Source organism: Nicotiana tomentosiformis, chromosome 7, assembly GCF_000390325.3.
Source record: "Nicotiana tomentosiformis chromosome 7, ASM39032v3, whole genome shotgun sequence".
Taxonomy (NCBI): Eukaryota; Viridiplantae; Streptophyta; class Magnoliopsida; order Solanales; family Solanaceae; genus Nicotiana; species Nicotiana tomentosiformis.
In genome coordinates this window covers 113,216,603-113,288,691 of record NC_090818.1, presented here as the reverse complement: position 1 = coordinate 113,288,691, position 72,089 = coordinate 113,216,603, and the positions used below count along the sequence as shown (strand labels likewise).

Genomic DNA, 72,089 nt, shown 5'->3' with positions numbered 1-72,089 from the left:
GTTATCTACCTATCAAATTAGAGCCCTTTGAGTCTAGTTTCTAACGCTTTAAACCGTTCGTCATTCGGACATTTCTACAAGAAGTTATGATCAAATACCCAAAGGCTGGCCTGTAGCTGGCGAGGCCAGGCTAAAGCGAGCTAAGACCAGGCTTTAGCCTGGCGAGGCCAGGTCTGTAGCCTGGTCCGAAATATTTGGAGTATCCATTCTTCTATTGTTATAACCCGACCCAACTTCGATAAATAAGCCTTGAAGCTCATTTTGGAGCAAAAATCTGATATTTTTAGAGAGAAGTGAGAGGGTTCTAGAGAGAGGAAGAAGATCAAGTGCTTTGTTCATCAAGATCTTGTCCAAGCCTTGAAATCCAACAAGAAATCCCTCAAGTTCTTTATCTAAGAGGTAAGATTCCATGCCTTAATTTTCAATTTTGAATTTGGGTAAAAGATGGTTGATTTGGAGTATGATTCTTGGGTGTGAGAGTATTATTTATACATTCATGTACCAATAAGTTTTATGGGGAGATTGTTGAGCTCAAATGGGTAAATATTGGATTGTGAAGTGAAAGAAACCTTGTGGAAGAATCTTGTAACTAATTTGCACATAATTGTTAGATAAAATGCTCAAATGAGCTGTGACCATGAGTATCTTCCTAATAATAGTTCAATTTTGTTATGTCTCAAAATAGATTAGGATTGCTAGAATTTCCAGAATGTTTTAGTAATTTAAGGAAAGCTCAAAGCAAGGTATGTTGGCTAAACTTTCTCTCTTGGAATTGAATTCCATAATTTTTCCGTAAGTTTCAAAGTATGGGTTACGTATTAAAAGGTTATGGCTTTAAGTCGTGTTTCAATGAAAGATAGTATGCCAAATCGTGTGAGAAAATCTCAATATTCTTAAGACTCTTAATTGCTCATACGTGTACCTAAAGTCTTGATTTGGAAATGTCTTATTGCTGATAATCTATAAAGATGGTTGGAAGTTAAATAAGTTAATTGGGGATATAGAGTGTGGCCAATGTGCCAAGAATTTAAGTTATGATTGTGTCTAGTAGTGCAAATAATTTGAGAAAATACGATAAGAATGTGAAATGAGCTTCGACTCAATTGTTTAAAAATGACTCCGAAGATAGAATTGTCTAAAAGCTTTTGTAATAAATTCATGCCATGCTTTAACTAATGCTTTGATTTATAAATATATCTAGTGTGATTCGAGTTCTATATACTCATGTGTTGAAATTGTACATTGTCATTTCTGGGAAAGAGTATTGCAAGAGTAAATGGTGTATTGATTGTTTATGATTTTTTTATGTGTGTTTCTATTGTTGTTTGGTATGTCTCATTCTTTGGAAAGAAACCATTTGTGTTTGAAGTTTCCATTTCAAATGGATTTGAAGTATATGATTTCTGAAATATCCTATATGTTGATACTTGATGGCGATTTTTAAAATTCAAAGAGGTGAAAGTGTGGAATATGAAATACGGTCATTGTGCCACGAATAAAGAATCTTGTGAATGGCCTAATGAGCCAAGGAAATATTGTCGCTGTGAATGACTGGAAATACTAATGAGAAGTCTTACAATGTGAAAGATGTTGAGGTGAGTACAATTGTATTTATGATATTTCTGTTTGCAAATCAAATCAAAACTATTTTTGGGAGCATCATTAGCAATACCGAGGAAGGGTGGGTCATAAGGCCCACACCTGAAACTACACGTGCCGGTGTAGGGGTGGATTGAGATTATTCCTCTTATTTGGGATGAAATTGGAACATTTGGAAATTGTGATATTATTCCCCTTAATTGGGATGAAACTGGAACCTTTGTGGATTGGAAAAGTCAACCCACACGGCATATGTGGGAAGGCAGCCTAGCTGATCGGGTGGAGATCAGATGCCATATTGCGCATATGGTGGTACTACTCTTGGTAACAACTTTCTTTCGCATCACATGTCAAACCACATTGTTCGTGGGGAGATGGCCTAGCCAATCGGGCATGATTGGACTCCGTGCTAACAAAGATGGTGGTATATCAGTGCTAATAATCTCCCAACCAAAATTATATATGAAGTTCGTATTTTAAAAATTATTATGTTTTAACTGGACGTTTGGATATTGTTGATTGTGACTTGCTGTTTCTATGTGTTGCCTTTTCTTATATGGGCATTCTATTTTGAAAGAGGATTTTTAGCTATACATACTAGTGCTATTCGACAGTACTAACGTACCTTTTGCCGGGGGCGCTGCATCTTTAATGGATACAGGTGGTTCTTCAGCAGGAGGCATTGATCAGTGATATAAGTACACTCTTTTCAGCTGATTTGGTGAGCCCCACTTTATTTTGGGGTCATGTATCTTTTATTTCTCATGCACTGTATTTTGAGGTATAGTCGGGGCCTTATTGCCGGCATTTTCATATTACTCTTCTATTGTACTTAGAGGCTTCGTAGACAGGTTGTAGGTTATGGTTGATATTGGGAATTGAACTAGAAATGTTGGTACTTGGAAATTAGGATTTTCATTAATTCTATAAACTTGTAATGTTTTGGAAATTATGAATGAAGATGCTAATGGGAGGAATGAAAAGGAAGTTGTTAATAAAATCTTTTCAGTAATTGATTAATGGAGTACATCTTCTCTTTATTCATGGATGAGTTTGGGTAGAAGGAAGTCTAATAGGCTTGCTCGGCCGGGTTCTCTCAGTTGAGCGTCGGTCGTGCTCCCTGAGTTTGGGGCGTGACAGTTGGTTTGCCAATTGTAGTAGCTATGACGGCCTTGTTGGCCCAACTTTATATTGATATTTAGTCATCATTCGTAGTTGTCTTGCAATGCGGCCCATGGCCAAAGTATGACATCACATGTTCAGAGTTCCTTAGTCGCAAGTTGGTACACAAGGTTAGGTGAGGCACCAGGTGCCGGTCTCGTCCCCCAGGTTTGGGGCGTGATAAAAGTGGTATCAGAGCAGTTCCGTCCTAGGGAGTGTACAAGCCGTGTCTAGTAGAGTCTTGTTTATGGGTGTGTTGTGCACCACACTTATAATCAGGAGGCTACAAGGTATTTAAGACTGTCACTCTTTCTTCTTACTCTAGATCGTGTGGTAGAGCTTACTTATAAGAATTCAAATTCCGAATTTCTATTTTATTCGTAATAAGACGATGCCTACATTCAGAAAGACGATCGATAAGATATATAGCGGTGGAAGTGTTGAGTTAGAGGAATTAGATTTTTCATCTTGCTTATGATGAGTAAATGAGAGGTCTTCAGCAGATCATGCGTGTACTAAAAGGTGTAGGTTCTTTATAAGGAGCTTTTAGGAAAGAATACTTATCCACTCTTACGGTAAAAAGGAATAACGGAATCGAAAGTTAGACACGAGTTGCAGCAAGTAAAAGAAGCAAGGTGAAGAAGGGTATGAGGTACCCAGTTAATAAAGATTATCATTATTTACCATTCAGGAAGGGAGATATAAGCATTTTGAATTACCTTCAACAGTAATAGATGTACTTACAATCGGCCACACATATCTCAGTCATGCCCTATGGGAGCTAACAGATACGGTTTAAGAGAAGGACATGATAGCAAGATCCGACTAGGGTTAGAGTAACCCAATGAATGGATGGTTTGCGTTAGGTGATATTTCTGAAGTATATTACAAAGGTGCTAATGTATCGCCTTGTGAGATATCTAGATGGTGTACTCTAAAATAGTACAGCTAGATATGAGTACTACAAAGACGTGCACTGGAATCCTAGAAGGGGTAAATATTACCTTAGTGTGGCTCCCGTCCCTAGTAGAGAAATAATGTTTGGAAATTCGAAGAGCCAATGGATGGAGCAAGGGGAGCTAAAGGCAAAAGAATGTTTGGTTCGAATTTTCAGAATAAAGTGATAAATAGAAATATTAGCAGGGAAGTACGAAGAGAGATAATGAAGCATTATGAGTGAGATGTGATACATGGATGCCAATGGTAGAGTGTTAGAGAATCTATAGCCAAATGAAGAAAGAGACGAGAGGTGATGGGCCTTAAGACAACAATAGAGTATAGGCCATACAATCATATCCTCATTTCGAGAAATAAGTTCGCGACTCTAACGTGATTAACAGAAGGGAAAGTTAGACCCCAGAGTAATAGAAATCAGTATGGACTGGTGAACAAGATAAACTAAACATGAATTAGAAACTGAGTAATTTGATAATAGTCAGCATCATGAGAATTTCAGATTGCATTCCGGAAATAATAGAATGGATAACAGAAGAAGGTCCATGATGAATTCAGAGAATGGTCATTCAGGGAGGCGCTTCCCCAAAGCAAGCAATATGAGCAAAGTTAAGCTTAAGGGACTGTATGTGCCAGTTACACTAAGTGTCACCATCACGAGTGGGGAATTTTGTTATCCTTGGTACAAAAAAATTACCGCAAGGCGAGTATGGGTCATTGATGATATGAAAGGACGCCAAAGATGAAGATGAAAAGCATCTATAGGCAAGTCATCATAGCTCCAAGTCTTAGTATTCCCCTAAATGGGGGAATATGGAATGATAAAGGAAAAATGCAATAAAAATGAGAGAGGGATGAGATTGCACTTATCCAAATATTATAGATATGCTATGATTCCAGAACGTTATGTAAGCACGACGTCAAAAAAAGGAAGTAAGGGTTCCTTCCTGGGATGTTATTGATAGATAAGGCGCCAGTACGTGAGGAAAGTTAAGGCAAGGAAATAACCCAAGAAAGATTACGCAGAATATGGATATGAGAATGGGCCGACGAGTAGTTAGTAGTTGATTTAGGAAGAGCCTAGTCATGACTAGACAAGAAGTTATAGACAAATCAGTAGATCATGCAAGATAAATGTAGTAAACCCCAACATGGAGAATTCAGCCTCACAGTAATGTCATTATAATACTTGAGATATATTCAAAAAGGAGTCGGGATAGTTAAAGATACCGTATGAGTGTTACGGGGATAAAAGAAAGTGCCATTGGGAAGGCAGTTAAAATATCAGTTCAGAAGCAACCCTACAAGCACGAGGGCACAGAGGTAAGCAACTACGGATGATTATAGGTAAGGAAGGACATCAAAAGGTCCGTAATAAGCTCACAGCTTTACAAGAGTCAAGAGTTCTCCCTAAGTACTATAATGAAAGACTAGCTGAGGAAATAAGGAAGAAGGCTTCAACCTAAGCATAGTGACCTAAAGAGGAAACAGTCACGTAATAACAGTCTCACAACAACATTGTATGCACTCCATAAGAAAATGGAACCTACCGTGGCTAATGAACAGGAAGTAAAATCAGAAGTGATATCCAAGATCATATGAGTTGTATGGAATTCCAATATGTGTGGGTACTAAGATAAGCTAAGTATGCACACACAAGGGGGAAGAAAGACCAGGAAAAGTAAAAGCTTACGTTTAAAGAAAGCTGAGAAGGAACAAAAGGAATTATTCGATCAATGATTCGGAGTTAGTTACGTTATATTCGCACTTAAGAGTTTGGAGTTTTATACATGCAGCATATACAGCTGTAGAAGATTTCGGTATAAGTTAAAAGAAAGAATTTAGTCTAGGTCATAGATCGAATTGTTAAAGGATTATATCATGGATATTCCATAGCGCCCATGAAAGGCTAAACATAATAACTAATACCATGAACCGCAGATCAGGAGATAGCTTAAGCCTACATAAAGGTTGATCAGAAGAAGGAGGAAACTAAAGAGTTACATCAGCGAAGTAAATCAGGAATCTGATTATTGGACTCACAAATTATAGAAATCATGATTGAGCACATTACAAGGTCACTCTTAATATCAGAAGTACAAGAGGGATAGTACAACAAACATATTCTATAACGGCCCTACGATAAAGCCGGTTAGAAAAGTACCAGCCTTATAAGAAGTCAGTACGAAGCTCCCACCGGATTGTATATGCACCAGAGGTGCAAGTATTATAATAGAGCTTCAAGTTATGGACGTGAATTACACCTAGGTGGAAGGGAGGTCATGAAAGAGATAGAAGATACGATGCGAGATTTTAAGGTAAGTAAGGTAAAGGTGAACAACGTACGAGATACTCAAAGGTAGAAGATCGTGAATAGTCCATACTTCGGATAAAAGGCTAGAGGTGAGGGGATTCAATATCTAGGAATAATAATGGCATCGTCAGTAGCATATCTTCTAGCCTATGGTCTAGGTATCGAAAAGCCGGATTAAGAGAGTAAAGAAGAGTTAGAGATGATATGATGTCTCGCTTGATATTCCAAAATGACATAAGAAAATCTATGATGCAAGCAAGTTGAAAGGTTTCAAGTAATATAAATAGATTTGTAAAGGTCGCAAACTATTGTATGGTGACGCAACAATGTTCTAGAAAACATAAGTAAGGATAAGAACGGGCGAGTGAGAAGGTAACGAAAATGGATAAGTCCTCAGGATTAAGCCCATGAAAACAAGAAGAGCAGATGATTTCTCTAAGTTATACAAAGCTCACTATAGCCTGAATGAACTTAAATGAGTCTAAGACTAATAGAATTTAGAAGAGATAGAATGCTGCCCTGGTAATAGAATGAGGGTGTAATTGTGATAGATAAAGGATGGCATTTGGGCCTTCGATTGAGTAATTATCTGACGAAGAAAAGAAAGGGATCCCATGAATTGGACAGGATTAAAATACCCATGTAAGGTGAATCACATTGGGATGCTGTGAGATACTGTTATGAAATCATGGTATCGCCACAGGTGGATCAGTATAATCATTTCAGATATTCCCCGATGAAACGTGAACCCTAGCGGCAGTGTTACATAAAAGGTTAAGTTATGAGAGGTAGATTATAGATCAATGTTGAGGTGAATCAACAATGGTTGGATAAAAGTTATAAAGTATGAGATGAGATTAGGCTGTCATTCTTAAGATGAACAGTAATGTGGAAGCAGTAAAGGACATAGATTTATACATATTGGATAAGCAATGAAAGTAACCTGGAATTTGGTAGCAGACCTCAATAACGAGAGATCGAGGTAAGAGTTATGGTATAGAATGACCTACTTAGATACAGTAAGGTCATACGGATGGATAACCAGGTCTATGAAATAAGATATAGCAATATTCGTAAGTTTGACAAAATACCAAGTGAAGAACTTCAGTAATGGCTAAAAATCAAAGGAAAAAGGAAAGAAGAGACGCGTAAGCGCACTTATAAGGTCAGAGTCGTACAGGCTACATGATAGAATGTAGCAACAATTACGAGATTGGAAAGATTAAAGGGGGAAAATGCCCTGACCTTTGGAATTATTCACAGAACAGTTGCCTAGATAGCAAGGAGAGTACTAAAGTATTCGGAAGACATAAAAATGATAACAGCACTAGTCAACATTCAAGAAAGAATGTTCCAAAGGGGGGAATAATGTTACACCCCATATTTTTGTACGTGAAAGTACGCCATAAGTAAATTGATGAAAGCTCGGAAATGAGATATTATATCCCGCATTTTTCATACGTTAAAGTTTCATCGTAAGTTAATCGACGTAAGTTCGAGAATGAGATTATTTTAAGATTATAAGCATTTTATGTTATTTCAAACAAGTAATGAGTAAATTCGTGAAGGTGAGAGGGTAAGCAAATCGAAGAAAATGAATTTCGTTGAAGTTTGACATTTTGGGATAAAATACGGTCGAGCTAAAATATCCGGTATTTATGGACTAGTATCATACAAGGTACCACATGGCCATGATAGTAAGGTGTATACGGTGTGTTAAAAGCAAGTAGTAATTTAAGTAAGTTGAGATAATTTTTAATTATGTGAATGATTGGGTAATTAATAATTTTTGGTGGGAGATTAGCTAATTAATTACAATATTTGGATAAGTCTAACCCCCCCACCCCCAACGTGGCTGCCCAAAGGGGCCTTGATGATGAGTATTAACTCACACAAAAAAAGATGGCAAATTTTGGAGGGGTTCTTTGCTAAGTCATCACCTAGTGGGACCCACACCCATTAAGGTAAGACTTCTTAAATTCAACTAATTTCATACAAGAATATGATCATTTCACAAAGAAAGAGTACGGTGCAATTTCATACAAGAATGATCAATTCACAAGAAACGTGAATTAGAACTAAGGAAAGTGACGGATTCTGGGTAAATTTTCATACAAAGTTACACTGCGTAATAGCAGCGGGATTTGCAATTCTAAGAGAGCACGGTACAATCTTTCTCAAGAACATCATACGGATTTTCTCCTACTTTGATCCTCCGTTACGTGTTGTCGCAATCAACGGGTGTCAAATGGATTATCAAGAGAATCGGTTCAAGTATGTTAAGGCTAAGCTCTTCCTTTATTTTGTATGATCTCATAATTACACAAGTTTGATAACGAGATATAAAGAAAAAAATCATGTCCCGGAATTTACGTATATTTTTCCTAGTCTTGTAAGTACAACATTCAATTGAGTATTTCCTTCTTCCAGTCAAGAGAGAAGAGAGTCTATATATACAGTATTATAGTATTTTCATTACCATCGAGCTATAATCGATGGGCAGGCCCCTATTGGGCAACCTCTGATCAGATGGTAAGTTATATACCGAGCCTATTGTGGCCGATCGCTTATGAGCGAGCCTACTACGGCAGAGCAGTTTTATATATATATATATATATATATACCGAGCCTTATAGGGCCGGGCAACTATTTTACTTACTATATTGAGAGAGTTGAGTCAGTATCAACAGGTAAGCATATCTTCAGATTATCTTTGACTTCCAGTTGCTTTCACTTATTATATTATCAGTTCAGTTTTAGATTTTAGTATATTTCCTTACATACTCGGTACATTATTTCGTACTGACGTCCCTTTTTTGGGGGCGCTGCATTTCATGCGTGCAGGTTGAGACAGACAGACGGGTAGACCTCCTCATTAAGTGTTGCCCGAGTTCATCTTGATCGGTAAGCTCCATGCCTTTCGGAGTTTCCGGTTCTAGAACTTTATGTACATCTTGTGTATATATGTATATATGTTATGAGTAGGTCGGGGAGCTTTTTCGATCATATTATACCCACCAGTAGAGGCTTGTAGACATATCATGTCAGTTAGTGTAGTATGTTGGGTTGGTAGGCCTTTTATGTATATTTTGTTGGTTTTCCAGTTGTAGTAGTTATGACGGCCTTGTCGACCCAACTTTATATTGATATTTAGTCAGCATTCGCAGTTGTCTTGCAATGCGTCCCATGGCCAAAGTATGACATCACATGTTCAGAGTTCCTTAATCGCAAGTTGGTACGCAAGGTTAGGTGAGGCACCAGGTGCCGGTCTCGCCCCCCAGACTCGGGGCGTGACACAAATCTTTAATACAAAAACCACTGCCGCAAGCTCTAAGTCATGAGTTGGATAGTTATTTTTATGATTCTTGAGTTTTCTAGAAGCATAAGCTATAACCTTGCAGTGTTGCATTAATACACACTCAAGCCCGATCCTTGAAGTATCGCAATATATCACAAGCCCTTCTGTACCCTCTGGCAGGGTCAACACCGGCGCCGTAGTCAATTTTGATTTTAACTCATGGAAGCTCCTTTCACAAGAATCGAACCATTGGAACTTAACCGCTTTCTGAGTCAATTTAGTCAACGGAGAGTCAAGAATAGAGAACCTCTCCACAAACTTCCTGTAATATCCTGCTAAGCCCAAGAAGCTGCGAATATCAGTTGGAATTATAGGTCTAGGCCAACTCTTTACTGCTGAAATCTTTTGAGGATCAACCTTAATTCCTTCTCTAGAGACAACATGACCCAAGAACGTGACAGATTCGAGCCAAAATTCACACTTTAAAAATTTCGCGTACAATTGGTGTTGATGAAGAGTCTACAACACTGCCCTGAGATGATCGGCATGGGCCTCCCGACCTCGTGGATACACAAGAATACCGTCGATGAACACTATCACAAAGGAGTCAAGGAAAGGCTTGAAAACTCGATTCATAAGATCCATGAAAGTTGCCTGGGAATTTGTTAGTCCAAAAGACATTACCAGAAATTCAAAGTGCCCATACCGGGTTCTGAAAGTTATTTTCGGAATATCCTGCTCCTTGATCTTCAATTGGTGATACCCAGATCGTAAATCAATTTTGGAGAAGTATCTAGCACCCTGTAACTGATCAAACAAATCATCTATTCTTGGTAACGAGTACTTATTTTTGATTGTGGATTTGTTGAGCTGCCGATAGTCAATACACATCCTTAGTGATCCATCTCTCTTCCTCACAAAGAGGACCGGTGCGTCCCATGGTGACACATTCGTTCGGATGAAACCGATCATGATTCTAGCTCACTTGAGCAATTTTTCAAACACTATGTGTGTATTAAGGTTCCATGGCCCTTTTATGAAAGACTTCACCATCCCACACCCCATTCTTTTTTATCTTTAACCCACATACCTTAAGAATATATGCATGCAAGGTAAGCACTCCCATCCCCATGAACTACCTTACTAATTGCCTATTCTAGTTATATTTCAAATTTAAGAGCTTAGTGATAGAATTTTACCTCTTAGGATGAAGACCTATTGTGCTTCTCTTGATAATCTTCAAAGGTTTAAGAAAGAATTGAAGAGAAATTTTTGATGAGGATCACTTTCTCCCTCTAGGACTCTCTCTCTCTCACTCCAAAGATATAAGAAATAAGCTTAAAATGGTCTATGGGATGTGTTTTAACGAAATAGGTTCGGGTTTAAAAAATCCCAAAATAAAGCTCCGGAACAGGTTCTGCGGTCGCATATGCGACCGCATAATGATTATGTGGTCCGCGAAATGACCGCGAAAGGTGACTCTGGGAACTAGGTTGGTCTGTTTCACTCTGCGGCCCGCAGACCTGTTCTGCGGTCGCATAATGCGCCGCAGAACCACCCTCCGCAAAAGTCTAAGGATGGCTATGCGATTAAAGTGCATCCCGCGAAATGGTTATGCGGTCGCATAATTGGCCGCGAAATTGACATAAAAAATGCCCCAGAAAACTGCCTCACTCTGCGACCAGAACGGGCCGCAGAAATGCCTACTTCTGCCCAATATTTTTCTTTAACTCCCCGGGCATTGTTCAATCCAAAAAGTCCAAATTAACCTCTACGTTTACTTCCGCATCACGAAATCCGAATTTTTAGGAAAAAAATTTACGGGGTCTTACAACCAAGCAGAATGATCTCCTTTTGGTTTGAATTTATTTTCTTCGTTCTGCGATCCATCCAAGTTATGATGCTTTATTAGGTCCGAAACACAAATGTACAAGGAAACCTCCATTGTGTTAAATCGATACGTATGTAGTGTATTCATGTAGTTGGAGAGGTAAATAGATGTTGTAGATGAAAAATAAATATCAGTGAAATATTGATACTGCAGACATAAATCCTTATCTTCAGAAGAATATTTGCATGGTCCGAAAGAATTTGGAGTTAGCATTAGTAAACCAAATTAACCATCATAAGTACTTTTTGGCTTCACTTGTTTTCCATTATTTTTTAGACACAAACAAGAGGAGATTTGGTGGAGCTTAAGAACATAACGTAATGCATATTATTCTTTATTAATAAAAAATATTACTACTTATTTTTTTGAGCTTGGGCCTGGGCTCAGCACGGGCCAGCCCGTCACTAGTATAGATATGAGAATCTGACATAATTGGTCGTTCGACACTAACTTACAATCGCTAGCTTATTATATTTGATATAGCCAAAAGCTTATTGCATTGGCTACAACAAAACATTCACTAACCCACTTTATCTTTTTCATTCTGCCTCTTTGCTACGCCAGCTCCACCATCCAAACAATTATCATAACCCATCATAAATATCAGTCTTTACTTTCTCAATCCAGTCTCAAATTCACAACCCAAAACCTAATTTAGCACATATATGCATATTTTCACTCCTCTCCTACATCTTCACTCATTAAAGAAAAACTATCCAGTAAAAATATTTTTTCAAACATCGCCTGTTGTAAATTTTCAATCTAAATTTTCTTAGAATGGTCAGTATATGCAACTCTTAAAATACGATAACAACACCCTTCTCATCCACACAAAAACTTTCACTATCCATCGCCACCGCATTGTCGCCGCCGCTTTATGGGATATAATGTAGTGTGAGGCGAGTTTGAAAATAGTTTTTGAAAGAATAATGCAGAAAGTCGATGTTCTTGCAATCTTTCCATGTTTAAAATTATTGCGCCACCTCATTTCATCTCATATCATAATCTTTGACTGAACACAAATTTTATTTTATTTTTAATTTAATTTATGTACTATTATATTATTAATAGTAAAAGAAATTTAGAAGTGTTGGGTTAAAAAAAATAGTTTAATAGATAAAACATATACTTATCAAGTTTAATGTTTAATTTATATACTCTCTCATTGACACATTCAAGATCATTTGGCTCTCCTAAAGACCTTAACGATTTATTAGTTCCTCTAGTAAGAATGATATTACATGCACTTAATAGATTTTATTTTTAGTCAAGATATGTTTACACAAAAAAAAAAATTGTTGTACATGACGGGGCGGGGTGTATTGAAGTCTTTTCGGGTTAAGACTGAACATGTATTGCAATCACGCCGCTGCCATCTCTAAATTAGTTAACAAGCTTGAAAAACTTATGTCTTCAGTTCGCCCCTCTTTCTTTTAGTCCCATGACGTTGGTGTGAAGGGATGCTCGAGTTTCCATCACGTGACTATGTTAGAGGTAAAGTATTGCTATATAACTAGAGTTCTCCTTAATGATAAATTTAAATTAATTTGTTCTAATTGGAATTATCTTTTTGAATTGTAGAAGTTTTATGATTGTTCTTTCTCGGATAACTATGCATAATATTGAAATATATACTAAATAGACTGTCACTATACAATTTATATACAATAGTCCGTCACTATACAAAATAGACTGTCATTATACAAATAATATACTAAATAGACTGTCACTATAAAAAATATATACAAAATAGACTGTCACTATACAAAGAATATACTAAATAGACTATCACTATACAATTTATATACAATAGACTGTCACTATACAAAATATATACAAAATAGACTGTCACTATACAAAAATTATACAAAATAGACTGTCACTGTACAATTTACATACAATAGACTGTCACTATACAAAAAAAAATAATACTAAATAGACTATCACGACAAAATTTGTATAAAATAGATTGTCACTATACAAAAAATATACAAAATAGATATTTCGGGTTATTATATATAATATGTTTGGGCCGGAGAGATATTTCGGGTCAATATAGAAACACATGAGTTATTAAATTTTTGAGGGGCTATAGAGGGTCATTTTCTCTATAGATATAGATTGGAGCTTATTATCCAGTTGATCCGATACCGCTTCGTCGGAAAACTTTACTAAATATGTATATGTAATTATTATGCAGAAATAACATAACGTTTATAAAAAAGAAATGACATTACCTGAAACAAGTAGTTGCTTAGCTCGCCGGGTCAAGTGCCTCTTTTGCTTCTCTTAGGTCGTGGATACAAACCCCAGCAGCATGCGCTTTATTTTTAAAATTTTTATGCCCCATCTACTAAAACATTACTCTTATATTAACTTCTAGGATGCTAGTCCCATTGTTAGTTGTCATGTTTTTTTTGGGTGTGGAAGTTGCTTAAGACCAATTTGCAAAACCAAGTAAATGATGAGCTTTTGAGTAATTATTTGATGCCTTTATTAAAAAAAGAGGTATTTGGAAATTATTTTTAATGAAGATACTAAATAAAAATAAAAATAACAAATTCAACTTAAAAATGAAAACTCATCGAGCATAGTTGTCGTAATAGTTTGAATATTGTTTTTCTTAATCTGATTCGAACTATATTTTTTAATATGATATTGTTACGTAGATATGTTTATTTATTCACTTTCTTAAATATTGACACAGCTTAAAAACAATTCTGCATACGCCGCTGAAAAAGTCACTCAATTAAGGGTAATTGTTTATGAAAGTTACTTTTTTATTTTATATCACAAAAGTCATTCTGTTTTTGTCTTTCTCACAAGGTCACTCACTACACTTTTTGACTTTTTTATTAAAGTTAAATATTTAAAAAATAATAAGGCACCATTAAAATTATTGTTTGACTCGCTCTAAGACCCGACCACTATCATTTATACCATTTTAATTTTTAAGCCTCATTAAATAGTAAATTATTTTTTTGTTAAAATCGTAATCGTGTACCTTAACTCATTAGTTGCAGTTTTCTTTATGAACAACATTTTTTGTTAAATGGTGTTGATGTGTTAGCAGCATTTGACAGTTCGATGGTAAAGATTATTTATGTTTACTCTCTACTAATTTGAGGAAGATTAAACCTTTCAGGGGTCGTTTGGTTTGAATACGGCTTATGTCGGGATAAGTAATGCTATGATTAGTTATCCTGATATTATTTTTATCCACTGTTTGATATGCTGAGATTAGTTATTTTGGTATTTTTAGTCTTTTACTTTGTTGTTTTATCAATGCTACCATAGATTGCAAGTTTTAATTTTTAGAGGCATTTATTTATTGATTTTAATTTCTTATCTTAACTATTTATATTGAATTTATCAGGTTAGTAGTACTATTTCATTTATCTGAGCAATACTCTTTTCATTTAGCATATTAAAGGATTATTTTTGCAATCCTTTATTACTCATATTAAATGACTCAACTTCACCAGCTAATGAACTTTTTTAGCCTATTAAACGCGGATGAACTTTTGCTCGTAATGACCATTTTAAATACTGCTTTTTTGCTCATAGTAAATGAATTTTATTGAGACTAAAAAAATAAAAAGGGTATAAATGATAACGGGTCGAATCTCGGAGCGAGACAAGAAAATAATTTTAGTGAGTGCCTTATTATTTTAAAAATATTTTGCTTTAAAAAAATTAAATAGTATAATGAGTGACTTTGTGTGTAAGATGGTAGAAACAAAGTGATTTTTGTGATACACTATTTGACCTTTGTTGACAAAAGTTCGTTTATACATTAAACAAATTTAATTTTACTACTAAACACTAGTCAATATATGCAAGAACAATATTTAGTCAATGTAACAATTCAAAAACTTTTACTGTTCAACAATTTTTGGTTTCTTCTCAACGAAATTTCAATATATTATACTATGCGCACACGCGCAAATAAGTACCCAGAATTTTTGGAATATCTGTATATTCAGGACAAATGAACGTTTTATTCCTATTAAAATCAATATTTTAACAATTCAAAAGTCAAATATAAAGTTTATTATGTATGGTTGTCAATAGTTATCTATATGAAATTCGTTTACTACTTATAAGGCTTTTACTCAATTAAAATACTAAAATAGTATCGTTTTGAGATGCTTCTTACCCTCTCAAATTTTTCTATTTATCGTTTAAAGTTTTGGCCTACCAATTAAAAAAGTAATGTAATATCATTAATCATAAGAGTTATTTGATTTAATTATTCTTTCTCTCTCCTCAAACTTTTAAAATAATTATATATATCAGTTATTTGGAGCAAATGTATATTTAAAAAATAATTAATGAATTCTTGCTTTTGTAAAATGGCACACTTATCTTGGACTAAATTGATTTAGTTAAAACGACACTTATTTTGAACAAAGAGAATAATATAAATTAAATAAAAAAAACCTTCTATGTTACGCGGTAGTCTGAATCAAAAAAGTATACAAGCATTACAATGCTGAAACTTGGAAATGTGATCTTTAATGTTGAACTACAAGAGATGTTGAATGAAAATTAATTTAGTAGTTCCAATGACAATTACAAATGCTCAAGAATCAATATTTCATCACCCCCTCGTGAATCAATTAAACAATCCTCTACCCATTAAACCAAATGTTCCTTTTCAAGGAGACAACAACAATTATGGTAATAAAATTTCACAACATTTAAAAAAAATGATTGAAATCAGACAATTAATGAACTAAGTACCCACATAAGCATGAGAATATCATAGGACTTCCATGACCATTTTCATCTTGCTCAAATAACCCTTTTCTTGACTCATTAGGAGGAGCAATTTGGCCACCAATGAACAAAGAATTATTCATCTTTGAATCTGATAATTGATTGAAATCATCAGGTCCGTAAGCATTATTGGAAGCAGAAGCTCTTCTTTCTGCTTCAAGAAAATGGCCTAAAGATGGGGTAGAATTGTTATTTATATTCACTGCATCAGTACTTAGCTTTGAACAAAGAGAGAATAACCAAGTCCTTGATTTGTTGTTATTAATCTTCTTCTTGTCCCTTAATATGGGTTCAACTACTACTGTTCTTCTTCTTGTTGATCTTCTTGAAAGCTCTAAAATGCTGGTAATTCCTATGAGACTTCCTAGAGTTATGCTCTTGTCACGAAAGAAAGAAGCAGTAGACTGCAACAACCAGAGAACAGAAAGTTTTATTCAAAAATAACAACAATAACATATCGAGTATAATTTCATAAGTGAGGTCTGAGAAGGGCAGAGAGTACGCATAGTCTTACACCTACCTTGTGCAGGTAGAAAGACTGTTTCCGGTAGACCCTCGGCCCAGAGGCGAATCCATGATTTAAATCATATGGGTTCAATTTTAAGATTTTTAATATTGAACCCATTATATTTTGAAAGTTATGAGTTCATATCTACTATTTTTGCAATTTTAATAGATTTTTACATATAAATTTTTACTCCGCATCGAAAGTTATGTGTTCAGTTGAACCCGTAGCTAGTACGCTACATCCGCCTCTGCCTCGGCCATAGACGAAACTACATTCTCATAAGAGTGGTTAATTGACCACCCTTCGTCTAAAATTTACACTATGTATATAAGTAAAATATTAGGTTTTAGAGTTAAAAAATATATACTTTGTCGGAGAATTATTTTCACGTTTTTTTAAATTTGAACAACTCTAGAGAAATTCTAACTTGGGCTCTGTCCTCGAGCTCAAAGCAAGCATACTCAAAGCAAAAGCATGCAAAGTTCAATTCAATTATAGAATATTGACTTTATGGTCAGTCCATTACTTGATTGAGAAATTCATCTATATTAAAGAAAAGAAAGATAAAAAGAAAGAGATATTTGTCTGTTTAAATTATTAGAAGAAACTCTTTTTCTTTCTGAACCTGAGTCAGACTGGGAAACATAATAATTGAAAGGCCATGTGTAAAGATTAAAGTCCTTCCCCATCCCACTTTTGATAAGACATTGACCCCTTAGTGATGCAAGAAAAAGGCATTATAGCAATATATATAACATGATGCATGCATAAAGGAAAAATCAGCACACGAAAAGAATGAGATAGTTCTATCCTTAATTAAAAATTTTAATTTTGAAACTCAGAAATAGATAAATATGTGATAGCATATGCTTTTACCTTTTTATAATTTAATAGACTTATTTGACAAGAATCCGGATTAATTAAACTAGTAAAATCCTGATATTTGGATGATTAAATAATAGAAAAGAAAAAAAAAAAGCAATGGCACATTTACATATCTTCCTCTTTGCTCCATTATTGATGTATTTTGAGGCGGAGCAAGGGAGCACAAGGGGATTCATATATACCTCATTCGTCGAAAAATTATACTATATATATAAAGCCACATTTATATGAGATTCATATATATCTCACTCTGCAAAAAATTATACTATATATATAAAGTCAGACTTATATTTTTATGTATATACAGTAGAAGTATGTTGAATCCCCTCTTAGTAAATATGGTGGCTCCATTACTAATTGTATCCTCAACCAACCAAATTTACATCTACTATTTTCTAATTTTGGATGTAGAGAATATTCTATATAAAAAGGAGCTAAATTTAATTTATATGAAAAAATACAGACCTCAGTATCAAGATCAGAAGAAGAATCAGTGGAAGAGGAAGGAGAACCAGTGATCAAAGTACTGAAGGAAAGTGATCCATTAAATCCACGGTTTCTGACTTGCCCAGCTCTCACATTCAATGGCTGCAGTCCAAGTGGCCATCCTTCTTCCTGCAGAATCAAAATTTTTAATTAACTTCCAAATTAAAAGGTAACAGCGAAAAACACAAGAATCAAATCCACAAGATAATACCATATTCAATAAATAAACCAGATGAGCTCAAACATAAAAGCAGAAGGAATCCCATTTTTTATGCTAAGGAGGGGGAACTTAGGACAAGGAGCCACTACGAGTTACAGTCTAGTAGTACTGGTGAGAGTCATTTATATAATAGGCGTCAGTTCAATTCTCACGGTCTCCCTTTTCTCTAATGTAATAAGAAGAAAAATAAGGAAAAAATTAAAAAAAAAATTAAGGACAAAGAAGTATGTACCTGTTGAGCCATAGATTAACTTGACTACTGGTTTGAAGAGACTGATGGCTTTAAAGACTAAAATTGGTGAGAAGGGGACAGTGAGAGTGAGGTCATTTGAGAGAAAGAAAAAACTGTCATCTCCACTGGTTTACGTACTCTCTTTCTCTGGACAAGAAAAGAAAAGTAAAAGGACAAGAATTATAAGAATGTGCTGGAGCTGGAACTAATGGCAGTACAGTATATATATATTCTAAAGAAATGTAACTTGGTCTTCAACCTTCACACCCTGTCTTATGAGTCTGAGGGCCACGGTTAGTGCAATATAGTTTTTTAACCATTCGGCATCTAAAAACACACTGACCTGACTAAGTTTAATTTGCATAGCATAGGGCTCATTATAGGGGATACGCTTTCTTCATTTCTAGTGCTTGGACACGAGAATTTTAATTTATCTCATAACACTCTTTGACGGTGTTAGTGCAATTAATATAGTTACACTTTATTATTATAGATCCCACATAGTTGCACTCCCTTTCTATTTTTATGAAACTTCTTGGTAGAATCCAACAATCATTATTAAACCGTATTGTGTCATCATAATTACAAAATCCTTACATTTGCTATCAAGGTATAACAGCCCTTTTTACCCCAATTTAAGACTAACTATGCTTTGCTAGTCAAAGTTCACACAGTTATTAAAGTGAGAATTAAAATTTGTATTCATTATATTGAAAGTGAGTTTAAGGGCGACAGGTAAATGGAAAAGAAATAAGAGCTTGTGGTTTGAACAGGATTTTTGCCTAGTATGAGGTCAAAGTAAAGCATCCAAGAAAATAATTGTCAATCATATGAAAAGAGAAAGGGGGGAAAAATGTAAATGGGTAGGTGTTGGGGAACAGTCCGGACCCTTATTAAAAACTTTTACTAAAGACGTACACACTACCCTCTCAGATCCCACTAGTGAGATTATATTGGGTGGTTGTTGTATATGAGAGGACAAAAAATTAGAAAATACAAAGATAAATAATAAGTAATGAATTAACTCTAGAAAGTCAAGACATACACATCCAATTGAGAAATTAATGCACTGACATACTCGATCATATGAATATAACATAATACCAATACAAATGGGACTAACTAGCCCTGAGTGAAACAGTAAAAATTTACCCACACCCCTGATATTTATACTAAATTAATCAATTTACATGGTTAAGTAATTTAATAGGAAGAAAATAGAAAAGAAGTCTATATACATACACGTGTATCTAAACTTCCTTGACAGACTTTTCATTTTTTAAGAAGCTACTGTGGATCATAGATCACATTCTTCAAGAACGGCGATGTCAACGGAGATCATTAATAGAAGTATCACCATCACAATAATATACACAATACTCGAAATATACATCTAATTTAACCAGAGCTAGTGTCGGTGTGTCAGATGTTAAAAATATTCTACTTACAGTGCTATTAGGTCCTTTGCCCATTTTCACATTGCCGCTAAAGAAACAAAAAATGACATTTTGGTCAAAAGGTATGGCAAGCTCATCTGCTAGTAGATGATGAAGACAAGCTAACTGTCAATTTATGGTATAAAATGCCAAACAGAAATGTCATTTCATATTATCAAACTTGGAAAAGTATAGCAATAGTGTATTATCAGCCCATGCCGCAGCCTGGTGTATTATTACACACGGGGTCACCAAGATTGAAAGTTGGTGTCGCGTTAAGGAGAGAATGAAGTGAGAAAAAATATATAATAAGTCAAAATACAGGATAGGCTTTAGATGTTACAAGCACACTAGGTGTGTACTACAGTTTATACAACTTCTTTCTATACTTGTTTCCATGGCTTTTCATATTACCCAATATCAGGTTTGGGGTTGAGTGAACCTTCTGTTAGGAGGAGACTTGTTATAATGAGTATTCTGTCTTGGTTAATGGAACTACAAATGACTCGGGTATGGAGGAAGTTACTGTTTTGATTGTTCTACCGGTTACTCTGGCTCACACCAGGTCGATATTCTCCAATTCCAAGCAAGTCCTGTAAATGTTTACACTCATTGAGTCTCTTTAACAAACTAATTTTATAATAATACGAAATTGATGATTATTAAAAGGAACAAATAGTCCAAACAGCAGAAAGTGAATGGTACAAATAAAGATGACTGGCAAGAACAAGAACACGAACAAGGATAAGGAAGATATGTCACGGACCATGCACTTTCAATATGCACAATGCCTGCATGATTGGAAAAAAGAACACTGATAAAAAGCTTCTATATTCTTCTTCATATCCCCCACTACTTTGTGCCATTTAATTGGTTTAGCAACAGATCACAGTTCAACTTTCCTATGGGAACGGAAAGTAGGAAAGGGTGATCCTAAGGGATTTCACACTGTCTTTTGTCAAACTCACAAGACATGCTTAGTTATACAGAAACCTGATACAGACATAGAATTAAGGTGTTGCAACAATTTCATATTTGTTAGGATGAACTACAGAGATATAGAGCCGGACAGTGTAGACTATCTGACTCTAGAAATAGTGCTCCAGTTAGCAAATTAAAAACAAGTGACTTAAAAGCAGTATAACATTGTAGAACCGAACTATATGTAAATCCATCTCTATTTGTGACAAAGGCAAAACCGAAGCTGGGAAATACACAAACAGCCATACGTTTAGGCTCTGCGCATATCTAGACTACTACTAAGTTCAGGCTAGACCGCGACTCAAAGTGACACTGTTAGGCTTGATAGCATCACGCGGGCCCAGAAAACTGAAATAGGCCTCAAAGCAGTTTTACTTTTCTAGTTGATCGATGCAACTTATATGGATGAAACAACACCAGAAACCCTACTCACAAAGAACAATGAATTCACCCCAAAATATTGTAAGATGGAGTGGCAGGCAGTTGACAGCAGTAAAGCCTAAAATCATTATAGAATTTTGCTCCACCAACACAATAAGCAGTGAGCAAGACCAAGAACTAATAAAATGAATTAATAGAGGACAAACAACTTATCATTTATAGGGTTCCTAAGATAGGATATTTATGTACCTGACATGCTTTATTTTTGGCTCTAGTTTCTGCTGTGCTGGGAATGTCATGATTTGGTTTTAGAAACTTCTTCTCCCGCCGCTCACATGAACCCCATCCATCTGAGAACCTACCACCCCTAGGAACAAACCAAAGAAAGGGCAAAATGGAACAAGCTGAAAAGAATCTAGCAAAGCAACATGTTTCAATAGGAAGAGTGAGCGAATCAAAAGAACATACTGCATATATGCCCGAACTATAAATTCAGCACGCAGGACATTACGGTTCTCATCAAACTCGATGGTCTTGTCTTTAATTTCATATGATAGATTGAAGTAAAAGGATATCTTCCTCCAACCTGCACAAGTATGATGCTGTTTATGCAATAAAAGTTAGCTGAGAGTAGAAGAACCAATGACCCAAGCCTGATAACTTACCAGCCTTTTTTATGAAGGGATTTCCAGAAATCATAGTGTAGTCACTTTTCTCGAGAATCTGTGAAATGTTTATTTGCTTAAGTGCTGATGAAACCATATTCATGCATACACAAAACTTTAGGACAAAACAACAGCAGTAAATGCTGATTATAGATGTTAACAGAAACTGACAGGCAGTATAGTTCTATTTATCTTGAAGGTGAGTTGTCACAGGCTATTTTATTAAAGGTGCAGATATTGCACAGATTTCTAGAAGATAGTTTTTTCCTTGAAATTTGAAGATTTTTCGCACAACGATATGCTAATCACTTTAGTACAAAATACTGTTCTCATCAATTGCTTGTACTTCTCTACTACCGTATTTCGTTTCTCTTGATTCAATTTTTCTTCAATTATTATCAAATTCCAATGTTGTTTAGGAAGCTGAATACTTCCATTGCCATTAACGAAAACTCGATATCACAAGACTATAGAGAACAAGCAATGAGATTGCATCTGATGTCAAATGTTAGATAGTTATGTAAATAATATGAATTAATTCTAATCCCACATAGAATAGGAGTATGATATATATTGTATAAATAGGGCTCATTGTATTATAATTAAAACAGAATATCAATAATAGATTTTTCTCCTGTGCATTCTCACATGGTATCAGAGTAATCGTGAGAGATTTATCGTTGTGCATAAATTCCAGCGACTCTGGGAAGAGAAATCAATCAACTGTAAGTCTTTTTCCGGCAAACACAAGTCTGCCGCAAGTAAAAAGCCACTTTTCGTCAGTGTTGTGCAAAAACCAACACCACCACGAAGTAGATCGGCCTCCGGCGACCAACCCATAAAAAATCTCCGTCAGAGGACCCTCCACACGATCCCACGCGCCGCCGGAAGAAAATTTTCCGACGAAGTTCCGACGTCACGTGCCGGCGCGTGGGGCCCTTTCCGGTCACTTTTTTGAAAAATTTCTTTGGGACAGATTGTTCGCAAGGAAATTCCAAGCCTACCCATCCAAGTTACACCAAATTCCGACCACTTTATATTTTTCCGGCGTGAACAGTGATTTCAGAAGGGTTTCTGATTTTTCCACCCGCGTGAAAATCATAATGTCATTCGTATCAGAAGCCTTTGACTCACAACCCGTTGGATCCAATGCATTGAATCCAATCCAGATGGTTTCTTTATCATATTATATTGAGTTCCTTCAGTACAAAGCATGTAAACAAACATCTTCAGAGATAGCTTCCGTTGTTCAAACAGGTAGTAGCGTGACTTGTGTCTCCCAATCTTCAACCTCCGAGTCTTGGGTCATTGATTCAGGTGCATCTGATCACATTTCTAGTAATAAATCTCTTTTCACTACTATTTCATGTTCTCAATCTCTTCCAACAGTCACGATAGCCAACGGGTCTCAAACCGTGGCAACTGGAATAGGTCAAGCAAGTCCACTTCCTTCCTTACCTTTAGATTCAGTTCTTTATGTTCCCGGGAGTCCTTTTAATCTCATAGCCGTTAGTCGTTTAGCCAAATCACTTAAATGCTCTATTTTATTTCTTGATGATCTTGTTTTTATATAGGAACACAATACAGGATGGATCATTGGTACCGGACGTGAATCAAATGGACTTTATTACCTTATCCTTACAAAATCACATAGACTCACATCTTGTCTTCGTTCAACAACTTGTCCTATTACTGATTCACCAGATTTATTACATAAACGGTTGGGACATCCCAGTTTGTCAAAACTTCAGAAAATGGTACCTGGTTTATCTCACTTGTCCACTCTAGAGTGTGAGTCATGTCAGCCTAGTAAGCATACCCGCTCTCATTTTCCTCGGCGTCTTGATAATCGAATAGAGTCACCTTTTACTTTAATCCATTCAGATGTTTGGGGTCCTAGTCGGGTCAGTTCTACCTTGGGATTCCGCTACTTTGTCAGTTTCATTGATGATTATTCCAGGTGCACTGGATATTTTTGATGAAAAACCGATCTGAGTTGTTTTCTATTTTCCAGACCTTCCACGCTGAAGTTCAAAATCAATTTGGGGTTTCTATCCACACATTTCGTAGTGATAATGCCCTAGAGTATTTGTCTTCCCCATTTCAACAGTTTATGAACTCTCATGGGATTATTCATCAAATATCTTGTCCATACATCCCAACAAAATGGGGTAGCTGAAAGAAAGAATAGACATCTTATTAAAACTGCTCGTACCCTACTCATACAATCTCATGTTCCGTTGCCCTTTTGGGGGGATGCAGTTCTTACATCTTGCTATCTTATTAATCGTATGCCATCTTCAGCCAGCCAGAATCAAATTTCACTCTCTATCCTGTTTTCCCACTTACCTTTGTTCTCTCTTCCACCCCGTATCTTTGGGAGCACGTGCTTTGTTCATAACCTTACTCCAGAAAAAGATAAGTTAGCTGCTCGTGCTCTTAAGTGCATATTTTTGGGTTACTCGAGAACGCAAAAGGGATATCGATGCTATTCTCGTGACCTCCAGCAGTATCTTATGTCTGCTGATGTTACCTTCTTTGAAAACCAATCATACTTCACAGGTGCAAGTAATCAGTTAGAAATTTCTGAGGTGTAACCAGTTTCATTTTTTGGAGATTCAGTCAGTATCTCCCATTCATCTTCCTCTATAACTCCAGCTTCACCATCTACAGCTCCAGTTGCAGCTCCACCACCTATAGCTCCAGTTCCACCACTTATAACTCCTGTTCCACCACCTAGTCCAGTTCAACCTTCTACAGCTCCACCACTCCTCACTTATCATCGTTGTCCGCGCCCAGCATCAGGCCCAACTGATTCACGGCCCAACTGATTCACGTCCTGCACCTGACCCTACTAATAGTGCGGACTTGTTTTCTCTTAGTCAACCAATTTCACTGCGGAAAGATATACGGTGCACATTTAATCATAATCCTCATTATGTCGATTTAAGTTACTATCGTCTGTCATCACCCCATTGTGCATTTGTATCATCTTTGTCCTCTGTTTCTATCCCTAAGTCTTGGCGACATGCTATGATTGACGAGATGTCTGCTTTACATACGAGTGGTACTTGGGAGCTTGTTCCTTTTCCTTCGGGTAAATCGACTGTTGGTTGTCGTTGGGTGTATGCAGTCAAAATTGGTCCAGATGGTCAGGTTGATCGACTTAAGGCTCGTCTTGTTGCCAAAGGGTATACTCAGATATTTGGGTTTGATTACAGTGATACTTTCTCTCCCGTGGCTAAAATAGCTTCAGTCCGCCTTTTTCTATCTATGATTGTTGTTCGTCATTGGCCTCTCTATCAGTTGGACATTAAGAATGCTTTTCTTCACAGTGATCTTGAAGATGAGGTTTATATGGAGCAACCACCTGGTTTTGTTGCTCAGGGGGAAGTCTAGTGGCCTTGTATGTCGGTTGCGCCGGTCCCTCTATGCTCTAAAGCAGTCTCCTCGAGCCTGGTTTGGTAAGTTCAGCACAGTTATTCAGGAGTTTGGCATGACTCGTAGTGAAGCTGTTCACTCTGTGTTTTATCGGCATTCTGCTTCAAATCTCAGTATTTATCTGGTGGTTTATGTTGATAATATTGTCATTACCAGCAACGATCAGGATGTTATTACTAAGTTGAAGCAACATCTCTTTCAGCACTTTCAGACTAAGGATCTGGGCAGATTAAAGTATTCTATAGGTATTGAGGACGCTCAGTCTAGCTCAGGTATTGTAATCTTACAACAGAAGTATGCCTTAGACATTCTTGAGGAGGCAGTAATGACAGGTTGTAGACCTGTTGACACTCATATGGATCCGAATTCTAAACTTCTACCAGGACAGAGGGAGCCGCTTAGCGATCCTGCAAGATATAGGCGGCTGATTGACAAATTAAATTACCTCACGGTGACTAGACCTGACATTTTCCTTCCTGTAAGCGTGGTAAGTCAGTTCCTGGATTCTCCCTGTGATAGTCATTGGGATGCAGTTGTTCGCATTCTTCGATATATAAAATCTGCTCCAGGCAAAGGACTATTGTTTGAAGATCGAGGCCATGGGCAAATTATTGGGTACTCAGATGCTGACCGGGCAGGATCACCTTCTGACAGACGTTCTACGTCTGGATATTGTGTTTTAGTAGGAGAAAATTTGGTGTCTTGGAAGAGCAAGAAATAAAATATGGTTGCTCGGTCTAGTGCAAAAGCAGAATATCAAGCAATGGTTGTGGCAACATGTGAGCTAGTTTGGATCAAACATTTGCTTAATGAGTTGAAATTTGGTGAGATCAGCAAGATGGAACTTGTGTGTAATAATCAAGCTGCCCTTCATATTGCATCAAATCCGATGTTCCATGAGAGAACTAAACACATTGAGATTGACTGTCACTTCATCAGAGAAAAGATACTCTCAGGAGATATTGTTACAAAGTTTGTGAAGTCAAATGATCAGCTTGCAGATATTTTTACCAAATACCTTACTGATACTCGTATTAGTTACATATGTAACAAGCTCGGTACATATGATTTATATGCACCAGCTTGAGGGGAGTGTTAGGCCTCATTTGTTTTTTTTTTTTAAGATTAAGACGTCTGAATCTGAATACACATCTGAATATCAAGATGTGTATTAAGATTAAGACATCTGAATCTGAATACACATTTGAATATTAAAATGTGTATTAAGATCTGAATACTAAATGATTAAGACTGTTTGATTTTTAACATCTGAATGTATGCAATTTATCTTTATTTGAAAATTAATAAACATAAAATTCAATTAAAATGCTAATCAATCTAATATTGTATGGTAGTTGCTGATGGTGATGGCTAACGATGGTGCTTGTGAATCCCGACTAGAGGCGGCAGTTGGTGGTAGTTTTGGTTGATGATGGTGGTTCAGGGTAGTAGCTAGTGGTAATTGATAGTGGTGGCTATTATGATTGAGGATGGTGGTGGTGGGTGGTGATAGTTAGTAATGGCGGATGGTGGTGGTAGTTGTGATTGAGGAAGGTGGCGGTGGGTGGTGGCAGTTTATAATGATAGGTAGTGCCGGCTATGATTGTTGATGGTGATGAGATGGTTAGTTGTGGTAGTTGAGGTGGATGAGTGTTGGTTGTCATTGAAATGATGGTGGTGGGAGTGGTGGGGATGGTGGGTGATGGTAGTCGATATTGGTGGCTATGATTGAAGATGATGGTGGTGGTGATTGAGTATGGTGGTGGTGGTGGTGGTGGGTGGCATGGCGGTAGTTGATAATGGTTGGCGGCGGCGACAGTTAATAATGAATGTGGATGATAGAATTTTAATGAAATTAAGTCTCTGTTATAGATCTTAATCATACACACCTATTCAGACCCATTAAGTGGTTGTGAAGTAAAAAAAACAAACACACTTAATGATTAAGATCTGAATAATTAAGATTCCGACTTTAAAAACAAACGCACTTAATGTCTGAGATCTGAAAAATTAAGATTCAGACCTCCATTAAGTGCAAACAAATGAGGCCTTAGATAGTTATGTAAATAATATGAATTAGTCCTAGTCATACATAGAATAGGAGTATGATATGTATTGTATAAATAAGACTCATTGTATTATAATTAAAACAGAATATCAATAATAGATTTTTCTCCCGTGCATTCTCACATTAAAGAAGCATAATGTTCAAAGAGAAAATAAGACAAGTCTATCGCCAAGAAAATCAAACTATGGAAAAATTGGAATGAATCCTAAGAAAATTCTGCAAATGCATATATCTTATTAATATGCTAAAGAAATATAGGTGAAGGCAAAGTTCATGAACAAGAAGAGAGAAACACTTAAGAGCTTTCACTTAGAGTGCATTGGAATAGATCAATGAACATAAAGCTAAGTCAAGTTACTAGTTACAAGTTACAACTACATTGAGAAAGAAGCTATTATGCACTATCAATTCCTGTTAATGCTCTACTATCTTTGTTCCAAAGTTTTCATTGATTCGGCTTTCTTTTATTTATAATCAAATATCAATGTTGTTTAAGTGGCTGACGTCCTTCCATTAACCATTAGAGATAATTTGAAATCACAAGACTATAGAGAACAAGAGATGACATTTCTTCCGATGCCAAAAGAAGCATAGTGTTCAATGAGGGGATGAGACAAGTCTCACCAACAAAATAAAATCATGGAAAAATGGAAACGAAACCTTATAAATCTACGAATAGCATACACCTTACTAGTATCATAAATGCAAAATAGGCAAAGACAAAGGATCAAACAAGAGAAAACAGAAACACTTATAAAGCTTTCTCCTCAAGTACATTGAAATAGCTCAATGAGCAGAAAGCAAAGTTACAACTTGCATCTACATTCGAAAAGTAGTTATAATACATACTATGAATTAATAGATTATACTCGCATAACAACAGATAAAATAGCAAATTCATGCTAAATTTCAGATCGATGACATCATTTATCATCAGTAGTTTTTACTTACATTCTGTATTTGTTAAAAAATTCATTCAATATGTATAATATCTAATTGCGACCCAGTAATTAAGAAGAGCTATGAATCCCGAGGGTAGATCAGAACCCATAAACTTAAAATCCTGACTCCTGTGTTTATCATGCCATAACTCTCTAGCTAAATTAATATATCTAGACAATTTGCTGAACTAATGATATACGCAATACCAACTCCACTTAATTTACACGAAATTGAACAAATATGATTAAATAAAATGAAAATTGATGAATTTTACCGCCATAGCTGCATTTTGATACTCCTTGAACAGAGAAACAGATGGAAACTGACCGGCCAAGCTATGCCTCATGATGCCATCTCTATCTGGAGAACTTTCCGATCCAGTCGGACTGTTATAGTTTTGATTATACTGCGACACCGGAACCAGAACCGGAGACCTCCTCGTCACTGGCGGCGACGAATAATTCGTCACGGACGGCGTGCGCTGCACGTGCTTTACTACCGCCATCGGTTTCGGACTCGTCTCGTTCAGTTCCGAAACGCAGTTAGTGTTTGACCTGGAGATTTTTTGTGGTCGGTGATTTAGTACCTCACCGTCACGGTGATGATTCTGGAAGTTTCTAGGATTAGACTGCGGAGAAGGATTTGGAATGTGAAGAGGTCGAATTGGAGAGTGATTGTAAGGTAGAGTTTTGCGGTATTTGGAGACAGTGGTGGTGGAGGAGGCAGCAAGTGAGGCAGCGGCGGCGGCGGCGGAGTCGATCACCGCCCATAATGCGGCGTCGTCTAGGTCCTTATCGTCAATAGCGTAACTCATAGGAGAGTTCATTTCTGTATTTTTAAAAGTTGAGAAAAGAGAACAATATAATCGATTTTCGGAAATTTATAGGCATGGAGCTTCGTTTGTTCTAAGCTGCTATTTCTTCTGCTTTGCACAGATTGGGAGGTGAATTCTGGAACCATGCCGCTGTGTAAGAATTCAAATTTGAAATCGGTCATACGACATCGTAACAAAGTTTGTCGTGGTTCGGTTTAGATCGGTTTTTCCCTAAAATGAAACCAAACCAAATAAGTCGGTTCTTCAAATATTTGAACCAAACCAAACCATTTAAGTCGGTTTTTTATCGATTCGGTTTTTTGTCGATTTTTTCGGTTATTTATTAAATTTTTTTCTTAAATATGAGACATACAATACCAAACACATATTCCGGAGACTATATTTTCAACGTAACACTATCAAACTAATTGCTCTTTGAGAAATCTATCATTTACCAAGATATATTGATGATAATTGAATCAAATAGTGATGAATAATTTAAGTATTCAATTAAAAATTAATTATTTCCAACATGAAATAAATTCTTGTACTTAGCAAAAGAAAACTACCAATCAAACTAGAATGTAAAGACAAAGAATTAGATTATTATAATAGTAAAAAACTAGACTAAAAATACAAACGACTATTATGAACCATAAAATTTTAGAAACTTTGTATAAAATATACATATATAGAGGTGTGATAATAAATTTAAATAGTTACTTCTATAGTCGGTTTGGTTCGGGTTTTTTCGGTTATTTTTTTATTAAAATCAAAATCAAACCAAATTTGATCGGTTTTTAAAATTCAAAATCAAAACCAAACTTAATCTAAAAAGTATAAGTTTTTTGATCGGTTTAGTTCAGTTTTCGGTTTGGTTCGGTTTTTATTAACACCCTGCCCATAAGCCGTGGAAAAGAATGAGTGGCTTCCCCCCCCCCCCCCTTCTATGCCTTTAATATTATTTTTCCAAAGTTTATAGACTTGTTTCGAGAAAAACAAGATTTTCATGTTTTTCAATTGTGAAAAGCTTTTTAATTGACTAATTATTCCTGAACTTTTTTAGGCGAACATTTCTACATGCCTAGTGGATCTTAGACCTCTGAATTAGAAGGGTAAATAAGTTGATAATAAAAAAAAGAAAATCTGATCACAATTAAAAAATGTGTAGTCCGTTTAGTCTTAAATAATACTCCCTCCGTTTTAATTAGTTATTACGCTCCTAAAAATTTACGGGACAAAAGTTTCGTGTGACTATAAAAACTTCTCATTAAGGGTAAAAATAGATAAAATATAAAGTTTAAAGTTAAATTATTTTTAAATATTTAAATATATATTTTTTGAAATGAACTAATAAGAAAAGTGTGACAATTAAATTGAAACCGAGTGACTACAAAAGTTTCACATTTGCCATAAGTAATTGCAAATAACAAATAAGTAGCATAAAGATACTTGGGATAGAGCAAAAGGATATTTTTGGAGGAGTATTTCAGGCAAAATAATACTCCCTACGTCTCATATTAATAGTCATGGTTACTAAAAATAGTTATTTCAAATTATTTGTCATTTTAGAAGTTCAAGATAAATTTTTTTTTTTTTTTAACCTTAGTAATAATTATTCTTTGAAAATAGATATAACACATAAATAAAATAAATATTTAATGAAGATAGATTATATTTTAAGACATAAATAAGGATAGAATAGTCTAATTTATTTTTTCATTAATATTTGTTAAAGTGCGTTTAAAAGAGAAACACAACATAATATATATATATGTGTGTGTGTGTGTGTGTGTGAGGGAGAGAATAATTTTCTCTCACAAGTCTTCAACTTAATTTTTCCAAATATTCTTTCTCAACGTAACACCAAATATTTTTTGTTAACTTCAATCAAATTATGTCTGAATAGATATAAGATGATATACTGCCTACAACTATTTGAGATTAACATAAAGAAGAAAAAAACCTATTTGAAATAGAGATAGTTGTTGAAATTTCTCCTCTTGAATCTGTATTCACTGTCCATCGCTACTCTTCCATAGTGAAGCCATTGCACCATTCATTTTAATTTTGGGGGCGACAACAGAAGCAATATTAGCGGACAGTTAAGAGAACCAATCAGTCTGTAAAATGGGTAAAGCCCTTTTCTTTGCGCAGCTAATTTCTGTGTTATTGCACTAGCTTCTACATATTTTGATGAGTATTTTCAGTTATGTTTCTTCACGTCTGCTTGTTTTATCGGATAATCTTTGCTTCAATTATCGTTAGAAAATTATCCTCGATTCAGTTATCACTGAACATCTCTAGTTATGTTGCTTTAGGTAAATGGTCTCCATTTTTTTATATTTATAAAAAGGTAAATGGTTGTCGTCTTTGTTGAGACATAATTAAGCAAATAAAACCTTGTTCTTTTCAACATCTTAAATTTTTAGATAAAATGGTCACACAGAGTAGGCAGAGATCCGTGGTTTAAGTCTTATCAACATCCATTATCATTTCGAATTTCCATGTGTTTGTCCCATTAAAAAGAATCGGGCCAACACGTGAAGGGCGTGCTGAGATATAATTAAATAAATAAAAGTATGCTTTTGCTAATAACCTAAATGCACATCCCAGAAGAATTCCTTTCTTCATTCTTCAAACAGTTTAACCTTGGATTTCATAAGGGCATTGTCTTGTGTTTTGATTAAAAACCGAAGGATAGCTTAGTATCATCCTTTCCAGGCGATGCTATAAGATTCTTTTTAAATCTGTTATGTCATACGTGAGTTTCACAAAGTATATTTAGTCCCTAGCCGATAAAGGATGATGGTGTAGTTGATCAAGGACCAGCTAAAAATAGTCTAAAGATTCATATTGCGGACCCCAACTAATACGGGATTGAGGTATAGTTGGTTGATTGTTGATTGATCTGTTCCCAAAATAAGTAAATGTGCCAATGAATTTTCTCTTGTATCTGTGACTTGAAACGGCTAACCTGTGAGACACTTGTTAAAAAAAACAAAGTTTTGCAAATGCTAGTTAAAATGCATGCTATTGTACATTGCAAGTTAAAATGTTCAATTGTTTGGAACATTGAACACTGTGATCTCTGCTTGGTCTTTCTAATGTAAAAGGTACTAAAAGGAAAAAATTACCCGTTTCCCCATTTACTTATCAACATTGTGAAGCCAATCGCTTCTGCCTTGTTCAGTGTAACTTGAGCTCGACTAGGTCTTAAACATCTAAGTATTATAGAAAAATTTCAAGCTCAAGAACAGAATATAGGTCTCACTTTGTTCCCTCAGCAACAATTTATGTCAGATCTCTAAAGAGATTGGTCTGACGACCAGCTTTCAGAGGTAGCCCAAAATTTTGATACACCCTGATCTCACCTCCCAAACTTGCTGTCACAATTACCATGCCCCATGCTGTTGCTTGGACAACGTTGCTGCCATTGCTGTTACTACCATCTTGAGACCAGGAGGAGGACCAAGAGTGTGAGCGTGAGCTGCTGGATGCAGATATAGAAGGTGAATCACCAAACCTAGTTGATGAAGAACCTGATACAAATGATTCACTGGGACCAATACCAGAATCTGTCCGAGAAAGTTGAGCTAAGTCTTCCTCTTCCTGGCTACTTTGGGCTCTCTCCGATGCATTAACTTTTATGGGTAGAGGTGGCAAATGTCTTTTACTATTTGCCACATCAGGGTTTTCTTTTGTAGGAGAGCCAACAGTGGGATATGGGGGCGGGAGGAAGCGTTTTGAATGCCTTTTTGAGTGCATCTCTACAAGTGGTGGTTCATTCTTTACACTACCTGGCCATGGGATGGCAACTGAAACATCTTTGCATTGAAAGCGCTCGTGAGCTTGAACAGAGACTGAAGTTCTACGTTTACCGGTGGGGGTCTTAGGTTCTTCTCTCTTCCAGATGTAGACATGAGAGTCTTCACTTGCACTTATGACATACTTCCCATCTGAACTGAACGAAGCTGCAATTTGGCTGCTTGTATTTCGGAAACCTGATGCTACCACAGAATAGAACCTTGGTTTAGAGAACACATGGATGTTGTTTGAACTCTCCAAAAGAGTATATCAGAGAGAAAATACCTCTAAACTTATAGATCATCTCTGACCCGTCAAAAATTCTGATACGAGAATCAGCTGAAGTTATAAGCACTTCTGCTGGGTTCCATGGGGCAAACTGGAAATAAACAAGTTCAGCTTTCATAGGTGTTGAGGAAAAGAAGACTGTATACTTAGACAGTAGTAACTCTAGAAAAGAGAAATACCTGTAAACCAGTGACCTTCTTGAGTTGAGAATTTTTCTTAGGCTGAATGTCGATGTTGTCTTTTTGTTCCAGTTTGCATTCTGAGGAATAAACACACATTGGAAGTCAGCAGCTGCATTCCTCTGGAAATTATCACATCAATAAAAGATGATAAGTGATGCATTACTTACCGGAGGTAGTGTACACACGACAGCTGCCTTTATGTGAGCCTATTAAAGCACCCTTCATGAAAGGAAAAAGGGAATATCAGTGATACTGTTTCACATTTTCCCTTGAGAATCATAAAAATACTCAAGATCATACCTTGTGCTCTTGCCTTTTTTTGTGTGTTTTAATACTAGGTGGGGGTGGGGGTGGGGGAATAGAGTGGGGAGGGTTGAAAAGAGTTTTGAAAAATATTATTTTTCCTCTTGGGGGGGGGGGGGAGAGGGATATCTGTATGTGGTTTGGCTTGATGATGTTCTTTAATGACACAATTACTCAAGAAGGAGAAACATGCAACAACAGAAATTCATTTTATATTGAAGAACTATGCTACATTCTTGAAGTCGGTTTTAGTTTCGCGAGAAGTTAATTGTGAATGCTCCAATACAATTACCAGTACTACCTGGCCATCTGGGGTGAAGCAAGTAGCAGTGACCATTTCATGAAGATCAGTCCAATCTACAACTTTCCGATCAGGTATATTCCAAATCCGAACCTTTGCGTCTAGAGAACCGCTGATGAAGTAGTCATCATCCATTGGATTGACCTGTATGCAAGTAACTGCCAAACCATAAACTCAATAGATGCAAGTGATGGGAAGAAATCATCATTTAAAGTCTTCTATTAACTAGCTACAATGTAATTTGGCATCTCACCATAGTCATTATGCGCGAACATTTTTAAGCAACTTTGAGTTTCAATATCCCATAGCCGAACAGTCTTGTCTATCGAAGATGAAAGAAGTAGCTGCATCCAAGTTTGATAGTGCATGTTAGTATGTATGCTTTAATAAGTGATATTGCCTCCATCCCAATTTATATTATGGTGTTTGAATGGGCATGGAGTTTAATAAAGAAAGAAAGACTTTCGGAATTTGTGGTTTAAAATAAGTCATAGATATTTATGTAGCTATAAATCATCTCATTAAGGATAGAGTATGCATTATAAAGTTAAATTAGATGTTATTCCTTTTGAGACTGACTAAAAAGGAAAGAGTGTCACATAAATTGGGACGCATGGAGTAGTAGATATTACTCCCACTGTCCCAATTCATGTAATAGTATTTGACTGGGCACGAAGTTTAAGAAAGACATGTAGTATTTGAAACTTGTGGTCTAAAATGAGCCATAAAAGTTTGTGTGGCTATAAATTATCTCATTAAGGGTAAAGTGGGCGTTTTAAGGTTAAATTGTTACTAAATGGGACTAACTAAAAAGGAAAAACTTTCACATAAATTGGAATTTGGGGGGGGGGGGGGGGGGGGGTTATCAAAATTACCGTGGTTTCATTTTCTCCCTGCTACAAATTTGTGTCATGTTTAGTTAACTGAAATGAAAGTGCAGGAAACTGACCTGAGATCTTGACCAAGACAGGTCCAAGACATCATCCTGGTGACCTTTAAGAGTGCATACTGGTTTCTCTGAAAGAGCAAAAACAGTTTCTGGTACATTGACGTACTCCGGAATTGAGTTTCCCTTTTTCTTATGGGAGACCTTCCCCCTCTTCCTTCTTTCTGATGCCATATGTCCCATCTCTGGCAGAGGAGGCCGGTCGGAATTGGTCCTTGCAATTGGATGAACAGGGGAGGTACTGAGAGAGCAAGCCATTGGATGAGTAGGTGAGGTACTTGCAGCACCAACAACAGAGTGTACGTCATTCATAACTTCACATTCTTGCACTTCCCATATATGAATTAACGTATCTTCCCCTGCAGTTGCTAGATAGCGTGCGTCTGAGCTGAACCTTATGGTCCAAATTGAGCCCTCGTGAGCACGGATTTCCTGGCACAAGTGCATAGCTGTGAGTTCCTTGTAGGACTTTCCATGCTGGCGGACTTTAATCCATTTGGAGGAGTCCTTATTTGGTTTCTGATGTTCCTCAGGCGCCGTTTGCTCACGTTCTTTATCAATAATTTTTCCGCTCATGCTATGTGCTACTCCTTTTATGTTCTTCAAAAGAGCAACTCCCCTTCTCTTGCTATTTCTGAAGCTTTTACTCAAATATGAATTTGCGTTTAATTTCCTCTCATCATCATGATTTCTTGAACCATTTACCCGGCGCATCAGTTCCTTTACAACAGGAGAATATCCCACATATTTCTCAAATTCATCCATGGTAAGCTGCTTTCCTGTCTGAAGATCACTGAGCTTATTCCACATTCCCTGTTCGTTAGACTCTTTGACAATGAACTCCTTTCCAGTGTCCAAATTCTTTATCAAGAAGAATGAAGCAAAGCCCACGTCAGGATTCCCATTCGACAATGTGGATGACATATCACTGCCATTTTGCATTGACGATCCACTTGTGTTCTTTCTGTGTGACATTCTAACCGAACCAGCTAATTTGCATATTCCTAAGCTCGGTGCCAAAACACCTGAAAATGTCCTAGTGAGCCGCTGTTTAGAGATTTCACCAATTAGCTCCTCTTTCCTTTTCTTGGTATTCACAGAAAAATATTGTATGTCTCCGTCTGATCTCGACCTGACCAGCACAATTGGCTGTGAAGCTGATGGCTGTTGTTCTGGATTTAATTCTTTTGCAGGAGAATATTCAGCCTTTGGTGGTTTGGAATCTTGGCTGGTCTCAACTTTTCTTGAAATGGCTCGTACAATCTTGGCGCTTTTGAGCTTGAGGAGGTCCTTATTGCTTGATAACCCCATGCCTTGAAGGAGACGCCTTCGACGTTCCTTGATATCACCAGGTTCAGCCATCCACATGCCATAGTCCTCCATGCTGGTGAAAGAATCAGAAACTGCCTCAATCTCAATCCCTTGGAATTTCTTTATGGAGGCTGAGGAAAGGGTCGAGACAAAGGAGAGGCGGCTGTCCTCGAATTCATCATCGTCGTCTGATCCTGAGGATGCCAAGTCAAAGGGAATGGCTGTTGAAAGCCGGTCACGGGACTCAAAGAAGTTGTCATCATCATCATCTTCTCCAAGACCATCCCAGTTCATCGTTAGCGTCCTGCGGTCCATTATAGCACATTGCCAAGAAGAAAATCAATGGAATATCAAACGAAATACTGCATGATTAGAGAAACTTGGGTTGTCTATTTTCTTCATTTTTTCTTTTCCCTAATGTTCTCTTCTTGTTTGTTCCCTAGGGGAATGACAGAGGAAGGAGAGACAGAGAAGTGGAAGAGAGAAAAATAAGGTAAGAAAGACTTTTGTGATTGTCTTTTTGGAAATTGGCTGGATTGTAAAGAGGGAAAAGAAACGGTTAATGAAATGTTAACACTTACTATTACATCTCCTCACGTCTATGTCCCTCACTTTGGCATGTAGGTTCTAATGTCTTTGCATTTGTGGACTTTTTGGGTGGCCCCTGTATTTTATTAATTTAAGTTTCTCATATTTGTTGCCATTCATCATTCATTTATTGGATTAATAACATTTGTTTTGTGTGATGTGCCTAAGATATGGAGAATTTGGAAGGTTCGTGCATTAAAAAAAAAAATTTAGCGCTTTTGAAATAGCTTTATTTTTAGTACTATAATAATTCTGGCAACAAAAAAATGTTGGTAGTTATGTAGGCAATAATTGTATTAGCTTAATATAGCTGTCATAGTTTGTGCCACGAAGTTTAACCTCTTTTTTTAATTTAAAATAAATGAACGGAAAGATCTAGAAATGACAATGAATTATTTGCATGTTGTATAAAGTTTATTAGTATGATTATAGCTAAACTATATGTGGTGAAATTCGTTCCTCGAATATTATATCATGGAATCAGCTTGAAAAGTCTTGACCTCAAGCTCATTCACTTGGGTCGTTTAGTTCGCATACTAATTATGTGAGGATTATAATAAAAGATTTGCATACGTAGTGATTAATAATGAAGATTTAATTATATAACAAAAAAATAAGAAAATAATTATTTTACATGAATTACTTACTTCAAATTAAAAGTGAAAAAAACAACTAGTTGCCCATTGACGAAAACTTGTACATATCGATCGAGTGTACTGGTATTGGGATAGGAATAAGATCCACTTGATGGGAGAAAATTTCATTATCAGAACTTACCGTTAAAAGGAAATATTTGATCTTAACTAGGCGTGTTGTTAGTAATAAAAGCGAAATATTAACATCTTTTTGCCCTCAAGTGCCTTTCTTTCTATTTGATGCTGTAAATCACACGTAAATACAAAGTCAATAAAAGCGTTTCCACATAATGAAAACAAAAAGGTAACATGATTATTGGATTTGAAAGTAATAAAATTATTTTACGTACAACTCAAAGAAAGTTGTTAGAGAGCATCAGAAGTAAAGATACATATGGGTTTTTTTTAATTTCAAATCTCATTTACATTGAATTCGGAGAATCATTAATAAAGATTGAATTGAGATGTAATGGCGAAAATCCAGATTGATAGAAGGGGTGGCCATTGTCGGAGGAAGATGGAAAAACAGAAGTTTTACCCATTTTTTATTTTTGAGTATTAGTTCAAAATTTTAATTAAATTGATAATTAGATTAGGCTTAATTAATTAGTCACATGTCGTAAACTTGGCACATTTTAAAGTTAATAATTGGAGCGTGTATCATACGCAAGTGGAAAGTAACTTCGGGAGGCAAACACATTAAGGGCTCGTTTGGTACGAGGGAGCCCTTAATGTGTTGTGAAAACATTAAGGGCTCGTTGTGAAAGTAAAGAGATAACTTTCATATATTTGTATTCTGCTAAAGACGACAAGAGTGGGTTGCTCTAGTGGTTAGCACCCTCCACTTCCAACCAAGAGGTTGTGAATTCGAGTCACCCCTATAGTAAGGTGGGAAAGTTCTTAGAGGGAGGGAGCCGAGGGTCTATCGGAAACAGCCTCTCTACTCCAGGATAGGGATAAGATCTGCGTACACACTACCCTCCCCAGACCCCACTAGCGAGATTATACTGGATCGTCGTTGTTGTTGACAGAGCACCGGAAAGAGAGAGGTACTTGATGATTGAGTACACCACGAGCAAGAGGTTTACAATTGTTGTGAAGTTAGAACTATGGTATTTGAACTTTGTCCTAAAGTACAATTGTTGTAGGCTTCTGTTCATATTTCTATGAGCAGTGAATTTCTGTTTTCTGAATGTAAAATTGGCCTTTGTAGGCCTAATGTCTGTATGAGTACAAATGCATGATTTCATTCTTTTCAAATTTATGGTACTATTGAGAACTTTATACTAGTGTTGTCCAGAAATCTCTTGTTAGTGTTTTCTTTGCTCTTCGGAGAAGAAGTACGTCGAAAAGAAGACGAGGAGGAGGATGAACAAGAAGGAGAAGAGTGAGTAGAAGAAGAGTGGGTTTTAGTTGCTATATTTGGATTTTGTGGGTATATTTGAAAATTATTACGTATAAATGTTGATTATATTTTAAACAGCAACAAAAGCGGCTACTAGAGCACTTATACCATCTCCAACCCAACACCAAATTTTTACGCCAAACGCTATTTTGGTGTAAGATTTGGTGTTTCGATGCTCCAACCCAACACCATTTCTTACACTATTTTGGGGTGTGAATAGTGGTACACCAAATTTGGTGTGCCACTTCATCAACACTGTTACTATGGCTGTCCAACGGAATGGGCCGTCCTGTCTCGTCCCGATCTCGTCTCGTCCCGACCCATTTAGTTCTAAACAGGATGGCCCCGTGTTAAACGGTACACTGGATGGGACGGGCGACCCATTTCGTCCCGTTTATCCCGTCCCCCCTGTCCCGTGTGAATTTTAAAATTATTTTTAAAAAAAAATAGAGTCGTTGGGTAACGACCTTGTTTGTAAATTTAGCCGTTCCCAATGGCTATAAACGACCATATTTGTCCTCCCCCCTCCCCCCAAACTTTTGATTTAACCCCTAAGTTATTAAATTACACTTTGGCCAAATTTTTAACTATAAATACCCCCATCATTCTTTATTTTTCCTACAAAAATTAATCATTATCTCTCAAATCTCTTGCATTCTATCTATATTATTCTCTCAATTTTCTCACAATCAACTACGTTTCAATTATTTGGAGCAACTTTCAAGCTTTAAATTAATTTGTCAAGTATTTGGAGTAATTTTTCGACAATTTCTTCAAGTTTCAATATTTAATCATGGTGCACTAGTTCCATCTCCTAATTTTAATATTTAATTTTTGCGTATCATTTTAGTGCTTAATTTTTGTGTTTACTTTACGTGTTCTATTTTTGTATTTCATTTGTGTGTTTAATTTTTGTGTTAACTTTTCTAATTTACTTTTGTATTTAAATTATGGCTCCTAAAAGTGTATTTGGCATAAAAAAAAAGTAGTAAAGGTAATAGTAGTAGTAATCCTAATCCTAGTTCTAATCCTAATCATTCTCCTAGAATTAGAAAACATATAGATGAAATGACTCATGTTGATGAAACTTTATTTTTCCAACCCTCGCATGTTATAATATTAATTTCGGAGAACAACTAGATCATGAAACTTTACAAAGACAATTGGGCAATGATATTTTTATTGAGGACGAAGAAAACGAGGATGAAGAAAATAAGGAAAAAGAAAATACTCCCTATACCTTGTGTAAGAGGTAAGCGTAATGTTGAACGTACCAAAACATCACTTGTATGGAAATTTTTTAAACATGATAAAGTCAACGGACTTGCTATATGTGAAAAATGTAAGCAACGATTTGTACATATCAAAGGTGGTGGGACAGGGGATTTAACCAGGAACTTACGTAAGGACTACAAATCTTTATGGATACAAGCTCAAATAGATGCCGGAAAAATTCCGGATCCTAGCAGCGGTACTGGCGCTCCTAGTGGATATGGCGAGGGTTCTAACTTTTTACAACTACAGTTTGACCCTACTTCTGGTACTATTTTACGTCCCTATAACAAAGATAGAGATCGTGAAAATTTAACAAAAATGGTGGTTATATGTGGCTTATCTTTTACTTTTCCTTCTCACCCTGCTTTTGTGAATTATATAAAGGAAACTTATAATCATGTTTTTCAAGGTTTTCCTAAGACCACAGTTATAAATGATACTTTTAAATTTCAAACCGAATATCTTTAGTATATTCGTTGTGTATTTTTTTCACTTAGATTGTAAAGTGTCTATCACATCTGATATAGGTCGCAGTCCTAATGGTTGTGATTATTTAATTGTTACATGTTGTAACGACTCGACCGGTCGTTTTGAGCCCTAGCGCGTTGTTCGGCGATTTGAGGCCATGAGTAGCTTCACTTTAGGTATTATGACTTGTACGCGTGGTCGGAATTGGAATTTCGGAAGTTCAGAGTTGATTTGGAAAGAAAATTCGAATTTCGGAAGCCCTAAGTTGGAGGAATTGCCTAAACTTTTTGAGTAAACGACCTCGAAATCAGGATTTGGAGGTTCCAACAGGTTCGTATGATGATTTTGGACTTGGGCGTATGTTCGGAACGGATTTTGGATGACCTGAGAGCGTTTCAGTGCCTATTGTGGAAGTTAGCATTTTGGAAGAATTTCATAATTTGGGTAGAAGTGCATTCCAATGTTATCGATGTCCGTTTGGAATTTTAAGTCTAGGAATAGCTCCGTATGGTGATTCTGGTATTGGGAGCGCATCTGGAAGTGGATTCGGAGGTCCGTAGGCCATTTTGGGGTAAAGCTGGCAAGTGGGCCGGTCCAGGACCGGGATCGTTTAAGACAGGGACCGAGGGAGGTGGGCCTAGCAAGTGGTCCGGTCCTTAGCCCGAGGCTCGCGAGACCGGACCATTTGGAACCGGGACCGGACCGGTCCTAGCGGGCTTAAACGGTCCCAACGGCCATAATTTAAAAAAATAAATCTGCCCATTTGGGCATTTAAAATCTAGTCGTTTCCTCTACCAAAATAGCCGTTAGCTATTTACAAAATAGCCATTTAACCCCCCAACTTTATTTTAACCCCAAACTTTTTATAATTATACTTTTTCCCTATTTTCAACTATAAATACCCCCTCATTCTTTAATTTTTCTTACAAAATTATCAATCTCTCTTATATTATGATCCCAAAAATGATCGGGAGGAATTGACTAAAATGGTTACTGTTACGTGATTACCCTATAGTATAGTATAGTATTATAGATATATATAAGATGTATGTATAGTAGTATAGTATAGTATAGTATTATAGTATAGTATATAGATGTATATAAGATGTGTATATAGTATTATAGTATAGTATAGTATAGTGTGTGTGTGTGTGTGTGTGTGTGTATATATATATATATATATATATATATATATATATATATATTATAACGCATTGCTTTGAATATCTCTTTACAATATTTTTGTCTTTAGTTTTGAATTAAAAAATTTAGGTCACAATTCTATAATATAATTTACAAGGAATTGCCTTAGATATTTTTATTACTATTTTTTTTCTCTAACTTCTATAAAAAAAATTTAAAAAATAGAAAGTATCTGTTGGACCCACTTAGGCCCGGGACCGGCCTACTTAGCCCGGGACCATTAGTTCGTGGTCCCGGTCCTGGGCCGATTCCAACAAGAAGCCTGGGCCCACTTAGGACCGTTTAATTTGGGACCGGCCCCGGCCCACATGCCACCCTTATTTTGGGGCCATTTGGCGAAAGTTAGAAATTTAAAAGTTTTTGAGAAGTTTGACCGGTAGTGAACTTTTTGATATCGAGGTCGGATTCCAATTCCGAAAGTTGTAGTAGGTCCGTAATGTCAAATATGACTTGTGTGCAAAATTTGAGGTCAATCGGACGTGAATTGATGGGTTTCGGCATCAATTGTAGAAGTTTGGAATATCAAAGTTCTTTAGGCTTGAATGCGGGTGTAATCAGTGTTTTTGATGTTATATGAGGTGGTTTGAGGATTCAACTAAGTTCGTATCGGGTTATATGACTTGTTGGAATACGTGGTTAAGGTCCCGAGGGCCTCGGGGTGATTCCAATTGGTTAACGGATCAATTTTTGGAATTTTAAGAAGAATTTAGGCAGTTGATATCTTGTGTAACCGCACCTGCGAGGTCTTGGCCGCAGGTGAGGAGCCGCAGAAGCGGCCTAGCAGTCGCAGAAGCGAAGCTGGGCAGTCAGGGTAAGGACCGCAGGTGCGGAGTGTTGGCCGCATCCGCGCAAGCGCATAAGCGAAGAGGATGAGCGCAAAAGCGGAAGAAGGCACAAAAGCGAGAGGGGGGCTCGCACCTGCGAAGCCGCAGGTGCGGAAATGGCACTGGGCAGTGAGGTTTCTTTAAAACGGGGATTTGGCCATTTTTCTCCAATTTTTCATTTGGTTTGGACGATTTTGGGGAGCTTCAAAGGGAGAATTTCATCAAGCAACTCAAGGTAAGTAATCCCCACTTGTTATAAGATAAATACATAGTTTTTATAAGGATTTAAACCTGAAAATTAGTAGAAATTTTGGGGCTTTTGAAGAAAAACCTAGAAGTTTGTATTTTTGGATTTTTACCACAAAATTGGACATGAAATTTGGAATAAATGATATAATCAAGTTCGTGGTATTATAGGTAATGTTTATCTTCGAAATTTTTTGAAATCCGGGCACGTGGGCCCGAGGGTGAATTTTACCGACTTTTCGAGCGGAGTTGGAAAATTATTTAAATTGATTAGTTATGGGTATTAGAACACACATTGATTGATTTGCACATTGTTTGCATAGTTTTGGATCGTCAAGCATCGGTTTGAGGTATTAAAGTGGCGTTGGAGCCGGCTATGGAGCTTCGGAGCGAGGTAAGTCTCTTTTCTAACCTTGTAAGAGAGAATTAACCCATAGGTGAACTAAATTATTACGTGCTTCTATTTGTGGGGGCTACGTACGCACGAAGTGACGAGAGTCCATACGTAGCTACTAGCTATGCCTATGTTTGGGTAGTTTTAGGCTTACATCACGCCTTGTTAATATCAATTTTGATTTATGTTTATTGTTTGCCTTGAGAAGGAGCGAGATTGAGTTTGCTTATTAAATGTTTTTGAAAGGAGTTGAAATTGAGGAAGAATTAGGATCTTAAAAATTTTCATTTGAATTTCGTATTTTGAAAAGAATAGAAGAATACTATAATAATTTAAGACATCTATGTGTAACCGCGACGCAAGTATGATTCGCGAGCGGGGTAATCCCTTAAATTTATATTTGATCGCGTCACATGGATGATTCGCGAGTGGGGTAATTAAGAAAAAGGTTATGATTTATTGATAAATTTATCTTTGACTGCGTCGCATGGATGATTCGCGAGAAGGGTAATAGATGCATCTATGGTTCGCGTCGTTCGACCCTCGACAGTGCACAATTTACGTTTATGTTGGATCGGGCCGAACGTCCTCGGTGGTATTCGTGTGTGATAATAGAACTGGAAGTTCCTTTCAGAATTGGCATAAATTTATTGTATGCGTGATCATAAGTTTTAAAGAAAGGAAGTGAGTTAAGCCCTTAAATATGGTGAAAACTTGTTCAGTTATTTCTTGTTCTGAGTCTTATTGTTGTATACCATGCTTAATTAGAGTTTCATATTATCGTGTTATTGGCCCTAGTAAGTGTTAGAGTCAACCCCTCATCACTACTTCTTCGAGGTTAGGCGGGATACTTATTGGGTACACGTTGATTTACGTACTAATACTACACTTGCTGCACATTTTTGTGCAGGTACATATATGTCTAGCAGCCTTGTGGGCGCAGAGGTATGGTTAATGCGGAGACTTAGCTGAGTTGCATTTCCATCTACGATCCGCAACTAGTAGAGTCTCCTTCGGAGTTACTTAAGTATTTTCCTGTCTAATTTGTATTCTGGACAGGTGTTGTATTTTATTTTTACCTTCCTAGTTGATGCTCATACACTTGTCACACCGAGTTTTGGTGTGATTATGGGTTTTCCTTTATTAAAATTATTAAAAAATTATTATTTACTATGTAAATTCCATCTTCTATTATTTAATTGAAGGAAATACGATTTCAGAAATATTAAAATGAGAACCAAATTAAGTATTTATTTTTGGCTTGCCTGACAGCGGTGTCCGACTCCATCACGACTTTAATGAATTTTGGGTCGTAACAACATGGTATCAGAGTACTAGGTTCACTTAGTTCTCACGAGTCATGAGCGAGTATAGTAGAGTCTTGCGGATCGGTACGAAGACGTCTGTACTTATCTTCGAGATGCTACTAGATTGATAAGAGTACTCCCCTTCTTGATTCCTCATCGCGCGATTTGATTCCTTTGAGCCTTATGCCTTCTTTCCTTCCTATTCAATCTTGCGCGACGCGGAATGCTTATTATAAATTGGAATCGAGGAATTTTAATAGCACTACTGATGTGGAGCAGGATGTTTCTCCCTGCGTATTCGATTGGGCCATTGTTGTCGCCTTAGGGAAGGATGTTCTGGCATCTTAGCTTAGTAGCTGTATTTCTGATGGTTTTGGGGCTATGCACCAATTGCTATGATGTTCATGGTTGTTAATGCACAGTATTAAAGTAATGGTAGGATGTTTGTCTATGCGCCGAGGCAGTGAATGAATTAAAATGAGGTTTTTATCAAGGCACGATTCAGAGGTTCAGTGTTTTATTTCTAGCGGAGGGAAAGGCAATCGGACTATGAATGTTCAGGTTTGGGTTAATGGAGTAACGAGACTTGGTATTTCGAGCATGGTGGAATTTTCATCTGGGATGTGGTGTCGTCGCCCTGGATTGAATGTGTTAAGTTCGCCGATGTTATGGTATTTATTAATTTACCTTTGGGGCAGGGTAGTGTGAAATAGTGCCGGGGAAGCGGGTGTCAGAGATCGCAGTGTGCGGTGGTTCAGGACTTAATCGGTGGTCCGGGTATTGAGGGCTTAAGGAAGATGATCTTCGGAAAGGTTTAGAGTTGGCGGCGATCTGTTGGTTCGAGTGCTACAGAGATGAGTTTTGAGTTAAGGAAACAACTGGGCAGCGAAGGATGAGAAAGGACATGTGAGAGATGTCTTGCGGTGGTTAAACTTCTAGAAGACCAAGTGTAAGGAAACAGAAGTCGAGTAGTTGCTTAAAAGAAAGGGTTTGACCAAAGTGGGAGAGTGCCAGAGTAGCAAACAGGTTCTATGGTAGAATAGCTACACGCCTTGAGGAAAGTTAAAGTCATTTGGGATTCATGGTGGGCAGTGACTAGGTCTACAGGCTTAATTTGGAATATTGGCTGCTATTTTGAGGAAGATTAGGTGTAATAGGAGGGAGTTGCTTAATATAATGCAGGATACAACATGACTTTGGATTGGAACGTATTGTCGCACATTTAGTGGATGTCCATAAGGAGTGAACAGACTTGTATAGCTGGTGAATGAGCTCGGGATGGTCTACTGATTTCATAGTGATTGTACTCAGACAGCGACGTTGGAAGATGTCGGTATGTAATTTTCATAGGTGGGTTATCTCCTGTGAGCAGGTTGGCGGTCGCGGGGTGTTGACGAAGCTTTTATGAGGAATTCTACGGGCTATCCAGTAAGAGGTAGGATATGTAAATGTGGCTAGTAATTCGGAGTGTTCATGAAAGGTTTAACATAAAGATTTCGAGAAATTTAGCGAGTTGATTGTGCAAGATCATGTCAACGATGAAGAAAGAATCTTGGTGGGTTCCAGAGTTATGTAATTGTAACTTCAATCTAAGTAGCAGAGCCCCACCGTCTACGATTGGATTGCATGATTGTCTACTTGTGAGGTTTCTGGTTATCAGCATATTGGTGGGTTATTACAACTAAGGAAAGAAAATATCAGTAGTGCTGTAAGAAAAGGATTTGAGGAGTGGGTGCTATAGTCTTCCTTATCGACCCATGTTCAGGCCTTGATAAGGTCCATGACTTACGCTTTGTGTAGAGGTGATTTACAGGGAATGTGATTCAGTTTAGTGCTTCTTTGAGAGGTTGTTCATGTGCTAGAAGAGCCTTGGAGTTGATTATATTCGAGACAAAGTTAGAGTGGGTGACTCTCAGCAACGGCCCCGTGAATTCAACGGTTAAAGTGTGGTGCCTAAGGAATTCGAGCCCGCAATATAGTTGACTATCGAGCTTTTGCAGCGAATTGTAAAAAAAACAAAAAAAGAGGCTTGGAGTGTTTTGTGTTATCTTCGGTCTGCTGTGTAACCTGAGAGGAATGGAAAAAAAACTTCGGATTCATGGAAGAATTTTCAGAATGGGTGTACCCATTGACGATGCGAATATGCGCACAAGGAGAGTATGTGATGGTTCGTCGGTTTTGGAGACAACGTGGTCTCGTGAAATAAGGTCACTCAGGATGAGTGCGGAATTGGGTTCATGATGTTTTGAATGGAGCAATTATTATTTCTAGGGCGAGTCCTGGGTAAATTAGGGGCAGTCGGTTCGGTTCGCAATGGTTGAATTGGTGTGATAGTGGCAATGATCAGTTTCTTCTGCGTGTTAAGTATACATGTGATTTGGGGCGGTACGTGCGAGGCTTGGCAGCCGCCGTAATTAATTTTATTCGGAGGCATTCGAGTACTATGGCATGTTATATGTAGATGGATTCCGGAAGAGTTATGGTGGTTTAGACCACTACTTGAGGTTTGTATTTTCTGCAGTTATGGGAATTCAATCACGTATTGCATTAGTTCTTCTGGAATGAGGTAAGTAAAAAGGGTTCTATATGATGAAGTGTTTAATCTATTAGTGGATCAGGGGTTATTATGGAATTCTGGTACTCTCACGTATTGGCATGATAGGTGTAGTGAGCGGCATGGGAAATTGGAAGCTGAGGATTAAGGTTGCGGTTCGGTGTTGACAAGAATGTCACGAGCTCGGATGATCAGGGAAGAATTCAGATGTTTAGAGTAAGCTGGTATTTTCTTTAGTGATCGGTGTCCTGTATAAGAGGCTTTGTGTACTGATTGCGGCTTCTTGATTTGCTTTACGGCATTAGTATGGCCGGTGATATGGATGTGCAGACTTGTTACCTGGTGCAAAAGGTCGTGGGAGCGTATCCCACGGGAAGATTGCATAAGTGTGATATGTAGTCACCTGATTGATTAAAGGTTGGAACCAAGTATGGATTGCATAAGTGTGATAAGTGTGATAAGTGTTAAAGGTTGGAACCAAGAAGATTGCATAAGTGTGATAAGTTATCCCCACTTGTTATAAGATAAATAAATAGTTTGTATAAGGATTTAAACCTGGGAATTAGTAGAAATTTTGGGATTTTTGAAGAAAAACCTAGAAGTTTGTATTTTTGAATTTTTACCACGAAATTGGACATGGAAATTGGAATAAATGATATAATCGAGTTCGTGGTGTTATGGGTAACGTTTATCTTCGAAAAAGTTTAGAATCCGGGCACGTGGGCCCGAGGGTGAATTTTACCGACTTTTCGAGCGGAGTTAGAAAATTGTTTAAATTGATTAGTTATGGGTATTAGAACACACTTTGATTGATTTTGCACATTGTTTGCATAGTTTTGGATCGTCAAGCATCGGTTTTAGGTATTAAAGTGGCGTTGGAGCCGACTATGGAGTTTCAGAGCGAGGTAAGTCTCCTTTCTAGCTATGCCTATGTTCGGGTAGTTTTAGGCTTACATCATACCTTGTTGATATTATTATTGATTTATGTTTATTATTTTCCTTGAGAAGGAGCGAGATTGAATTTGCTTATTAAATGTTTTTGAAAAGAGATGAAATTGAGGAAGAATTGGGATCTTAAAAATTTTCATTTGAATTTCGTATTTTGAAAAGAATAGAAGAATACTATAATAACTTAAGAAATCTATGTGTAACCGCGTCGCAAGTATGATTCGCGAGTGGGGTAATCCCTTAAATTTATATTTGATCGCGTCACATGGATGATTCGCGAGCAGGATAATTAAGAAAAAGGTTATGATTTATTGATAAATTTATCTTTGACCGCGTCGCATGGATGATTCGCGAGCGGGGTAATAGATGCATCTATGGTTCGCGTCGTTCGACCCTCGACAGTGCACCGTTTATATTTATGTTGGATTGGGCCGAACGTCCTCGGTGGTATTCGTGTGTGATAATAGAACCGGAAGTTCCTTTCAGAATTGGCATAAATTTATTGTATCTGTGATCATAAGTTTTAAAGAAAGGAAGTGATTTAAGCCCTTAAATATGGTGAAGACTTGTTCAGTTATTTCTTGTTCTGAGTCTTATTGTTATATACCATGCTTAATTAGAGTTTCATATTATCATGTTTTTGGCCCTTGTAAGTGTCAGAGTAGACCCCTCATCACTACTTCTTCGAGGTTAGGCGGGATACTTATTGGGTACACGTTGATTTACGTACTCATACTACACTTGCTGCACATTTTTGTGCAGGTACATATATGTCTAGCAGCCTTAGGGGCGCAGAGGTGTGGTTAATGCGGAGACTTAGGTGAGCTGCATTTCCATCTATAATCCGCAGCCAGCAGAGTCTCCTTCGGAGTTACTTAAGTATTTTTCTGTCTAATTTTTATTCTGGACATGTGTTGTATTTTATTTTTACCTTCCTAGTTGATGCTCATTCACTTGTGACATCGGGTTTTGGGGTGATTATGGGTTGTCCTGTATTAAAATTGTTAAAAATATTTTTATTTACTCTGTAATTTCCATCTTCTATTATTTAATTGAAGGAAATATGATTTTAGAAATATTAAAATGAGAACCAAATTAAGTATTTATTTTTGGCTTGCCTGACAACGGTGTCCAACGCCATCATAACTTTAATGAATTTTGGGTCGTGACACATGTCATTGGGTTGATCATCATTGGAACATGCAAAAACGTATTATTCGTTATAAATTTGTTGATTCAAAATACACTGGAGCATATATTGCAACTATTGTTCTATAAATAGTTGAGCTTTATTGGCTCATTGATAAAGGTTTAATTATCACCTTAGATAATGTTTTTGCTAACACAACTGCAGCAACTAGTTTAAGAACTAGACTTTGTCCAATTAATCCAGCAATTTTTCATGTTAGATGTGCATGCCATATTTTTAACTTGGTTGTAAAAGATGGTATCAATTTATTTTCTGATGCTTGTAGTAAAGTACAACTTGCTTGCGGCTATATTTTGCGTGCTAATAAAGCGAGTAGATTTCGTGAATTTGCTCAACAATGTGCTAGTGCTAACCTTCCATATATAAAAATTCCAAAAGATATTTGTACTAGGTGGAATTCTACTTACGAAATGCTTAAAGTTGCTTATGATTATCGGGTGCCTATACAAAAGGTATTTAATATGCATAATGGTATCCCCGCTGATCAAATTGTTGATTTTGATTGGGATGAGATCAAAGAGCTTACTAAATTTTTAGAAAAAATTTATTATGCTACAAAATAATTTTCTGGTATATATTATCCTACTGTTACACAAATATTATGGTATATTTGTGGAATTTTTATTGTATTTGGTAAGTATAAAATAAATCCAACTTATGCACCGGCCATTAATGATATGATTGCAAAATTTAAAAAGTATTTTTTCTCTATTCTCCAAGTTTATTTAATTTCTACTCTAATTAACCCATCTTTAAAATTAAGAGGTGCAAATGGACTTGTTCATAAAATTTATGAGAATTTAACAATTCAATAAAATGAACAACTATCTCTCAAAAACTGCCAAGCTAACATATATTCTTATGCTAGATCAATGTTTGATAAATATAAATCTATGGCAACAACATGTGGTAAAACTGCTCCTACTAATTCTAAGGCTAGAGTAGAAGTTCTATGGGAAGGTATGGATGATATAACATGTTTTGATTCCTCTATTGATGATGAACTTGATTCTTATCTTAATCAAGGATTGGAAAGTATTAAAGATGAAGAAGGCAACGAACAACTTTTAACGTGGTGGAGGGAGCGTGGCAAGGCATTTCCATCACTTTCAATAATGGCCCGAGATATACTGGCTATTCAAGCATCATCAGTAGCATCAGAGAGTGCTTTTAGTGCGGCAAGATTTTAAATCGGAGATCATAGACATTCATTAGCGGAGGATAGTCTAGAGATTTTCCGTCTTATTCAGAGATTGGATTAATTCAAAAATAAGAAATCTTGGTTTTGAAAAATTAACCACTAGGAAAGAAGAATAATATAATGAGATACTTAGCACTGGGAGCGATGACGACATGAAACTCATGGAACAACAATAAATATTGCCAATTCCAGAACAATGCCCGAGAGAAATTATAGATAAGTTACAAAAAAGTTATATAGGAGCTTACGCATATTAGTATGATAATTTGTAATTGGTTACTAAGAGGCCTAGTTCAAACAAAACCCTTCCTAGAAGGTGGCTGCGTAGATTATGTGCTCTTCAAAAAATTATATTTGTATGTGAAATTTGAAAGTTCTATTAATAAAATAAAAGGCTCTAAGCCTTGAATTATTTTTATGAATTGTCTTACACTCTTACTTAGTTACTTAATGGATTAAAATTATATTAAATAAATTACAACTCTATTATAATTACTAAAATATTTCGTTACAAGTCTTTTGTTTTAATATTTTATAATTTTTTACTTAGTTTGTTTTATAATTTATTAAGTTTTAAGTTTATTAAATTAGTCAAAAAACTAGCTGTTGCAAACTTTAAAAACTTATGTCATTGTCAAAAAATTAGTCGTTGCCAAATTTAATGCTTAAATAATTAAGTTTTTTAAAAAAAGCCCACTTAGGGCCAGTGGACCGTTTCATCCCGTCCCATTTCGTTTGTTAGCGGGATGGGATGGGCCTACCGTTTCATCCCGTTTAGGCCCGTTCCGCCACCATTCCGGCTAAATATCGTCCCGTCCCATTCCGTTTATTTTGTCCCATCCCGTTGGACAGCCATAACCATTGATGTTCATCAATATTTTATTATTATCTTTTATTACATAATACTTTTAATTTAAAATATTATAAATTTTGTAATTACTTATACTTTTTATGTAATATCTTTATAATATCAATTTTATATTTTAATTTTGGTGTATAATTTTTATAAATTAGTTTTGTATATATTATTTTTATATAAAATTGTAAGTTAATTTTATTATAAGTTATAATTGTATAAAAATATTTAACCATAAAAAATGGTCTACTATTGTGCAAACTATTAGTGAGCCACGTTCTCAAAAAAAGAAATATTTCGCGATGAAATAAGAATCATGTCGAAAAGATGTTGAACGTGTATTCGGGGTTTTGCAATCTCATTTTGCAACTATTGCAGGGCCGTCACGTTTTTGGAGAAAAGAAGTGCTACATGACATATTAACCACATGTATTATACTGCACAACATGATAATCGAGGATGAACGTGATCTTAATGCACCAGTTCAAGATGCTTGGGAGAGTTCCCTCTAACAGTAAAAATGGTAGTAGATGAAAATTACTGATATGAACAATTTTTAGCTCAACACAAAAATAGTAAGGACAAAGAAGTTCATTTTGCATTTCGTAATGCATTAATAGAGCATTTATGGGAGCAACATACTAATCCTGGAAGTTTAATATTTCTGTAGAAATTAAATTAAATTTTACCGTAATGTAATATTTATTTAATTATATCTTATCAATGATTTTATTTTTATTTGAATTATCCATTAATATATATAATGTATAATATTTGCTTATAATTTATATTATTTAAAAATTATGGCATAAAATAATTTTATATTAAATGATTATATAAGAAAGGAATATGAATTATATGGGATAAATATGTAAAAAAGAAAAAAGAAAGGATTTGTTTTATGAAATAAAAAAAATAAATTTAAACAAAAGAAAATAATATAACATAGAAGAAAGAGAAGAATATAAAAAGAGTATTGTTTTTTGATATAAAAAAATAATGTAATGAGTTGGAGTTAATTTGTATCATTTTAGTGTAAAAATGGTGCTCGCGGATACATTTCAGCCTTATTCTCCGCCGCTATAATGTTCCTAAAGGTGTTTATCTATTCCGAATTTGACTCGTATTCTAGGCGGGGAAGACCGCCTGATTCTGTCGCGGAATTGCCACTTTTATTTTCCGCAGATGAAACATAACAAATCAAAGAAATTGTAGGAAAGACAAAAGAGAGTCCCATGATGAATTAGGGAAGAAGGGAAACAAAAAGAAAAAGAAAAAGGAGAACGGTTGGAGATGCCGTTGGACCACAGAATTGGGTGCTAAAAGAAACAAAGTACGCTAATATTCGGAAACGTCCTCTTTAAGCTACATAAACACATTCTCCATTAGAGGGTTAACTTTGCACACTTGGTTTTCTGCTACGGTAAGCAAAAAGAAATTTTCGATGGAGAGAAAGAGAGAAGAAGCTAACTGCACTGCGTTGCGGCTTTTCTTATGGAACGAAAAATTGACGAAGAATCAGATATCACAATCAGAAGGTTTATGCGTTTGTCTAATTCGTAGTACATACATTAGGCTTATGGTCTGATGATTCTACTTACGGCAACATAATTGGGGATAGGAACTCTTGTGCGGTCATCCCCTTTGATCTGTCAAAGCTACTTAATAAAGATGAATCATTAAGTTCCATACCTGTATCTGCTACTCTTCAATTTTTGCCCGACACTATCAAACACTTGGCGGACAATATCTCTAATTACCTTTTCACAAAGTTTCAGTATACTCAGGCTTTTCTACAACCACCTCCACGACCTACATACGTAATTGCGCTTGAAGTCTCTCACGTTCGGTTTGTCAATTCGCCAAATCCCACAGAGTTGCCTTCCCCTGTCCCGTCTTTTTGTCGGTTTAAAAAAGATTGGGACGAGAAAAAGGAGATTTTTGTGAATGTTACTGATTACGTAAAGGATCCATATCATCGCTATCCTAATGACGTCCTTGAGTATCTTCAAGCGTTAAGGAAATATACGGGTGAAGGTGGGACTTGTCCTACGAAACCACCCATTGCGGCGGATGTGGCAAGAGGTTTTTTTGAAGTGAATCCAACTCTAAGATCTTGGTGTCCAAGTCCAGGTATTACCCTTAAAGATCTAATAGATGACACTTGCCCTGTTTGTTACGAAGAGTTTAAAGACGAGAATGAAGTGATTGCAACATATTGTTCGCACGCCTTTCATATTAGGTGTCTCTTGCCTTGGCTATCTGAAAAAAACACATGCCCAACTTGTCGAGCAGTCTATCCCTTGTATTATTCGCCAGTTTTGGACCGTCAACGACATTAGCACAATCATAACCAACATATTGAAATGGAGGCTAGCGTTTAAAATGTGTGCTCTTATCTTATTTCAGTTTTGTTGTATGATTGCTGCAGTTTCTTTATTCTTTTTGGGTAGTATCATATTGTAACGAAGGAATTTTTCATGTGCAATATATTATAAGATGTTGGAGAAGGTGTTGGAAAAATAGCGTCTTTTTTTCAAATTTCTTCTATATTTATTGCAGGTTTTTTATTTTTTTGGAGTAAGATTGGCACAGAACAATGATATATAAGCATTCTTGTTACTCTTTGTTGCCTTTCTCAACGTCGTGAAGTTGAAAACAACCAATTTATGTGAAGACTAGTCTTCGTTATTAGTTGCAAGAGACTGTGAAGTGAAAAATTTCAAATGTTAAAACAAGTTCTATCCTACGCAGTGCGAGTGCTACTGATTATAGGAATGATTTGTATCGTAAACACATGGCCAACTTGTCGAGCAGTCTATACCTTGCATTATTCGCCAGTTTTGGTCCATCAACGACATTAGCACAATCATAACTAACATATTTGAGGCTAACGTTTAAATTGTGTACTCTTTATCTTATTTCAGTTTTGTTGTATGATTGTTGCAGATTCTTTATTCTTTTTGGGTAGTATGGTATCATAATGTAACGAACGGATTTTTCATGTTTTAAATAATATGTCGGAGAATGTGTTGGCTAACGTTTAAAAATTGCATATTTTTAAGTTTTCTTGTATATTTATGGCAGATTGTGTTGGCTAACACTTAAAAATCGCATCTTTTGCAATTTTCTTGTATAATTATTGCAGATTATTTTTTGTATCAATGGCAATTTTAATTTGAAAGAAAAGTAATTTTTTCATGTTCTAGAAAGCATTTCAGTTGCTGCAGGCTGTTTTGTTTCTCTCAACTTCTTACCTCGACAGTAGTGGGGACAAGGTTTGCACAACATAATGATATAAACATTCTTATTATTCTTCTTTGCCTTTTCTGAAGGTTTAATAAAGTTGGAAACAACCAATTTATATTATGAAGACTACTCCCACATATGGGATGCAAGAGAATGTGAAATGCAAAACTTCATCTGTCAAAACAAGTTCCTAACTTCATATGCAAGAGAAAGTTCCTCAGCATAAAGTTTGCATTTGCTTTCGATTATTTTAACTCTGTGCATCGTGTATTTCGCTGATCATATTTTCCAAATTACCTACATTCATTTGTTGGAACCTGTAATGGTTGAAGATCAGTAGTATTAGCTTAGTGTTGCGAACAATAAACTGACAATCTCAACCCCCAAGAGTTGGAAGATTAGCTAGGATAAAACATTATCCAAATCCTATACAGCTCATGATCATGTAAAGCTTTTTACTCATTATAAAACAGAAAAAGTGCAGAGTCTTATCCTTTTTCTTGTCAATACAAGTTTTTCCTTGTCTATATCTACAGTAAAGACTAAAGAAGTTACTAATAGTGAGTGAGAATTGATGATTCTACCTTGCAAGGGTGAAAAAGATTTTTATAGATGAGCCTTTTGAGGTTTGGACAGATGAGTGGGAAAAGAATGATAGTCTTATAAATTCTTAGTACACTGTTGATTTTGCATTAATTCCAAAAGGAAGAACAACCAGCCTAGAATAGTTAAGCTAATAGACTTCTGAATATCGGAGTTACTTATGCTAAAGAGAAAAGATAGAGCCAATCATTAGAAGGTTAACTTATTCAACATTTCATCTAGACTTAAAGATCTAATAGATGACACTTGCCCTGTTTGTTATGAAGAGTTTAAAGACGAGCATGCAGCATATTGTTCCCACGCCTTTCATATTAGGTGTCTCTTGCCTTGGCTATCCAAGAAAAACACATGCCCGACTTGTCGAGCAGTCTATCCCTTGCATTATTAGCCAGTTTTGGACCGTCAACAGCACAATCATTACTAACATATTGGAGGCTAACGTGTAAAATGTGTACTCTTATCTTATTTCAGTTTTTGTTGTAAGATTGCTGTAGATTCTTTATTCTTTTTGGGTGGTATAATATTGTGACGAATGGATTTTTCATGTTCTAGATAACCTGTCGGAGAATGTATTGGCTAACGTTAAAAATTGCATCTTTTGTCAGTTTTCTTGTACAGTTATGGCAGATTTGTGTTGGCTAAGGCTACAAAATTGCATCTTTTGTAATTTTCCTGTATAATTATATATAGCAGATTCTTTATTCTTTTGGTATCAAATGGCAATTTTAATTTGAAAACGAACGAATTTAATTTTTTCAAGTGGTAGAATTCAAATGCTGGCTGATTTTTTACTTCTCAAATTCTTAAGTAGACAGTAGGGACAAGGTTTGGATAACATAGTGTTAAGTTACGCGTCTTTGTGTATTTTGATGATCTAACAAACTTCTCAATAAGAACCAGATTGGGAACTTATTACATATCCTCAAAGTGCTCAAGAACAACAAGTTTTTAAGTCTGGCACAAGTCCCAACAACTTGAGTCAAAGAAACGGGAGATGGAATAAATGTCCATCAGTTCCTCTTATGACAGTACAAGTCAACTCTCTACAGCTGTAAAGTCGCTGCACTAATTTCTGCACACACAACAGTGCAACAGTCACTTCATGAGCATGCCTTGTATCAGATAATTACATATATCATCCTAATGACCTTACTTGTAATTACCAATATGAGGCAAGGGAAATGCAAACACTTGCAAAACCCTAAATCATCAATTCTTTCTCAAGTGTGTTGCCGACTTTCAAGTCAATGAAGAACAAAGCAACAACAGAACCAAGGACCAGATCCCAGTACTAAGTCTATCATATGTCCTTAGTATTGTTGTATCTTTGTTAGTGTTATCTATTTGTAACTCCTACCCAACTTACTTAGAAGCATTTCTGTAAGAGATTTTTTGTAAAATCATAAACCATGTGTTTGTGTTTTGACTAGAGTTAGTCAAAGTGTGTACTTTGTAATAGAGTTATTAAAAGTAGGTAAGTGATTAAGAGGTTAATTCCTAGATTACAATAGGTTGTAATCTAAAGTTTGCTCAGTTAGTGAAGTTGAAATCCTACGAGGGTAGGTCGTGGTTTTTAATCCCGTGAGCTGAGAGTTTTCCACGTAACACTTTGTTGTGTCTTTTACTTATTGTTGTGTGTGTGTTCTGTAAAAGCTGATAGAGAACCAAGTTCTTTATACAGTTTGGTGTACCCTTAGTTTACACCAAATAATTAAAGATAGTATAAGCATTCTTATTCTTCTTCTTTTGCCTGTAATCGTGGAAGATAATTACTAGTGTTGCCATGATATATTTGGTACCAAAATATAAACCATCGGATTACAACTGCTAAGCTGTCTTGTTTCATAGTTACATAGTTTATTTATCTGGTAATTGTATGGGTCAAAAAATATAGGCAAGCCACATCAACACCATTATGACCCCCATCGACCATCACGTGCTATCAGTAAGGCCTCCACGATGAATGACCCCAAGGCGAAGCAACCTTGAAGCGATGAAGGGTGTGGTCGAAGAGTCGGGAAAGATCAAAGTCGTGAAGTCATCGTAATTCAAGGTTAAGGTTGAAGCGTCTTGAACAAAGTTGTAACAGTTTAAAAGGGAATATTCTATGCATATGTACTATTAGGGTTTCTAGGAGTATGTTCCCTATATATAGAAAAAGACACAATGATATGGGACATACGATATTCATTTGTAAAAACACACTTTGACTTTATATAGAAAATCTGGTCCTATTGAAAGCATACAAAAATAATATTTTTACTAAGATTCTTGTCTACCATTTCCATCGGATCCAAGAACAACCTAAGTGTTCAAAGGTATCATTCATCACTTTCAGAAAGAATATCTACTAATCTCACCCCTGGTCGGGTGACTCACAAATTTTATTTACTTAAATGTCATTTATTGTTATTTATTACTATTTAGTGTCATATTCCATTATTTTTTATCATTGAATACTGTTATCGTTACTTATATTCATTTCGATCTAGAGAAAATATACTAGTTAATTTGTCTTGACACGGGTAGCTTTATCGTTTGGATATTATTTTTAACTAAGATTAACTCTTCTTCCTAAAATTAATTTGTCTTGTCACCGGTATCTATATTTTTGGTCTAACAGTTTGGCACAGTGTTCGAAGACTTATCAATCATTTATCATTGTCAGAAAAAATATCCACTGATTTCACCCCTGGTCGGGTGACTCACATATTTTATTTACTTAAATGTCATTTATTGCTATTTATTACTATTTAATGCTATATTCTATCTTTTTGGATCATTGAATATTGTTATCGTTACTTATATTCATTACCATCTAGAGAAAATATACTAGTTGTTTTGTCTTGACACCGATAGTTTTATCTTTTGGATATTATTTTTAACTAAGATTAACTCGTTTTCATATAAATATAATTGGTTAAACCAAGATCTATATTTTTGGTCAAACAGTTTGGCGTCGTCTGTGGGAATTTCTTAGTTAATTTTTTAGTTTCCTTTAGATCTACTACTAACGTGAGCCACTAACCTCACAAACCCCAAGATCTATTTCTTTCTTTGCACGTACAAAAGCCTACATGGAAGGTAACCAAGGAGAGAGGCCTAGATTAACAGCTTATGTCCCTAGCAACCTCATGAACGCTATAAACGAGAGTTGTGAGACACTAAGCGAGGACGTAACGCCCACTGCCTCCCCCAGGCGCGAGAGATTGCTCCCCTCATTGTAGCATAACAAAACCAAATGGAAAAGGGGGCCTCCACGAACACAGGGGAAGGGACACCACCAACCAAGAAAAAGCTCATCGAAGCATGGCTGACCGACACGTTAGTAAGCGTGCTCAACAGGCCCACTCCGTGCACGACTACGGAGGCCGCAAGAACCTACACAGCACAACGGGCAGAAGAATAGGACAACAAACCAGGCCCTCCAACACCTGGTATATCTCACGTTGTTACTAACAATGTAGGTGATAGCGCCCGCGCCGCCATCCTAAAGAGGATGGAAGAAACGGAGAAGGAAAACAAAGCACTCAGTGGTCAAATGAAAGAACACAAGAATGAGTCGATAAGATACAGGGCACACCTAAGCTATTACCAAAGAGGGACGCCGGCGGGTTCGTAGAACAGTCGTACAATGAGGAAGAAGCCCCGCATGCTATACCATAGACCTTTAAAATGCCTCTGTATCTCAAGATATACGACGGAACAACTGAGCCCGAAGATCATGTGACTCATTATGTCACCGCCGTAAGAGGCAACAACCTCACCAAGGAACAAGTGTCGTCTATTCTGCTGAAGAAATTTGGCGAAACTCTAGTAGGAGAGGCATTAACATGGTACTCACAGCTACTGACCCACTCCACAGAGATCTTCGAGGAAATGACCGATAAGTTTGTAACAGCACATGTCGGAGCCAGGAAAGCAGAGGCAAGAGTGAACGATATATTCTCCATCAAGCAGTCCTTAGGAGAAGTACTGATGGACTTCCTCGCCCGATTCAACAGGGTAAGGATGACCCTAGCAAACATGTCCGAGGGAATGGCAGTCGCGACCTTTCAAAATGGGTTGAGCAGAGATGGTTCGAGAGTAACTAGAAAACTACTAAGCTGATTGATGAAATACCCTCCAACCACTTGGGACGAGATCCATAATGCTTACTGTGCCGAAGTTTGAGCAGATGAGGACGACCTCAACGGACCAACTCATCGGCTCATCTTGGTACAAGCTGAGTCCAGGAAGGAATGAAGAGACAACATCAGGAGAGATCACCCGGTTTCACGACCCAACAGGGAACGACACCATCCATACATCAAGGCCCACGCCCCACCTTCTCTCCGCTATGAGGAAGGCCAATCCAGGCCGAGGACGGGGACTCACTGGAACGAGAGATGTATTCCCCTATTATTATCTACTCACAAGTTTTGTGTTTCACCTACAGAAATAGTCTATGTCCTGGAGAAACTCGGAACGAAGGTGAAGTGGATGGAAAAGATGAGGTCTGATTCGAGCACTAGAAAATCTGACGCCGTGTGTGAGTTCCACCAAGAGCGCGGACACAAAACAGAAGATTGCATCATCCTCAGGCAAGAAGTTGTAAACATGTTGCGACAGGGACACCTTAAAGAGCTGCTGAGCGACAAAGGGAGGAACAACTTCGCTAGAGGGCGTGGACACTAAGGCCCACCGAAACTGCCATCACCAGCTCGTACTATCGACATGATCATTAGTGGAAATGACGACACCTCCATCAACAACATTAAATTCACCACCACCCACAAACTCAAATGATCTATCACTCGCGAATGATATGACGAACTTGAAGAAAGTATCATCTTCGACGAGTCGGACGCCGACAATTTGACTTTCCCTCATAATGATTCTCTCGTCATTACTTTGCGCATTTTAGATACTGATGTCAAACGTATCATGGTAGACGATGGAAGTGGAGCATGCATTATCCATCCCCGAGTCCTCGCCCATATGAGACTCAAGGACAGTGCCACGCTGCATCACACTGACCGGTTTTAATAATGCAGTTGAACGGACATCGAGAGAAATTACACTCCCCATCTTGGCCGGCGGCGTAATGATAGAGATGACATTTCACATCATAGACCAAGCCACCGCGTGCAATGCCATAATAAGACGACCATGGATACATCCCAAGAGAGCTATCCCCTCCATTTTATATCAAGTAATCAAATTCCCAACACCTTGGGGGATATTCAGCATACGGGGAGAATAACACACGTCCCGAGAATGCTACCGCATCACCTTAGATAGCACAACAACCCAACAGAAAAAAATAAGGAAAAAAGGCATAGTAATCAACAGGGTCGAGGTCGACACAAGGAGATACTAGGGACATCATCATGGATCCGAAAATGGTGGAAGCCGCGGACTCGACTATGGAGGACCTCGACCTCATACAATTAGACCCCAGTGAGTACAACTAAAAGGCCCACATCGGCTGTAAACTCCGAGAACCAGGTAAATTCAGTCATTTCTTAATAACTAATGCATATATGTTTGCCTTCAGCCATGTAGATATGTCGGGCATCCCCAAATATATCGCCACACACAAGTCAAATGTCGACCCATTCTACCCCTCCCCCCCCCCCAATTAGGCAGGTCAGACGCAAGTTCAATCCAGCCAGCAATGATGCCATCCACGAGAAGGTGGAGAAACTATTAGAAAACGAATCCATCAGGGAGTCAAAGTACCCTAAATGGATCTCCAACATAGTGATGGTAAAAAATAAAAATGGGAAATGGCGGATGTGCATAGATTTAATTGACTTGAACAAAGCATGCCCAAAGGATTGGTTCCCATTGCCATATATCAATCAACTCATCGATGCAACGGCTGTACATGAGTTATTGAGTTTTTTGGACGCATACTCGGGCTACAACCAGTTACTCATGGAAGAAGAAGACCAAGAGAAAACCACATTCATCACCCACGGAGGAACATATTATTATAGGGCCATGCCATTTAGGTTGAAGAGCGCAGGGGCTATGTATCAATGACTGGTCACGAAAATGTTCAAAGATCAGCTTGGAAAGACCATGGAGGTGTATATTAATGACATGCTAGTCAAATCCGTAAAAGTAGAGGACCATATCGACCATTTGAATGAGGCTTTCGACATACTAAGACAATACATAATAAAACTAAACCCGGAGAAATGCGCGTTCGACGTAGCCTCTGGGAAGTTCTTGGGCTTCTTAGTATCACAACGAGGTATCGAGGTCAACCCGAACCAAATCAAAGCTATCGAAGGGATACCATAACTCCAGACTACTAAGAAGCAAGTCCATAGATTGACTGGTCAAATCGCCTCCTTATCGAGATTAATCTCATGGTCGTCTGACAAATGTCACAGATTTTTCGGCATACTCAAAAAGGACAACGGCCTCGAGTGGAAACCTAAGTGCATACAAGCTCTGCGAGAACTGAAGGCTTATCTTTCGTCACCGCCTTTACTCTCAAAGCCCGAGCCCGTGGAGCATCTCCTCATCTACATAGACATCTCCGAACTAGCAGTAAGTGTCGAGAAGCTAAAGGTACGCAATCTCCCATTTATTACATTATCAAAACACTCGTTGACACCTAGATGAGGTACCCGCACCTAGAGAAACTGACCCTGGCACTAGTCATAGCTTCGCGAAAGCTTAGACCCTATTTCCAATGCCACTCATCTCGGTCGTTACCATCTTTCCCTTAAGAGACATCTTACATAAACCCGAGCTATTGGGAAGGCTTCCAAGTGGGCCATTGAGCTAAGCGAGCACAATATCATGTATCAGCCGCGAACGACAATAAAGTCGCAAGTGCTCGCCAACTTCGTCACAAACTTCAATGCAAAAATAATGCATGAAGTCGAGAAGGAAGTTTTCTAGGCTTCTCTCTATACACAAGACCTCTGGTCTTGTACACCGAAGGTGCATCCAACACCTATAGATCCGGACTGGGACTCGTGCTAGAGGTCCTTACCGGCGAAGTAATACGCTAGTCCATAAGATGCCCATATATGACTAATAGCGAGGCCAAGTATGAAGTTGTAATTGCAGGATTGAGGTTAGATCTTAACTATGGATCAAAGCTGTTGAGACTCTGCTATGATTTCCAACTCGTAGTCAACCAAGTCACAAGACATTCCAAATCAAAGAACAAAGGTTGAAAACATATCATACCGAGATAGATAAGCTACTTCCCGAGTTCGATGAATGCCAGCTTGACCAGATCCCACGTGCGCAGAATACTGAAGCAGACAGCTCGCCAAATTGGTCGCGGCCACCAAAAGCATCACGACCGGGATAAAAATGTAGTCCATCTCCTCAACTCATCGCTATACCAAATCAAGGTATGATCTGTAAGCTTAACTTGGGATTGGCGCAATCGTATAATTGCCTATTTGCAGGACGATGCACTCCCAAACGAAAAAAAGGAATCCAAAAAGCTAATAACGCAAGCAGCCAAATACAATTTCCTCCACAACGACCTGTACAAGAGGACATACAGCGGGCCTCTAGCGAAATGATTAGGCCCAAACCAAACCCGACGCGTCCTTGAAGAAGTCTATGAAGGCCATTATGGTGCTCACTCCGGCAATCGAGCACTCGTTATGTGCCTCATACGGGGAGGGTACTATTGGCCCACAATGAAAAACGATACCTCCGAATTTGTGAAGGAATACGAACAATGCCAGAAGTACACCCCAATAATTCACCAAGCAGGCGAACACCTCCGCTCAGCCACCTCTCCATAGTCGTTCATCAAATGGGGAATGGACATCGCGGGTCCCCTTCCAGTAGGGCGAGGTAATGTACGATTCCTTTTATTTTAACTGACTATTTCTCTAAATGGGTGGAAGTAGGAGCGTTCTCCCAAATATGCGAGTAGGAGGTAATCACCTTTATATAGAGGACATCACCTTGAGAGAGAGGCCAAGGATACTACTAGACAAGGCACCGTTATTCAGTTCCTTAAGGTCTTACCCTCAACTTCGCAGCAAAGAGGATTGAGGGCAAGGACAACCTCCTCGGTGTCCACCAACAAGACGCAATCCATCGGGAACGAGATAGTTTTTGAACCCCCCTCTAACCTTACCTCGAGCTGAGTACGGCCCTCTTTCATCATTCTCAGGACGTCCTCATCAACGCCGTAACCTGACTCATCGCCATCCTCAGAAATACTCTTGCCCCTATTGTCGGCAGGAAAATAAGCATCCGCGATTGTTTGAGAGGTCGATGCCTCATGTCGTCGCGAAAGGTCAAGGACATCAGTAGCCACCTCTTTGGCCTACATCCCCTCGGAATGGAGAGACACGCCTACATCGGCTTCTACGGGCCTCAGAACCTTGAGGCTCGGATCAACATCACCACTCACAAAAATCGTTGTTGTCTCACGCAGCAAAAATTCCCCTTCCGCTGCATCAACAACCGAAGTATCTCCGCCTCCTGCGTCCATAGACCTCCTCTGTCGAGGTTGAAGATATCCTTCACCGGGTAAGTGCTCATCGTCTTCATCAATAAGAGCATATAAAGGAGGAGCAGAAGTCTCAATGGTAGGAACAAAAGCGGAGGCAGAAGTGACAACAAACGAAATTGGAACACAGTAGGGAGCAACCGTAGCCGAGGCAGGGGCGGGGACTGAAGGAGTTGTAGACCTCCTCTTTCAAAACGAGGGCGTGGGAACTCTCGACCTTCTCGTAGACTCCCTGACCAAAGCTAAAGAAAAACGAGAAAGGGAGAAGTCAGCAAAGGTAACATATGTAGGAGAAGATATCAGGGTGTTGACGATAGGGAATAGGTTACATGTCGAGGGAAGAGATGGTCTGAACCTCTGAGAGAAACTCGACCAATCATGTATCTCTGTTGTATGAGGAAGAATCTGTCTAACCCAATTGGTAATATGGACCACTATCTGTAGAGGTCGAGCAGTAGCTGTGAAAAGTGAAGAGACGATTGACCGACCCTCGGTGAGGAAATAAATGACAAAGATATATAAACAGATACGAGCACTTACGAGTAGGGTTCCAAGCCTCAAGGAAGCCTGCGGCAGCAGACACAACGACCTTTATCTTGACGAAGAAATAATCAAGCCAGAAATGCTGGCTAGCTTTGTCATCCATCCTCACCACTAAACATCCCCCCTCCCCCGGTGGCGAAGATTCAGAAACGTCCCTCGATAGAAATAAGGAGCGAAGAGATGGATCAGGTAGCGTACCGTTATGTCAATATCGGTCAGTTCAGCGAATTTCATCAACATCATTACCACCTTAAAGCTATAAGGGGAAAGATGCGCCGGGCATATATTGTAATAGAGACACAACTCTTCTATTAATGATAGCAAATGGAAAGAATATCCAATTAAGAACGGATATGCGTAAAGAGCGCAAAATCTGTGACGATGAACTCGTACCTCATCATCACCCGCAAGGACCAGGTCTACTTGACCGGGTAGGCCTAGTCTAGCCTTGGATTTGTTTAACCGATCGACCGTCATTATAGATTTAAACCTCTCCATCACAACTTCCGACGCCTTTAGGAAGTCGAGTTTGGCATCGGGATATCAATGTACGATCTCCTCCACAGTAGGCAAGTTTTCCTCCTCAACGATAGCTCCGCAGTCTTCCCCCTGGTCAGGATAAACAACATCTAGAGGGGTGGGGTAATCCTCCATGTATATCTGATGGGAAATCTGACATTGTTATGGAAAAGGATAGAGAAGCAAAGTAAAATGACAGACGGGTAAAAGGGTTCTACGAAGAAGGAGAAGAAACTGTGCTTATGTAGAAGAATGAGTGTGGAAACGTTTCGAAATGGACGAACCACCGCCTATTTATAAGACTTGGGGGCACTGAAATCGAAACGGTAGGGCATGATTAGCACGAAAATCGAAACAGCAGAATCAATCAAGGGTCACACATGAATCGACGCAACGCATCAGGAAACAACATCATTATGACGTCATGACATCACTCTTTCTCTTGGACCAGATCTCTGATCCACAGGAATAGCAGCATAAGAGGGATCTGTCACAGCTGTGACATCAAAGGCCTTAATAGGCCGCATCACCGAAATCGTCCAATCATAATGGAATTCTTCCTCCACATGGTGCGTCCGCAGAAGTCGAGTGATCATGCTCGGGAAATACAAGCGGCGGGCCCCAGATCAAACTTCATCTGAGTCAAGATGGCATAGATGAGACATACCTTCAACCTAGAGACATTAGTGTTGTTCTAGGAAGGCATGATCCTTACAGTTATCAACCGGAGAATAACCCTGGCGGGACGCTGGAAATTGCTCTTCTTTATGTCTTTGTGGAACTCATTAGCATCCCGCGTCCACGTGGCAGAAGAATCAGTGCCATACAGCTGGCGCCTAATATTAGGATATGGGGGCCGACGCAGTAACCTCTGGAATAACTTGTGAGAGTGCTCTATGAACCCCATAATATGATTTATCACATGCGATGAAAAGGGGATCATATTGCCTCTCACCTGCACCTCATACACCGCATCCAAACTGGCCTCAGGATACCAGTTGGCATAGAACTCATTTACCATGTTCACGTTCACCGAGTCACCGGGACGGAACAAGCTTTCAAAACCCAGGTATCTGTTGTTGTTGTAAATCCCCGAGTACTTCCTGGCTAGCTTGCGATTATAAATACTAACTTTCGAGTCGGGGCTCACTGCCGGAACAAAGGTCCGGTACCACATCCTAGCAAGAACTGGCACAACCCGAATGCCATACTTGTAGTCCGCTACTACATCTACATCTGGATCAATGCGCTCATCTTCCTCCTCCACTAGGGAGTGGGGAGGTCCCCGCCTACCTCCTCTATGGCTACTAGAGGCAACCTTGGAGGAACCTGTGTTAGCATGTTTGCTAGGACGGCGAGACATTGTACCTGCACAAGACGAACACAATTAGCCACAACACTTAAAATAAAAAAGCAAGACTAAACGGGGTAACCACCCCACACTTTTGTATTTGGCATATTCACAAGTATAATATATATCGGGGACTCAGACTACCCCATTGAAAGCACGCCACAAGTAATCAACAACCCTCCTAACCACCAACATAATATTACAGCATAACCACGGACTATACTAGTGTAAAATATAAAGTCAAAAATCTACACTAGTAGCTAAGAGAAGAAAAATAAGAAGTTATACTAATTTACTACTAACAAAATTAAGAAGTTACAATACAACACTAAACAAGTACTTAACATGAATCAGACACCCCAATTAGCACCTAGAAACACATTAGCATGGGGTGGACAATCGATTAGCACTCGAGGCTAACACGTTAAAGTTTCACAATATATGAACATGACATCCCACCCCACACTTATAATCAAACATCACATTATCTCATAACAAATATCCTCTAATTAAGCACAACTTCACCTTTTATGTCATGAGGCATTTTATCAAACACATTGTATTCATCAAGTTTAGCTCATAATTTCAACTTCAATTGGTCTAGGACCACTATACAACAACACCAATCAAACACCCAACTACAACCAAAACACCACCATATAGTAGCAATAGCACAAAGTGCTCTAATTTCAACACAAAACCCATGAATTTTCTGCCCTAGCACACACCCACCATAGTTCACCATACGGCTTTTCTAATACCATCAAAATACTCTAGATCATCCACAAGCATTATGAAAATAAAAATCCCCACAAAAGCACATACAATTTCGACCAAATTAGAAAGAAAAAATAGTTAAAAGATGAGAAAAAATAAACTACCTAGGGTTAGGTTGAACAAAATTAAAAGTAACTAAATACTACAATTAAATACTAAAAGAACGAGAAGAGATGAGAGAAGTAACTTACCTTGATGAGTGATGAATGTGAGTGGAAGAAATTTGAAGAAGAAAAAAATGGGGGATTTGGGGGTGAGTTAGAGAGGAGAGATTTGAGAGAGAGAATGAGAGATATGGGAGAAAGGGGAAAATTGGGTGGGTGGGTGGGGTGGGGGTGGGGGGGCTAGAGTAAAAGAGGCATATGTTCTTTTCTAGTTTTTTCAATTTTTTTTATAGATGGCCAAAGGTTTTACACTACCGCATCGCTGGGTGCGGAGCGATAGTGGGGATATTCATAGATTACACTTTCTTTTAGAAACAACACTTTGTCCTGGCGCGGCGCACCACGTGATGCCCCACGCGGTGTGCTATGCCATTTTTCTCAGAGTTCCAATTTTTTTCCACTTTTTAACCCACAGTGTGCACACCAACTCTATTATATACTTATTTCGTGTCCAAATCATGCTCCTGCCTAATCAAACAATTATCAAAACCTATAAACTCTAATAATCCTACATTACAATTATCTAACTATTCTACACAAGTAAGAAAAAGGGTCAGAAGTAGTTCTGAGTTATAGTCGTCAGCGTGACTCTATCACTTAGGCTCGTATGATCACGATGCTAGAGGATTGCTTGTCAAATCCTCCAACAAGGTACTATTTTAACATTTGCCCATTCATCTTAAAGATTTTATTCCCTTCCTCATCCTGTATTTCAGGATGACATACGGACCTGTCCATCTTGATTTGAATTTTCCGAGGAACAACCTAAGTCTATTATTGTATAATAAGACTTTTCCCCTTCATGAAACTCCTTTGGCTTAATTAGGCGATCATGCTACCTCTTTGTCTTCTCCTTAAAGATTCACGCATTTTCATATGTGTCCAGTCTAAACTCCTCCAATTCGCTCATTTGCACCAACCTGTGTTCACCTGCAAGACTAAGATCAAGATTAATCATCTTAATTGCCCAATAAGCTTTATGTTCTATCTCAAAAGGTAGATGACATGATTTTCCATACACTAATTTGAATGGTGAAGTCCCTATGGTTGCTTTGAACGCAGTTCTTTATGCCTATCGAGCTTCATCCAATATTATAGACCAATATTTACGAGAAACACTAACTGTCTTTTCAAGAATTCGTTTAAGTTCACAGTTAGCCACTTCAACTTGCCCACTAGTTTGGGCATGGTATGGGTTCTTGTTTTATATGTGACCCCATACTTAGACAACAATGCAGCAAACTGGTTGTTCACAAAGTGCGACCCATTATCACTAATAATCACTCGAGGTATCCCAAAGCGGGTAAAGATGTTCTTCCGTAAGAACTCACACACCACCTGAGCATCATTGGTCCTAGTAGGAATTTCTTCGACCCATTTAGAGACGTAGTCAACGGCTACTAGGATATACCCATAAGAATGTGACGATGGAAATGGACCCATGAAGTCAATGCCCTAAACGTCAAAAATTTCACATACTATAATGGATTTGTGAGGCATTTTATCCCTCTTGCTAATATTGCCTGCCCTTTGACACTTGTCACATACAACTACATACGCCCATGCATTTTTGTACAGAGTAGGCCAATAGAAACTGGCTTCCATGACCTTTGTTGTAGTGTGATTTCCACCATAGTGTCCTCCAGCTGCTCTATCATGGCAATGAGACAGAATGCTGGCCATCTCTTCTTCAGGCATATATCTTCAAATCATACCATCTGCACACAGTTTAAACAAGAAAGGGTCATTCCAAAAATACCTTTTTACCTCACCTTGAAGCTTCCTTCTTTGATCACCAGAGAGGTCACGAGGAAACCATCCACTAACCAAAAAGTTGGCTACATCAGCATACCAAGGCATCCTTTCGAAAACTACAACAATGGATAAAATCTGCTCATCAGGGAAATTTTCCCTTATTTCAATTGTTTTAACTGGGGGTCTCTCAAGTCGAGATAGATGATCTGCGACTTGATTTTATGTGCCCTTCCTACTTTTGATTTCCAAGTCAAACTCTTGGAGCAATAACACCCACTACATCAGACACAACTTGGACTCCTTCTTACTCAACATATATTTCAAGGCTGAGTAATCAGTGTGTACAATCACTTTACTCCCCATATGATCTAAGCATGTCAAAAGAAAAACCACAGCAAATAACTCTTTCTCAGTAGTGGCATAGTTGACTTGAGCATCATTCATCGTCCTACTTGTATAATAGATGGGCCTAAACATCTTATCTTTTCTTTGCCCCAGAACTGTCCCCACAACTACATTAGTAGCACTACATATTATCTCAAATGGCTGGCTCCAATCAGGTGTCACCATAATATGAGAACTCACATGCTTTTCCTTTATCAATTCGAATGCTCTTAAGCACTCTAGAGTGAAAACAAACTTGACATCCTTCGCTAACAATGCAGTCAACGGCTTGGTAATGCTGGAAAAGTTTTTGATGAACCTCATATAGAACCTAGCATGTCCCAAGAAACTCCTTATTCTCTTCACAGAAGTCAGTGGAGGGAGCCTAGAAATTACATCAACCTAAGCTCTATCAACTTCAATGCCATGTTCAGTCACTTTGTGGCCCAGGACAATTCCCTCTTTCACCATTAAGTGGCACTTCACCTAATTAAGAACCAAGTGAGTGGCTTCATAACGTTCAAGCACAAGCTCCGAATTCTTCAAGAAATCCTCAAAGTCATTACCAAATAGGGTTAAATCATCCATGAATTCCTCTAGACACTTCCCGTTTGGATCGGAGAATATATACATCATGCACATCTGAAACGTGGCAGGTGCATTACATAACCCAAATGGCATGTAAGCAAAATACCTTGAGGGTAAGTGAATGTGGTCTTCTCAACATCTTCTGGAGCAATGGGTATCTGATTGTAGCCTGAGTACCCATCCAAGAAACAGTAAGATCCATGTCCAGCCACTTTCTCGAGCATCTGAATAATGAAGGGAAGTGGGAAGTGGTCTTTCCTTGTTTTATCATTCAGCCTTCTATAATCAATGCATATTCTCTACCCAGTGACTGTACTTATTGGGATCAATTCACTATCTTCATTTTTCACCACTGTCATGCCCCTTTTCTTAGGTACAACTTGCACTGAAATAATCCATTGGTTATCAAAGATGGGGAATATCACTCCCGCATCTAACAATTTAATGATCTCCTTGTGCACTACCTCCTCCAAATTTTTGTTTAACTTGCATTGGGGCTGCACCACTGGCTTGATAATTTCTTCCAGCAAAATTTTGTGCATGCAAATAGCTAGATTGATTCCTTGAATATCAGTTATACTCCAACCAATGGTCTTTTTGTACTTTTTTAGCAGCTCCACCGGCTTTTGCTCCTGCGTACCTGTCATGTAAGCATAAATAATCACAGAAAAATTGTTAGTTTCAAGAAAAGCATATTTCAGGTGAGTAGGAAGGACTTTCAATTCCACACTAGGCTTAGAAACCTCCTCTTTTAGTTCCTCCTCATCAACCACTTGATCCTCAGTTTCAAGAGCTTCACCCTCTTTCTTTATTTTAGGATCTTCATCCTTTACTGTGCTAGACTAAATAATATACCTCTCTAGAGTATCCCCACAAGCTTGTCAAACATGTATTTTTCATCCAATTTCACAACAATATCTAGCTTGAAGCACGAGTAAGAAAATGTCTCATCACTGGGGTATTCCATCATCCTCTTTATCTAGAACACCACTTTCTCATTGCCCACTCCGAGCATAAGATTCCCCTCATAGATATCAAGGATAGTTCTGCATGTACATAAAAATGGTCTCCCTATAATTAGACGTACCTCCTTGTTCACCTCCATATCTACCACAATAAAGTCTACGGGAAACACAAACTTGTCCATCCGAACTAGAATATTCTCAATTATTCCATCAGGAAAAATGGTGGTCTGGTCATCCAGTTGTAAGGACATCGGTATTGATTTGATCACTCCAAGCTCCCCTTCTAGTTCTTGAACACGGACAAAGGCATTAGATTTATAGACGCACCAGAATCTCAGATGGCCTTGTCGAATTTCTCACTCCCCAATGAGCATGGTATGGTGAAGCTTCCTGGGTCCCCCACACTTTTGGTGAATTTTATTTTGAAATATGGCACTATAGTGGGCATTCAGCTTGACCACTATTGTCTCCTCCAATTTTCTCTTGCTAGACAAGATTTCCTTCAAGAACTTTGCATAAGCAGGCATTTGAGTAAGTACCTATGTGAAGAGAATGTTCACATAAAGTTGTTGAGAATCTCCAAGAACCGCCCAAAACATTTTTCAAGTCTTTCCCGCTTCATCTTTTGAGGAAATGGTAGAGCTGGCATATGTCTACTTTCTTCAATCTCCTTTTGTACCCACTATTATGGCATTTCTGCTTTTCACTCTTTTTCTGTTCCAGTGTTTCAGTTTCCTTATTTACTGCCTCTGGTCTAGCTTTCACAACTGGGTCAGCCAATGTATTGCCGCTTCTCAGAGATATGACGAGCGCAAAATACACACTTAAATTGTGCTCGCTAGTTAAAGATAGTATAGTATAATTATCGTATCCACAGGGATTAAATTTAAACAGTATTCTCATAGTTCGTAGTTCGATTGCTATCCAGGAGGATCAACAATGGAGATTTATACAATTAAGAACTGAAACTAAATAAGAACCTAAACTATTGACTAATGACAATCTCAACAAAGTAAGCAAGGAAGTTATCAATGGGAGAAAATATGGGTTGATAGGATAAGTGCAAGATAATTGTTCGGGATCTAACTCTAGATAATTCACTTCTAATGTTCAAGTGAGTATCTCGAATTCACTTAATTATCAGTACAAATGTTTAGTAGAAACTCTTCTCTCAATTAAGTTTCAACCTCACAATATGAAACAATTTAAGCTCGGTGAAGATATACAAGAATTCGTAATGGATTGGTCTTTAGGAGAACCTCTTTCGATTATCCTCCTAACTAGATTTAATAAAGGATTCAACTAGCCTCTTTCAATTACTTAGAAGAATCTATGAACTCAATCAACAACATAGTGCAAATATATCACAAGTTATGCCTCTTTCGATTAC

General features: G+C 37.6%; 3 protein-coding genes and 1 long non-coding RNA gene across 6 annotated transcripts; 1 reads left to right on the top strand and 3 right to left on the bottom strand.

Annotated features, from left to right (window-relative positions):
* Window positions 1–15,754: 15,754 nt before the first annotated feature.
* LOC104105010 (uncharacterized protein At3g17950-like) lies at window positions 15,755–18,567 on the bottom strand. 2 transcript variants are annotated; one of them, XM_009613241.4, is made up of 3 exons: window positions 18,331–18,567; window positions 17,858–18,007; window positions 15,755–16,403 (listed from the first exon to the last, which is right to left on the bottom strand). In XM_009613241.4, exons 1-3 carry the CDS (start codon window positions 18,340–18,342, stop codon window positions 15,948–15,950), a joined length of 618 nt encoding a protein of 205 aa, XP_009611536.1. In that variant the 5' UTR covers window positions 18,343–18,567; the 3' UTR covers window positions 15,755–15,947. The 2 variants fall into 2 exon arrangements, with proteins under 2 accessions (XP_009611536.1, XP_009611538.1); XM_009613243.4 differs by lacking the exon at window positions 18,331–18,567 and adding an exon at window positions 18,090–18,300.
* A 1,341-nt stretch (window positions 18,568–19,908) lies between these two features.
* LOC104105009 (uncharacterized) lies at window positions 19,909–29,198 on the bottom strand. The gene is made up of 5 exons (XM_009613239.4): window positions 28,519–29,198; window positions 21,794–21,851; window positions 21,597–21,714; window positions 21,378–21,495; window positions 19,909–20,359 (listed from the first exon to the last, which is right to left on the bottom strand). Exons 1-5 carry the CDS (start codon window positions 29,068–29,070, stop codon window positions 20,306–20,308), a joined length of 900 nt encoding a protein of 299 aa, XP_009611534.1. The 5' UTR covers window positions 29,071–29,198; the 3' UTR covers window positions 19,909–20,305.
* Window positions 29,199–30,839: 1,641 nt separating this feature from the next.
* Window positions 30,840–36,782, top strand: LOC104105006 (uncharacterized). The gene is made up of 4 exons (XR_004509323.2): window positions 30,840–31,192; window positions 33,934–34,013; window positions 34,910–34,980; window positions 35,078–36,782. It is a non-coding gene; the product is annotated as an uncharacterized lncRNA (long non-coding RNA).
* Window positions 32,074–36,511, bottom strand: LOC104105008 (uncharacterized). Of its 2 annotated transcripts, none has more exons than XM_009613236.4 (7): window positions 34,889–36,511; window positions 34,193–34,283; window positions 33,940–34,097; window positions 33,503–33,554; window positions 33,333–33,412; window positions 33,151–33,244; window positions 32,074–33,068 (listed from the first exon to the last, which is right to left on the bottom strand). In XM_009613236.4, exons 1-7 carry the CDS (start codon window positions 36,509–36,511, stop codon window positions 32,353–32,355), a joined length of 2,814 nt encoding a protein of 937 aa, XP_009611531.1. In that variant the 3' UTR covers window positions 32,074–32,352. The 2 variants fall into 2 exon arrangements, with proteins under 2 accessions (XP_009611531.1, XP_009611532.1); XM_009613237.4 differs by having other exon boundaries at window positions 32,074–33,062.
* Window positions 36,783–72,089: the final 35,307 nt, after the last annotated feature.

Bases quoted from the DNA above. Each gene is read 5' to 3' on its own strand.
- LOC104105010 (XM_009613241.4), bottom strand. The intron at 16,404-17,857 runs GTCTGTATTTTT...TGGTTGTTGCAG, and splicing joins CTTCTGATCTTGATACTGAG to TCTACTGCTTCTTTCTTTCG.
- LOC104105009 (XM_009613239.4), bottom strand. From the start codon at position 29,070: ATGAACTCTCCTATGAGTTACGCTATTGACGATAAGGACCTAGACGAC. The intron at 21,852-28,518 runs GTAAAATTCATC...AACATTTCACAG, and splicing joins ATCAAAATGCAGCTATGGCG to ATTCTCGAGAAAAGTGACTA. The intron at 20,360-21,377 runs GTACATAAATAT...AAACATTTACAG, and splicing joins CCAAAAATAAAGCATGTCAG to GACTTGCTTGGAATTGGAGA.
- LOC104105008 (XM_009613236.4), bottom strand. From the start codon at position 36,511: ATGGACCGCAGGACGCTAACGATGAACTGGGATGGTCTTGGAGAAGAT. The intron at 34,098-34,192 runs GTGAGATGCCAA...ATGGTTTGGCAG, and splicing joins GTTCGCGCATAATGACTATG to TTACTTGCATACAGGTCAAT. The intron at 33,555-33,939 runs GTAGTACTGGTA...CCTTTCATGAAG, and splicing joins GCTTCACCCCAGATGGCCAG to GGTGCTTTAATAGGCTCACA.